This window comes from Malania oleifera, chromosome 6 (assembly GCF_029873635.1).
Source record: "Malania oleifera isolate guangnan ecotype guangnan chromosome 6, ASM2987363v1, whole genome shotgun sequence".
In the NCBI taxonomy this organism is placed as follows: Eukaryota; Viridiplantae; Streptophyta; class Magnoliopsida; order Santalales; family Ximeniaceae; genus Malania; species Malania oleifera.
In genome coordinates, this window is record NC_080422.1 from 13,462,873 (window position 1) to 13,534,961 (window position 72,089).

Genomic DNA, 72,089 nt, shown 5'->3' on the forward strand with positions numbered 1-72,089 from the left:
TCTTTTGAAACCCATATTTTTTTGCATGCCTCATCTAATCTAAATAAGCATAATTTTTTACGTATGTACAAAATATTCTTATTTGATGAAAGAAAAGGGTACGTGTGGTTTAACTTTCTATTTAGAAGTGCCAGAGGCTTGAGTAAAGAGACGATATGGGTTATCATGATAGCAAACCCAACAGGAGATGAGGAAGGATGGTTTCAATAGAAATTACATAATTGTTTAATTCTTCCTTAGCTCCTAGGTTTAGGGGGATGCGATGACTATAGGTTTGGGAAGTGGTTGTTGCTTAAAATGAAAATCTTAGCATACGCACTCACTAAAAACCATCTTGTAATACTAAGAACCATTATCCACTTTCAAATGGACATGGCATCTATGTCTGATATTTAATTCAAAATGATTAACCCACCCTTAAATATAAACATCTTAAATTAAGCATACATAGTCCATTGCACATAATTGAGCTTTAGGGAATCCGTCTTGCCTTATATCATTTTACCCTAAACTCATCATTCAAAATTAAGTTATCACTCTAGGTATAAGCACCAATGATAATAAATTTCATATCTATCAAGTGCTAATAAAAAGTCATCCTCCTTTTAATCAAAATTAGAGGCATCCACTAGGGGAGTGTTTCTTTTCAAGTTTAGATTGTAAATCCTTTAATCTTGGTTCACTTCTTCCATAGGAAATCTTTACCATATCATGATCACATCAGGTAAAGATCCATCCTCTCATTGGTTCGTATCCTTGCCCCTGATCATATCTGAAGGATACTTTCCAATCACCAAAGAGCGGTGTTCAAAAATTCATATACTTCTAGTTGCTCTTTATTTAAATGGTTTGGACATATTCACCATCATAAAACTATTTTAATAATTTCCTACCTCTTCTAAATACTCTTCTAAACTTAATAGAAATGTAACTACTAAGAGTATTTAAATCATCTTCACAAGCTCTCAAATTATTAAGTCATATCCTTTAGAGCTTTATATACTTAGAGATGAGTTGAATGACTAACTTGATTGCCTAGGTCTCAATCTAGATGAATGCATAAAATTCAAGTAGACCTATGCATGTGTACTTTTAAATTGAAAGCCATTCTAACTTATGCCTCTCACACATATCGAAATTCATATTAATAGAGACAATACTGGCTTAGCTCACTTAAAGAAATATCTATTGTGACTGTTTGGTCCTCTAAGCCTATTCATCCAAAGCCAAGCATATATCATCAAAAATCTTAAAACACTTGGCTAAAGAACTAGAAAATGAAAAAGGCATAAATTGAATAAGTGCATAACTCAGGGGGAGCATTTCTCCTCATGAATATATATACATTAAATGCTTTCATGAATTTTTGTCTTTCATGCCCATATGCCTTCATATGAAAAGCATTGAATTCCTACTATTCATTATGTGTTAAATGAGTATATCTTATAATGGATAGTTTATCTTTTGTATCATCTGTTGATTATACTACTAGATTGCATGCTTGTTATTAAAAGCCTCCTGCATAGCGGATGCAGTGATGTGTATTGCATGCTAGTAATGGATATAGGTTCTCACATGTTCAAACTGAATTATTTTGAATTGATTCCTTGAATCTATCAGGTTTTCGTGCATGAAAATTTGGGAAAATGTCCGATTTACAGACGGCATACTGCCAAAATTTTGACAGGATTTTTTCCAAACCAAAACCTTATGTTAAAGATGATTATGATAATAAAAATGTTAAAATGTTTTTGAAAGGATGAGTGAAAACTTAAATAAAAATAACACACTTTCATCCTTGCATAATCATCACATACTTAGGGGAGCTCAGCTCCATCCCCATAGGAAGTGCATAAATAACTTATATGCATCACTTCACTTTTTGAAATATTGAGGCTCTTCTGAAATCCCTGGACATTATATCCTGCTCTTAAAGCTTTGTGTTTTGATATGGAATGTTTGTGGGTCATGAACTCTATTGCATGCCTTAATATATATCTTTTGATGCATCCATGGTCTATTGGGACAACTATACTAATCAAGTGATAATATGTAATTGACAAATACTTAGTATAGTTGATTTTAAAGACTTGGATTAATGGCTTATACTACTAAACATAACAAAATAATTCTCTATCTAGTATAAGCAGCTTATTGTATCTAAGCATGAATTCCAAACGATAGGGGGAGCATCTAGTTGTTTTGCTCACAAATATCTTTAGCTTAGATCTATTGTGAACTAATTGTGGCATGTGATTGAATGAAATGTTTTTTATTGAAAATCATAATCTGAAGCATGTCTACATTGCCACAGCTGTTTGTCTTTGCCATATGATCTTGCATGTGATTGTTGAATTTCAAGATCATTATGGTTTTGGTTTTCTGGTTACATTATGAATTGTACTTAAATGTTAAAACCAGAAAAATATTGCTTGCTTGCTTGATCTTTGAGGTTCATTTTGCAAGCATCACCCCCAGTATCTCTTAACAACATCCTAAGGGGGATATATTTTATATATATACATATACATATACATATATTTTTTTAAGTTGCATAACTGGTTCAGTAACCATACATGAAATGCATGTAAACTAGTAAGATCATTTTTATGCTCAAACCTTCTATGTGGTATCATATGTCGTGTGTTAAATTCAAATCTTTCACAGGTCTAATGATATGTCTCAATTGCAATGGTTTGTGTATATTTATGGTCTAATTTTGTTTTCATGTCATTTAAATCCTTAAATGACCAGTTATAGAGTTTGTGTGCATAATTGTTAAACATGTCATTGCTTTATACTCTATGAATTTGTTTGTGACATGAAATGCATAACTATCATATCTCTTGCATGTTGATAGTTATATTTATATTTTGAGAATACTGAACTGTTTGAGTTGATTGTTGTGGATATATTGTAAATTTAAAACTCAATCAGGTCATTTATATATAGGTATTTTTGGGAAAATGCTCTATATCCAAACGGCATTCTACCAAAATTTTTAAAAACTTTCCTAATCTTATCGTGTATTTAAATGACTCATCCTCACATGCCTTGCTTATGTGCTTTATATTTATAGTCCTTTTTGCTATTGCCAAAAGGAGGAGAAAAGGCAAAACTGGGTACTTTACTAAAATCAAATTTTAATTACCTATTAAAAATTTAATTTGAGCTTAAATTGTCTTTATGCATAAAGTCGGAGGGAGCCTTTCTAGGTTGTACCCACTTTTTGCATAGTGTATTTGTCATCATCAAAAAGGGGGAGATTGTTGACCCCATGGGTCACACCCAGTTTTGATAATGACAAATATTCTTGGTATTTAACATTTGCCAAGTTTGTGTGCATGACCATATTAGGAATACCAAATTGATGGCACATGAAAGTAAATTGTGAAGACCCTAAAGACTTTAATTTGTATTGTCAAATCAATGATTGTAATATGGCTTTGTAATAGTAACTAGGCATATGGTCTGTAATAATCTTTACATGTCATGCATGTAAGTTTTGTAAGCTAAAAAATGCTATATACTAACCATAGAGACTAAATGACCTTAGGGCACGGTCGATCGACGCTAGGTTTTTGGGCATAATTGAAAAGTTCCTAGGTCCCTACACATTGTGCACAAAGTCCCCATAAACACTTAGCATATTAGGGGAATTAATTGAAATGAAAATGAACTTAATAGGCATAAAATGAGTGAGGTCGGGCGACTGAACCCTAGGTGAACAAATCACCTCGTGCGCTTGAACCGTTGAGAAGTCAACAGTTTGACCTTGGTTCGGGCTACCGAACTAGAATGAATGCATTGCCCTCGGGCGCCCAAACCACCTGAAAAGGACTTTTCACGAACTTAGGCTACTGAATGATTTAGTTCAAATTAAGCCCCGAGTGACTGAACATATGGATTCGGGCCACCGAACATATGACTGAGCACTTCACAAAGCAATGCTACTGACTTTGATTCGGGTTGCCGAAGCATGACACGGGCGACCAAACTCATTTAAATTACTTTTATCCCTGTGTCTGTTTGGGCGACCGAACTAAGGTTCAGCCACCCAAACCTTGCCAGGTTAAAATTAATTTAACTAAGGTAAAAATGGGTTAAGTTGGGTTAAGTGTGTTTAAACACTTTGAATCTTTTCTAATAATTCCCAACAAGACCCAAACGGTAATATTTTTGACCTTGTCTATAAAAATGGGTTCATTTGTGAGGATTAGTAAGAGATTAAGAAATATCATTAGCCAAAATTCTCTCAAACCCAAAATCCCATTTTGGTTATAATTCTTCCAAACACTCTCACACCTTCATTCCATTGATTAATCTTTGCCTTGTGAGAGTTCTTGCTTGGGTTATTGCTTACTGTTATTGCTTATACTCCCATTGTTTTTATTGATTGATTGTTATTGTTTTTGGGGAGTCAAACAAGAGTTTTCCCACAAATTTTTATTTGATAAATCTAGTGTTGGGAAAAACTCATTAGCTTAAGGATCTTTGCATTGTCATTGCAAAGATTCCTATAACTTGATTTTGTTGTGCAAAAATATTTTTCTACAAGCTATATTATTCTTTCAAGCAACTCTTGAGCATATTACATTGAAGAAAATATTTTGAGTTGTTTTGAATATTTGCAGCATCTTTGAAACCCTGATTATTATTGAGATTTGATATATACAGTTTCAAAGAAATAGCTTGATTAGAAAACTCTTGGGCATAGTTGATTGAGTATACTATGCGTATTTGGGTACATATCTATTTTACATGAAAGCGCAATCACTGTACCAACTTGCTTAAGAAAAATACTATTGTATTTCTAGGCACAGGCCTAAAGAGGGAGACTAGCCCTTTGAAATAGTCCCAGATTGACTTAGACGTGGTTAGGAAAGTTAGGTGCGATATCCTGTTAAGGCGTGTAGGTTGAGGTTATCCCCACTAATTGACCTGATTGTAAAGGTTGAGGTCAGCCCTGTGCTAATTGACCTGGTTGTATTAGGTGCCGCTCCACCCGTTAAGTGAGTCATTAGTAGAATCCTCTGGCTTGCTAGCTAGAGGCGGGGACGTAGGCACAGTTGGCCAAACCTCGATAACATATCATGCGTGTTCTTTACATTTCTGTAATTTATTTACTGCACGTGTGTGTTTTATTGTGAATGATGCGTATGATTTAAATTTTTGCATATTATATTAATTTGTGCATTTGGGATTGCATAGACTGACCCTAGGTTATGATATTCTGCTAACATCTGGTTTAACTTATGAATAAGTTTTAAAATTCCAATTCACCTCCTCTCTTGGGAATTCATCAAAGCTAACAGTATTTCTGGGCTGAGGCAGTGAATACCACCTGCTGTGTTCTAAATAGAGTTTTGATTAGACCATCACTTAATATGACTCCGTATGAGTTATGGAATGGCCATAGACGAAACATATCATATTTTCATATCTTTGGCTGTAAATGTTTTGTGCTTAGAGACAATGAGCATCTAGGAAAGTTTGATGTGAAATCAGATGAAGGTATCTTCCTAGGGTATGCCTTAGATAGTAAAGCCTATAGAGTATATAACAAACGAACATTGATGGTTATAGAATCTATTCATGTTGTGTTCAATGAGTCAAATCCCTTCTCTAAAAGAACTAATGAATATGAAATTGAGATACACAAGGAACTTGAGAAACTATCCATTGAGAATGATTCAAAAAAGAAAAATGAACTTAAAGAACCATCCACTGAAACTAATCAAATTGAAAATGAGGTTAATGAACCACCTAGAGAATGGAAGTACATAAAGAATCATCCCATTGATCAAATAATAGGTGAACCATTATGTGGAGTAGCCACTCGATCCTCTCTTAGGAATATGATTAGTCATTTCGCATTTCTATCTTAAGAAGAACCTAGGAATGTGAGTGAAGCTATAGAGGATGAATTATGGGTGTTGTCCACGCAAGAAGAGTTAAATCAATTTGAGAGAAACAAAGTATGGAAGTTAGTTCCTAGACCTGAGGATAAGTCAATCATTGGAACAAAATGGATATATAAGAATAAAAAAATGAACATGGGATACTTGTTAGAAATAAGGCTAGACTAGTAGCTCAAGGATATAACTAGGAATAAGGAATCGATTTTGAAGAAACCTTTACACCTGTAGCTAGAATGGAAGCCATTCGAATGCTTTTAACATATGCTACTTTTAAGGATTTCAAGTTATATCAAATGGATGTCAAGAGCGCATTTTTAAATGACTACATAAGTGAAGAAGTGTATGTAGAACAACCCCCAGGATTTGAAAACCATAAGAATCCAAATCATGTTTATAGACTAACAAAAGCCCTGTACGGTTTAAAACAAGCTCCTAGAGCTTGGTATGAAAGGCTTAGCAGTTTTCTACTAGAAAATGGATTTATAAGAAAAAAGATAGATACAACTTTGTTCATAAAGTCTAAGAAAGATGACTTGCTCCTAGTGCAAGTATATATAGATGACATCATATTTGGAACTACAAATAAAGAATTGTGTAATGAATTTGCCAGTACTAGGCAAAATGAATTTGAGATGAGCGTGATGGTTGAACTAAATTTCTTTATAGGACTTCAGATCAAACAAGCGAAACATGGAACATTTATAAATCAATCGAAGTACATTAGATGTAATGATTCGAAGCATAATGGTATTTAAATAATAATTAAGAGAGAAAAAAATAGGAATACAAAAGAGGGCGCAGCGGACTTCGTCGACGAACGCGAAATTGGATTCGTCAACGAGGGTATGTCTCATCGACGAGAAAATACCGAGGAGGGTTTTGGAAATTCTGAATTTTGTTGACGAGGGGTGAAGGTTCATCTACGAAACTCTTCAGGGACTCGTTGATGAGATGTCGTGTCTCGTCGATGAATCTGGCTCTATAAATAGTGCAAAAACTCTGTTTTACACAAAAAAAAATCAGAAAATCACTCCCCCTCTCTCTCTCCTTATGGTTTCTCTCTCCTCTCTCTTCGATTTCGGCTCCATCGTTCATCGGATCGACGATCTGAGGCCACCATGACGCTCTTGGGGAAGTTCTCTCCAAATCTGCTGGAGCGGATCATTGGTGGGAGCGAGTTGAAATTCATCCATGAGTTGAGGTGAGGCATTTTATTCAGAATTTGGTCTTTTTGTAGTTATAGGAAAGGTTATTTACGGAGAAATATTGAAGTTTAGTTCTGTGAGTTGTTGGTTTTAGGGTGTTGGTCGGGGAACCTTGCGGGTGCAGAACGAGTAGGTTTTTAGGGGGTTTCTTCTCAATGTCAGGTAAGGGAATAAACTAAAGTAGTTAATTTTCTATGCAAATTAGTATTATTTATCAGCAAATTAATTTTCTAGAAAGCATGTGATATATTTGAATACTATTGAGAAAATGCATATTTGGGAAAATACTGTTGTTATATAGGAAATGTAATTTTAGAATGAAATGTATGATTTTACTCAACAATGTGCGGCATGAACATTATTTTACATGACAAGTATTATGTTATAGTAATTTTACGAGTAAAGCATGTTTTCAGGAATTATGAAATAATACTATACATTATGATTTTGAAAATACATGATAATTGATTTATTTATTCAGAATGGTTTTTATGAAATGTTTAGCACGAGGCCGTATTTATGAAATTATAGAAAATGCTACCAATTCCTCTATGTTAAACGCTATATTATCATGTATTATATGTTATCAGAACCCGGATGTTAGTTTAGTTCAGTTTTAAGAGCACGGTACCATAACTCATAGATCAGATATCTATGTTCAGATTGGTGCTAACCACCCCACGAAGGGGTAGGAGATGGATAGTCAATGTGGCTTTCAATGTAGAGTTGTAGACGTGCACTTGACAGTCCAAACCAGGGTGTGGTGGGCCCATCATACTTATAGACATTTTTGACTCGGCAGTGGTCGGCCAGCTATTGTCGGGTCCCGCCTTCAGGCTGCACAACCCGTCATGGGGGGTAATACATGACATCAGTTAGCTATTCGTCTTGGATATGTTTTCAATATTATCAACTATAATAGACATTTTATGAATGATATGATTTATTAGCAAATACGAAAGTATATGATTAATTCAGTATATTATGAGGAATGTTTACAGATATATGAAATGTACTGTATATTTATAATTGTATTAAATGTTCATGTTGCCACACAACTGTATTTACTTTATTTTCCCTTACTAAGAAGTGTTTCACCCTCGAACTTAAATAATTTTTAGGAAACCCCGGAGGATCGGTGGATCGAGGCCGCCGTTGAGATAGTGTAGTTCTACCTTGCTAGGAGGGTAAGTTTTTGATCTAGGAGCCAAAGATTGGTGTGGTGGGTTCCTAGATATCAATATATTTTGTATTTTTGGAGATTGTATATAAACACGTGAAATTAGGAATAGCTTCCCAAGAGGGGGTTGAATTGGATTCTTTTTTGATTTTAATAATTTTTGAGTTTTTGCTTAAGATACTAAGAAAAACACAACTAATAACTAATAATCACACTTGAGAATATTAAAATTTAAATTAACAAGCCAATCAATGAAATCAAAGCAATTCAATCACTCAACCAAGAATATTTGTACTTTTGTTATTTTCCCTATAAATGTTTACCACCTTCTTTGAATAAGCTCTTAGTATGCACTTCTCTTGATCAAGATTTCCGCAGATCAACCAACGTACTCCCTTTTGGGTTTCTGCAAACGGTTAATCAAAACGTACTTTCTAAATATCAAGAGTCTTTATTTCTTTCTCTCTTTAAAACTTGCAACCTGCACTTTTAAATCATACAACAATAGCAAGTATATAATATAAAGTAAACAGTAGAGAAAGACACAAGATTTTTACGAGGTTCAGCTTCAACACAGCCTATGTCCTCGCCCTTGGCAAAACACTGAAGGGTTCCACTATAGCAATTCCGTTACTGGGTGGAACAACACCTGTTTACAACCACTCCTTGTCCAAGGCTAGAGCTCGCCTTCTCCAAACAATATACCCTTGTTTGGTCAACGAACCAACAGCCTGGAATCATCCAAAATCTATAAGAGAAATATCAAAAAGCTTATGTACAAGAGAGGCTCACACAAAGAGCAGATTAGTACAAATTCAAACTATGTACTTCAAAAGATAAATATCAAGAAAGAAATACATTTTTGAAGCTTTACAAGATTTTCACCAAATTCATTTTCTCCAGATGAGAAATCAGTAATCTTTCTTCAGGAATTGATGAGCAAGAGTATCAGAACAACAATACTTTTAGCTTGCAAGAGAGTGATCAAAGAGAAATTTTGAAAGCAAGAGAGCTTGAGAGATTTTCAATGCTTGATGTAATTTTTAATTTACAAGAACCATGTATTTATAGGCTTCCAAGCAATCTTCCTTGTTGCAAGAGTTTCCTTAAAGAGTTTCCCAAGTTGTTAGAAAATTTGGGGTTCAAACGGCTATAATTTAAAAAATAAATTTTTAAAATTTTTGCCCATTGAACAGTATTCAGATGTCTGATGATTCGAGGTCAGATGTCTGAAGTTCCTGAAACCCTTTAAAAATAGAATTAGATACTGGGTCAGACATCTGAAGATAAGGTTCAGATGTCTGAGGTGCCAGGTTCAGATGTCTAAAGTCATGAGTTCAGACGTCTGAATTGCTACTGCCTCTTTCTGTTTTGATCCATAAAATCTTCAGACGTTTGAAGTAATTCTTTAGATGTCTGAACATGAAGTTCAGTCATCTGAAGTTGTCACTTCAGTCATCTGAACTGAAAAGTTCAGTCATCTGATCTGCCAAGAACCTATTTAAAAAATATATTTTTCTTTAAAAATTGATTTGCTCTCTTATGATCTTTACAAGACTTGATTCAATATATTTAAATAGTTCCTTAAGTTTTCATAATCTCTTGAAAGAGCTTCAAAAACATATTTCAAACGATATTCTACCTTTTGAAATACTTACAATATATTTCCTAAGTCTTTGTATGCCAATCTTGATATCCTCCTCAATCTGGCTTTTGAAGTTCTTTGCTTGTGCTGCAAATGTCTTTGATTCTCCTTGGATCAATGATTAGTTGTCCCACACTTGATTCATACTTGATCTTTACTTGAATCATATTTGGGCTTTACTTGAACCATACTTGAACTTTACTTGAATCATACTTGAACCATATTTCCTGAAACAAAACAACTCAACCTTTCCAAGTTAAATAGTCCTTTGTTTGTTGTCACGAAAACCGATTGAAAAACCTTGTTAGGCCAGCAATCTCCCCCTTTTTGATGATGATAAACAAGGAGTAAAGATAAAAGTTTTATGTGAAATGAAGTACTCCCCCTTACAATAAGCCATAGAAAGTTTCATATCATATATCCATTGTCAATTTAAGTTCACATGTGTCCATATGTGTTAAGGTTAGTTTAAAACCATATATGTTGTCAAGTTCACATGTGGTTCATCAAGATATGTTGCAATTCATCAACATGTAGTTCACATGTGGTTCATCAAGATATGTTGCAGTTCATCAACATGTAGTTCATCAAGATATGTATGTAGTTTATCAAGATATGTTGTAGTTCACATGTGTCATTTATCCATTAGCCAAAAAAGATTTATCAACTTTATCTTTACTAAGCACTCTCTCTCCCCCTTTGTCATTAGTCAAAAAGAGTAACACGATTATGAAGAACCATCAAAAAGTCATTCTATAATAAAGGATAATTAGTACAAAGAGGTAATACATATATGTTCCCATATAAAAACAAAAATACAACAAAAAGCTGCATTGTAGCATGATTACAAACAATTTGAGGTACATAAGTCTTGATTGTTTATGACAAACAAAAAGTTGCATAGTAACCTAAGCTAGATAGCTTCTAACTATCCTAATCTTCTTCTTTAAAGCCATCTCCTTGCTCTTCTTCTTCTGCTCCTTCTTCTTGTGTTCCTTCTTCTTTAGTATTCCCTTCATCACCTTCTTCTTTAGAATTTCCTCCTTTTTCTGCATCATCATCATCATCATCATCATCATCTCCACTCTGAGGAGCAGAGCTAATGTCCATAGGATCACTTCCTTTAGAAGATTTTGCATGATATTGTTCTATATGAGTGACCCGTTTGACAAGTGATGTGACTTTTTCTTTAATATTCTAAAGTCCAGTGCGTACTTCAGAGGAAAAACTGGAGAAATCCCTTTGAAAGGATAAGAACCATGAAGGTGTGTCTGGAGATGAGCCAAGATCCTGTGTAGATGAAGATTGTGTAGTTGTTGATACTAGTGCAAAGGTTGAGGCTAAGGCTGAAGCTGAGGCTGCTATAGATGCAGGTGGTGCATGTGTAATCCTTCCTGCTTTCAAAAACCATCCTAAACTTCCCTTGTCATACCCTATTTGCTTGAGGGAAGTCTCATTAAAAAGATCATATCGAGTTCTTTTTATGAAAAACTCAGAGATATTGGTAATATTAAGGTGAGTAAAGAGAATAGTAAGAATTCCTCCATAAGGAAGAATAACTCGATTAGATTTCAGCTTGGTTCACATCCACCTAATGATTAAACTAGCCAAGTCTAGTTTCTTGCCTTTAAGCAGACACCAAAGAAGAAAGCATTCGATATAAGAAAGATGATCAAAAGAGCCTTGTTTTGGTATGATATTGTTTGAAACTAGTTTATGGAGAATCTGGCCTTTTAAATTCAGTTGCTTGTATAGTGGAGGATGTGCAAAATAGATGGGTTCATTTTCCATTATTAGTGGAAGAAAAGCTTCAGGAGTAAATCCTTGCTCAAGGATCCAAGATTGAGCAAACATAGGACAGTTAAATTCTCTTGGAGTAATTTTGAAAACAGGAGACAATATTTTAGAATTCAGCAGTATTTTCTTTCCTTTGACTTCCGATGAAAAAATCCCATTTTCATATGTCATATTTGCATAGAAAATTTTGACCAAATGAGGAAAACAACCTTTGGGTTGTTGAGTAATGAAATCAAACCAACTGATGTCACGAAATAATGTAAGAATATCAGGAAATTCAGTAGTGAAGAATGATACATCCAAGATTTTACCTAAGATAGGTTCTACAAAACTCAGTGAATTACGATACCGGAATTGAGCTCGAGGAGCAACCAACCATTTGTCAATATTTTGAGTATCCTTCCCCGATGAAGGACCTTTGTTTGCAGTCTTCTTGATTTAAGGCATGAAGACACAAGATTTTGGATGCCCTAGATTTGATGCGGTGAATCTTTGTAGGGTAGAGACTTCAGATTGAAGTGAGAATGAGAGAAGGTGAGGAGTGTGATGTTCGGATGAATGAAGCAAATAACTTCAAAAGTCTGAAGTTAGGGTTTAGTGCGCTAATAGTATATAAACCCCACGACTTCAGATGTCTGAAGATTATCTTCAGATGTCTGAAGTTTTTAAAACCTGGAATTTTAAAAGTCAGTAGGCACTCAGACATCTGAAGTCCCAGGTTCAGTCATCTGAATCCTTCTACTACAGTGTTCAGATGCCTAGGATGTGAAGATCAGATGTCTGAAGTGCATAAAAATTTTGAATTTTTGCTTCTAATATACTTCTTTGCTATGAATTAGCCCAAGTTCTCTCATAATATGTATGAATCTTTATTCACTTAGAGGTTTTGTAAAAGTATCAACCCATTGATCACTTGTATTTATAAATTCAAGAATTATATCCTCTTTTTGAACATGATCTCTCAAAAAATGATGTCTTATGTCTATATGCTTAGTTCTTGAGTGTGAAATTAGATTTTTAGATATATTTATAGAACTTGTGTTATCACACTTTATTGGTATTGTATTATATTCTAGATTGAAATCTTTTAATTGTTGTTTCATATATAAGATTTGTGCACAACAACTTCCCGCTACCACATATTCAGCTTCGGCGGTTGATAAGGCTATAGGATTTTGTTTCTTTGAGAACCACGATACTAAAGATTGTCCTAGAAAGTGACATGTACCACTTGTATTTTTTCTATCAATCTTACATCCGGCATAATCAGCATCGAAGTAACTTATCAAATTAAAATCCGTGTCCTTTGGATACCATAACCCTAGATCAAGTGATCCTACCAAGTACCTAAGAATTCTCTTGACTGCTGTTAAGTGAGATTCCTTGGGTGCCGATTGAAATCTAGCATACATACACACACTAAACATAATATCAGGCCAACTAATAGTTAAATATAGTAAGCTACCAATAATTCCTCTATAGTGTGTTATGTCTACTTGTTTTCCTTTTTCATCTCTATCAAGACTTGTGGATGTACTCATAGGAGTTCCTATAGGTTTACTTTGTTCCATATCAAACTTTTTGAGCATTTCCTTGATGTACTTAGTTTGATTTATGAAAGTTCCATTTTTAACTTGTTTTATTTGCAAACCTAGGAAATAATTTAGCTCCCCCATCATACTCATCTCAAATTCTTTTTGTATACATGTGACAAATTCTTTGCATAGATCTTCATTTGTAGCTCCAAATATAATATCGTCCACATATATTTGAACTATTAGCATATCTTTGTTTTTGGATTTAATGAATAAAGTACTATCAACCATTCCTCTTGTAAATTCATTTTTAAGTAAAAATTTACTTAACCTCTCATACCAAGCTCTTGGGGCTTGTTTCAAACCATAAAAAGCTTTAGTCAATTTGAATACATGGTTTGGATTTTTAAAATTTTCAAAACCTGGAGGTTGTTTGACATACACTTCTTCATTTATATATCCATTTAAGAATGCACTCTTTACATCCATCTGATATAACTTAAAATTCTTATAGGCTGCATAAGTTAAAAGCATCCTAATTGCTTCCATCCTTGCTACAGAGGCAAAAGTTTCATCATAATCAATTCCTTCTTCTTGATTATACCCTTGTGCTTCTAGCCTAACTTTATTTCTTACAACAACTCCATTTTCATCTTTCTTATTTCTAAACATCCATTTAGTTCCTATGATTGATTTATCTTTGGGTTTAGGTATAAGTTCCCATACTTGACTTCTTTCGAATTGGTTTAGTTCCTCTTGCATAGTTATAATCCAAGAATCATCATTTAAAGCATCTTCAATATTTTTAGGTTCATCTTGGGATAAAAAGGCATAATGATTGCAAATATTTTTTAGTGAGGCTCTAGTTGTTATTCCTTTTGATGTTTCACCAAGAATTTGTTCTTTTGGATTATTTTTGTCATATTTCCATTCTTTAAGAAGTTTCAGATTTTCTGAAAAATTTTCATTTGGAGCATCATTATTCTTTTCTTCTTTTATTTCAAGATCTTCTTCTTTTTTGTAAAGTGTCTTCTTTTTCATTATTCTTATCTTTAGTGTCATGATTATTTGATTCATCAAAAGTTATATGAATTGATTCCATAATTGAAGAAGTTCTTTTATTATAAATCCTATAAGCTTTACTATTTGTAGAATAACTACAAAGATACCTTCATCCAACTTTGCATCAAACTTTCCTAAATCATCTTTAGTATTTAGTATAAAATATTTGCATCTGAATACATAAAAGTAAGAAATATTAGGTTTTCTATCTTTCCAAAGTTCCTATGGTGTTTTATCTATTTTTGATCTTATTGATACCCTATTTACAATATAACATGCTGTATTTACAGCTTTTGCCCAAAAATATTTAGGTAAATTATTTTTATTAAGCATTGTTCTTGCCATTTCTTGTAAAGTTCTATTTTTCCTTTTAACAACTCCATTTTGTTGTGGAGTTCTAGGTGCTGAAAAATTGTGAGTTATTCCATATTCATTACAAAATTTATCAACTTCCTTATTTTTAAACTCTCTTCCTTGGTCACTTCTAAATCTTGTTACATTATAGCATTTCTCATTTTGTAATTTCTTGCATAAGGTTATTAATTGGTTACAAGCTTCATCTTTGTTCGCTAAAAAGATTACCCAAGTAAATCTTGAATAATCATCTACTATAACAAAAGCATATTGTTTTCTACCTAAACTTAAGGTTCTAGTTGGACCAAATAAGTCTAGATGTAAGAATTCTCGGAGTCTTCTGGTGGATATGTATTTTTTTCTTTTTAAAGCTGGTTTTAACTTGTTTTCCCTTTTGACAAGCATTGCACAACTTGTCTTTTGTGAATTTAGTATTTGGTAGTCCTTTTACAAGATTTTTCTTAGATAATTTGGATAGTAGGTCCATGCTAGCATGACCTAGTTTCCTATACCATAACCAACTTACTTCATTCATAACTGTTAAACAAGTTATGTTTTGATTTGCTATTTTCTCAAGATTTATGCAATAAACATTATTTATTTTATGAGCCATAAACAAAGTTTCTTTATTTTTGGGATTTTGGATAACACATTTTTCTTTCATGAGAATTACTTCGAACCCTTTATCACTTAGTTGACTAATACTTAAAAGATTATGTTTTAGTCCTTCCACTATTAGCACATTATCTATAGTGAGCGAAGGTTCTTTTCCAATTTTTCCGTTACCAACAATTTTACCTTTGGCATTGTCGCCGAAGGTGATGTATCCCCCATCCTTTTGTTTTAAAGTAGTGAATTTGGTCTTGTCACCGGTCATATGCCTTGAGCACCCGCTGTCCAAGTACCATTTGCCAGTTGTCGTTGTTGTCCTAAGACAAACCTACAATAAGGAATACTATGTATTTGTTTTTGGAACCCAAATTCTTCTAACTTTCTTTGTTTTGTTGTTAGTTCCACTATTTGCTTTCCTTTCTCCTTGAACTTTAACATATTTTCTTTTTAAAGGACAGTTAAACATCACATGACCTTTAGTCTTGCACCTATAGCAAGTGGTGTGTTCATGTTTGTTATTTGATGAAGTGCTAGCATAAAACTTAGCTTCCTTAACAAAATATTCCATGTATAGCTTTTTATTCCTTTTATTTGCTTTACGGTTGTAGCCTATTCCTTCTTTGTTTCCATGAAGCTTTTGTTGTCCAATCATCTTTTCAAAGTTTTCTTTACCTTTAGTAAAATTATAGATAATCTTTTCTTTATCCTTAACTACCTTTTTGAGTTCATTTATTTCTAAATCCTTCTTATTCAAGTCATCTTTATAAGTTTTATCTGACTCTTGTTTTGCTATATTTATTTCTTCTTCTAACTTCTTAATATAAGTATTTATTTCTTCTTCAATAGCTTTGAATGATTCAAGTTGCTTCACTAGTTCTTGATTTTGATCTTTTAAAGTTATATTTCTTTTAGAAACATTTATGAATCTTTTATGTTGTGAGAATAATTCAGCTTGTAATTCCTTATAAGAAGGCAAGCTATCACATGACTCATCACAAGACTCATTTTGAGATTCGGTTGAAGAGTAGTAAGAATTTACCTCTTCATCATTCGCCATGAAGCATATATTTGTCATCTCTTGTTTACTTGATTCGATTTCAGTTTCGTCGAAGCTTGAGTCATCCCAAGTAGCCTTCATAGCTTCCTTCTTTTTCTTCTTGTCTTTCTTGAACAACGAGCAGTCTGGTTTGATATGCTTTGGCTTTTTACAGTGATAACAAATAGGTAGTTCATTCTTACCTTTATTTTCTTTCCTACTTATCTCTCCTTTTTCAGTTTTCTTTTTATTAAACTTTCTAGGAAACCTTTTATTTCTTCTGTAAAATTTTCTTAGTCTCTTGGTAATGAAGGCCAACTCATCTTGATCTAAGTCACTTGTTTCACTTTCTTCTTCACCAGTGCTTTGGCTAGATGCTTTTAGTGCTATGGATCTTTTATGCTTTGGTTCAGGATTCCTTTCTTTCAAGGCCATTTCATATGTAAGAAGTGAACCTATAAGTTCATCCAAAGAAGTAATCTTGAGGTTTCTACCTTCTGTGATAGTTGTAGCCTTTGGTTTCCAAATAGAGGGAAGGCCTCTTAGAATTTTTCTGATCATTTCATAGGTAGTATAGGTTTTTCCTAAGGCACTTAAGGAATTTATTATATGGGTAAATCTGGTGTACATGCTTGATATTGTTTCATAAGAATTCATCTTAAATACTTCGTATTCGCTTGTTAACATGTCTATCCTATTATCTCTGACATCAACGGTTTCTTCATAAGTTATTTTTAGTTGATCCCAAATCTCCTTAGCTGTTTTGCAAGTCATGACTCGATTAAATTCATTAGCATCTAATGCACAATATACGCATTTATAGCACTTACATTTATTTGAAGTATTTTGTAATCTAAGTCAGTCATATCTTTCTTTTCTTTTGGAATATGTTTTCCATCAACTATCTTAGTGGGGATAAGATTTCCATCCATAACAACTTCCCATGCTTTCCAATCCATGTGTTGGAGGTATATTTCCATTCTCTTTTTCCAAAAGGTATAATTGTGTCCACAAAAGATTGGTGGACGGGTTGAGGAATGACCTTCACCAAAGGGTGCTACTCCAATATTTGCCATTAGATCTTTTTATAGTTTCTTGTTAGGAATTTCTATAACTAGGCTCTGATACCAATTGAAATTAGGAATAGCTTCCCAAGAGGGGGGGTGAATTGGATTCTTTTTTATTTTTATAATTTTTGAGCTTTTGCTTAAGATACTAAGAAAAACACAACTGATAACTAATAATCACACTTGAGAATATTAAAATTTAAATTAGCCAATCAATGAAATCAAAGCAATTCAATCACTCAACCAAGAATATTTGTGCTTTTTTTATTTTCCCCGTAAATGTTTACCACCTTCTTTGAATAAGCTTTTAGTATGCACTTCTCTTTATCAAGATTTCACAGATTAACCAACGTACTCCCTTTTGGGTTTCTGCAAACGGTTAATCAAAATGTACTTTCTAAATATCAAGAGTCTTTGTTTCTTTCTCTCTTTAAAACCTACAACCTGCACTTTTAAATCATACAACAACAATAAGTACAAAATATAAAGTAAAGAGTAAAGAAAGACACAAGATATTTACGAGGTTCGGCTTCAACACAACCTACGTCCTCACCCTTGGCAAAACATCGAAGGGTTCCACTATGTAGTTCCGTTACCGGGTGGAACAACACCTGTTTACAACCACTCTTTGGCCAAGGCTAGATCCCGCCTTCTCCAAAAAATATACCCTTGTCTGGTCAACGATCCAACAGCCTAAGATCGTCCAAAATCTACAAGAGAAATATCAAAAAGCTGATGTACAAGAGAGGCTCACACAAAAAGCAAATTAGTACAAATTCAAACTATGTACTTCAAAAGATAAATATCAAGAAAGAAATACACTTTTGAAGCTTTACAAGATTTTCACCAAATTCCTTTTCTCCATATGAGAAATTAGTAATCTTTCTTCAGGAATTGATGAGCAAGAGTGTCAGAACAACAATACTTTCAGCTTGCAAGAGAGTGATCAAAGAGAGATTTTGAAAGCAAGAGAGCTTGAGAGATTTTCAATGCTCGGTGTAATTTTTAATTTACAAGAACCATGTATTTATAGGCTTCCAAGCAAGCTTCCTTGTTGCAAGAGTTTTCTTAAAGAGTTTCCTAAGTTGTTAGAAAATTTGGGGTTCAAACGGCTATAATTTAAAAAATAAGATTTTTAAAATTTTTGCTCATTGAATAGTGTTCAAATGTCTGAGGATTCGAGATCAGACGTTTGAAGTTCCTAAAACCCTTTAAAAATAGAACTAGATACAGGGTCAGACATCTAAAGATAAGGTTCAGACGTCTAAGGTGCCAGGTTCAGATGTCTGAAGTCACGAGTTCAGACGTCTGAACTACTACTACCTCTTTTTGTTTTGATTCATAAAATATTCAGACGTCTGCACTTAATCTTCAGACGTCTGAAGTAATTCTTTAGATGTCTGAATATGAAGTTCAGTCATCTGATCTGCCAAGAACCTGTTTAAAAAAAAATATTTTTCTTTAAAAATTGATTTGCTCTCTTATGATCTTTACAAGACTTGATTCAATATATTTAAATAGTTCCTTAAGTCTTCATAATCTATTGAAAGAGCTTCAAAAACATATTTCAAACGATATTTTACCTTTTGAAATACTTACAATATATTTCCTAAGTCTTTGTATGCCAATCTTGATATCCTCCTCAATCTGGCTTTTGAAGTTCTTTGTTTGTGCTGCAAATGTCTTAGATTCTCTTTGGATCATTGATTAGTTGTCCCACACTTGATTCGTACTTGATCTTTACTTGAATCATATTTGGGCTTTACTTAAACCATACTTGAACTTTACTTGAATCATACTTGAACCATATTTCTTGAAACACAACAACTCAACCTTTCCAAGTTAAATAGTCCTTTGTTTGTTATCACCAAAACCGATTGAAAAACCTTGTTAGGCCAACAACACGGATATTTGGAAATGTAGTTAATTCTAGTATTTGAATTTTATTGTTACGAAAATGTGATTTAAATTTACTGCTGCTTAGGTTTCCACTGTGTATGATAGGTGTCCCCGATACCCATGGGTTTGGGTTGACTTTGTTATTAATTATGTTTTATTATATGAGTATTTAAGTAGGTCGTTACATTAGAGATCTACTCAAAAATTTCAATATGGAAAATGAAAAAATACTAGGTACACCTATGAGCGCGTCTTCAAAATTAGATAAAGATGAACAAGGTATACCAGTAGATGTCAAGCTTTATCATGGAATGATAGGTAGCTTACTTTATCTGACTGCCAGTAGACCTGACATAATGTTTAGCGTATGTTTGTACGCAAGATTTCCGACAGCACCAAAAGAGTCACATTTGCTAGCTGTTAAACGCATACTTAGATACCTAATAGGAAGAGTGGAAATTGGATTATAGTATCCTAAGTACACATCTTTTGAGATTATCAGCTATTCTGATGCTAATTTTGTAGGTAACAAAGTGGATAGGGAGAGCACTAATGGTACTTGTCATTTCTTAGGACAGTCCTTAGTCTTTTGGTTTTCCAAGAAACAAAATTCAGTAACTCTTTCCATAGCTAAGGCTGAATACATAGCGACAGGTAGTTGTTGTGCTCAAACGCTATACATGAAACAACAACTGAATGATTTTGGATTAAGCTATGAAACAATTCCTATAAGATGCAGCAACACGAGTGCAATAAACATCTCAAAGAATCCTATATTACACTCACAAACTAAACACATAGAGATAAGACATCATTTTCTTTATGATCATGTGCAAAAAGGAGATGTGACACTTGAGTTTGTATGCACGGATGAACAATGGGTAAATATATTCACTAAACCACTTGCGGAGGATAGGTTTATCCAAATTAGGCGAGAATTAGGCTTGATGCATAGTCAAGAGGTTGCCTAGAACTATATTAGACGACATAATTAAGGGGGAGCAATGTCACTTAACATTCACAATTTGTTAAAAGTTTCGTATTTAGCTCACGTGTTCTCATTTGATATCACATTAATCAACATCCGGTATCCAATTTTTAAGATGTAAACATTTGGTATCACATAAATTAACATTGATATCCTTACATAACCTTTAAAATTTGGCACATTGTGTATGTTCACAATGCAAATTTACATTCCACAATATAGATTTATGCATTAGCAAGGGGATGGTTGATGTCAAAAGAGGGAGAAGTAAATTTTTTTTGTCAAATCTGATAGTTGAACAAGTTTAAAACTTTAAGATTTCAAATAAGAGAAGAACATAAGGTTATGTCCACTCATGTATGATTGCTATCTACCTTTTTGTTGATGTCAAAGGGGGAGAAATATATCAGGAGCAAAAATTGTTAAATTGTTGGCAAAACTAATTATGCAAAAGGGGAAGAAGGATAAAAGAAAAATTGTTTGAAAATCAGGAGCAAAATTTGTTGGCAAATCGAATTGTGTAAAGGGGAGAAAATTCAGATTATAGGAGAAGAATCAGGCTAAACAATGTGTGTATGAACATGAGGATATTTTATTTGGAATCATGCTAAACAACATGTGCATGAACATGAACATATTGTATTTGGCACGAGTATTTTTCACACTGAATATTTGATGCATTAATTGAGGGGGAGCCATGTTAGTCATAAACTATTTTATTCTATATTTTTGCTCGTGTATTTGTCATCATAAAAAAGGGGGAGATTGTTGACTCTATGAGTCCAATCCTGTTTTGATAATGACAAATCACTTGGTATTTGATATGTGCATTGAGATGGTGAACATGAACTATATTAAGCATGCATGGAAGGATAATAAGTCATGGAAGCCATGAAAAGTAACACATACACAACTTGGCAAATCCATGGAACTCAAAGAGTACAAGAATAAAGATGCAAGCACCAAGTTCAAGAGTGTCATGGGAATGGGTACTTGGAACTCATGTATTTACATTTTCATATGATTTTATTTGAGGCTCAAATCATAAACTAGAATGACCTTAGGACTCATGCATTTCATGAACATCATTAGGGGACATTCATGGACTTAGAAATATTTTCAAAACCTTGGAAAATACTTTTATAAAAGAGCCAAGAAAGAGAGCAAATCATATTTTCAAACTAGAAAGAAAAAAATTCAGAAAATGGGGACTTCACTAGCCTGAAGTTAACCTCAGTCGCGTAAAAAATTTATTCAGGAGACTGAAGATTAAGTTCAGTAGTCTGAAAAATTAATGGTGAAACACAGAACCTGGCCGAGGCACTTCGGTCGCCTAAACATGGCACTTCAGGTGCGTGAACTCATCACTTCAGGAGCTTGAACCCAACTTCAATCGCTAGACCCTGTATCCAGGCGGGATTTTTGAAGCACTAAGGAACTTCAGTCGCCTGGGCCTTCGACCTCAATCGCCTGAACTTGTGGGAAAACTTAAAAATTTAATTTTTATTAAGAGAACTCGCGAGATATTTTTTAATCCAACAATCAAGATTGATTCTAAAGGTAAGACACCTATTTATACATCATCTAAACCCTAGTGTTGGAGCTAAGATCAACAAGAACAAGAACAATGAAAAAAACTCAACCACAAGAAGAAGAAAATCAAAGCTTGGCGATACGATTGAGCATACTAGCACAACTTGGGAGATCACACTACCGAGGTTGTGTTGAGATATTAAATCTTACGCTACACATTTGAGCTAAACCTACTTTGATCCTCAAAAGGTTTTCTTGTGATTGTTATACAAGCTTATTTGATATTGAGATTTGGTAAATCATACTTCTTGTTAAGAGTTAGTTGCATAAGAGTTCTTCATATATAAACTGATCTACTTGTTGATATTCACTTTTTAAATAGCTTGTCATTGAAAAATCTATTTTTGAATATTTGATAAGAGGTTGATCATGTGTATGCATATAGTAAATCATTTTTTAGAAGATTACCACTTGAGAAGAGTTTTAGTTATTGATTAATTACTTTAGGTTCGAGTGAGTTTTCTTTCAAAGACTTGATATTTTTAATATAACAAATATACTTATTCGAATATCCTTAGTGTTCACAACGATATATTATTGAGGGATATGTTCTGAGATATATTACATTAGGATTTTGATCTTTGGTATACATATTGTATTTATACTAAGTTGCATATTACAAAGATCATATAGTGGTTGGAAACTTGAGAGAAATATTGTTGTGATAAAGTGTGTTTGAAATCTTTGCAATCTTCAAAGTTATTTTTGTAACCAAAGATTTAACCCAAGTTCTTCAAAGCATTGATTTATATAAATATTTTTGGGAGATTTGATAAAAAAAAGCGATTTGTGTGTTAAAGCATATTCATTTATAAACGATTGTATTGTTTCGTACATTTTAAGCTTCAAGTTTCATCATATGATTATGTATTAGAAATTTGAATTGTACTCACTAGATTTTGTTGGAAGCAAATTTGAGTGTTTTACAGATGTCATTGTGTTCACGATTGGGGTTGTGAATCAGGTTTGAGGAGAGAGTTGTATCTCTTGTAAGCAGCGGATTGTAAGGGAAGCTCCGTCCCAATTTAAGGAGTAGGGATTATAGTGGAATCTTTGAGTGGGTTCCTTAAGGCGAGGACGTAGGCCGGGTTAGCTGAACCTTGTAAAAACTGCGTTTGCATTCTCTCTTCACTTAGCTCTTTATTTTTCGCATTGCATTTCAATATCTAACTTGCTTGTGTATATTAAATAACTTCACACACTTAATTGGGTAAAGAGGACGTCATTGTTATAGTTATTTAAATCAGCTTCAAATCCCTACCATTCATTAGTTAAATATAGAAATAAGAATTAATTGGTAAATAGTTTCAAAGAAATTTAAAATACCCAATTCACCCCCCCCCCTCTTGGGATTACACCTTAATTACATGTATACAGATTTACAGAATATCAACAGACATATTACAATACTAAAAGTATGAATAAGTAGAAACTCAGATATTACAAATGTATTTTAAACCATAAAAGATATGAAACGTACTGTATATTGTCTTATCAGCTTCCACTGTTTCAGTTACTTAACAATATAGCATTTATGTAGATTAGTTTCCACACACTAGTAATAACAAATTTCCTCTTACTGAGCGTTGTCTCACCCCAGTGATTTAATATTTTTTAGGTGATCCAGTTAGGCAAGCGAATCAGGCTCGCAGATAGAGAGGGTGATTACACTACCCTGCTTGTAGGGTAAGTGTATACAGGAGGTTGTATTTTTGAGTAGATGATATTGAGGTGATGTGTATATATGTACGTATGGTTTGGGAAGAACTACTGAATTCTGGTATTGTTTATATGGATGAACATTTTTATGTTTTTCCGCTGCATAAGTGTGTAATATAATCAGGTTTTCCTTAGTGCTCACTTGGAGCCTGAGATGTTATAGCAGATTATATAGGAGTATCATAATGTTTTATTTTGCAGTTTATTTTATAAATTAAAAAAATGATATAGATTTTCGGGTCTTTACATTCCCCGTATTGGAACCCCCTCCACAATATCGTACACACCAGTCTTCCTTAATTACTCAGTCCTGCTCCAATCCGTGTGCTATTTTTACTAATCCAAACTGTGAGTCTTTGTAGGATATTGATTCAATTGTAGGTCCTTTATCACCTATTCTGGTCTCTAGCCCACTCTCTTTTGAGGCACAGCCAGCTTCTCCTGAGACACAGATGGTTCCTCCAGTTCCTGCTTCAGCCAACCTACTCGGCTCTCATCCCATGCTCACACGTGCTAAGGCTAGTATTTTTAAGACTCTTCATCCTATGAATCTTGGTGTTTTGCATTCCTCTGGTCTTATTTTTGACTCTACTTGCCTTTGCTAAGGCTAAAGATTTCAAATCTGTTGCTAAGAACCCTGCCTGGCTTGCCGCAATGGATGAAGAAGTTCGGATCTTGCAGAATAATCAAAATTGGATTTTGGTCCTTTGACTTGCCAACACCAACATTGTGGGGTTCAAATGGGTGTTACAGACCAAATATATTCCTAATGGCTTTATTGAAAGACTCAAGGCACATCTTGTTGCGAAAGGTTACACCCAAGTTCCAGTTCTTAACTACACTGATACTTTCACCCTATTATTAAGGCTACTACTGTTCGTGTTGTACTTTCAATTGTTGTTGTTAGCCCTAGCGGCTAAGGTTCTTCATTCCAACTTGTTTTGATGATAACAACCAATTAGTGGTTCTTAGGTTAGCTAATATTTTTCCTCAAGTTTAGTTCAGATAAACAGGTGGATACTAAAGCAAGCATAAGGATCAAGACGAACCTTGATGAAGCATTGAGCAAAAGCATACAGGAATACTCAAGGCACAACCAATAGAAGACCATATGATGTTTTATATGTATAGTGGGTTGTGTGTGAGGTAGGATATTCATGTAACTCTTGTGGCATGATGTCGGTAAGAATACTTTGCAAGAGTTGAGCAAATTGCATCTGCATGATAGTTTTAGGATATCATTAACAAACCCAATAAGTTTTCAAATATGTTTTTACAAGATATCCTATACCTTAACAAACTTTTATAAGGACAAGTTTTAAACAAGATTAGTATGTTAATAACTTACAGACTTAGTCCTTATTTTGTTTAAACAATGGTTAAGCACCCAAAGGAAATGGTTCAAATCAAGTGCTTAGATGGTTTTCTAAAAAGGGCTTGGCCTACAGAATATCGTTGACGGTTTAGGAAGAGCCCAGAAAAACCATCAATGGTTTGGGAAAAGCCCAGAAAATCATCGATGGTTTTGCACATAGGTAGATTGTAATAAATGCGCTAAAACAACTAGTTTTTTATTTGTCTTGCCTCATTAATTGTCCAACGGTTAGTTCATCTCTTTGGCCATAAATTTAGCCCTTTAGCATTCATTGAAAAAATTAATTGAGCATTGATTGTTTGTGAAGTTAGTTGAAGCATTCATACTTATTCATTCACTTGCTCAAGGCTCTCTTGCTACTTGTTCTTGGTTACACATCATTTGCATAAGAGAGTAGTTTGAGGTTTATATTGTATCATCAGCTTAAGAAGGAGCAGCATATTGTAATCTTTCCATTTATTGTTGTTTGTGAATCTTAAAGGCTTTTGGTGAGCTTTCGTTGAGGTAGCTCTTGGTGAACACCTATGATTGAAGCTCTTAGTGAGTAGTTGGATTTTGTACTCGTGTTGTAAAGGCTTCTCCACATTGAAGGGGATTGCTTAGTGGATTTGGGAATCCTTAAGTTAGACTCAAGGCATGGACGTAGGCATGGTGCTGAACCACGTTAACATCGTTGTGTTAAACTTCTCTTTCCCCTGTCTTTCTTAATTTACTTGCTTGTGTTTATTTTCTTTTAAATATATTGTGGCATATCACTCTTGCTTCTTGCCAAAGAATTTTTGTGCTTGTAGAAAAATTGATTATCTGCGAAGAATGTCTATTCACCCCCTAGGCGCACACCTAGGCCGATAGCTATAACCAACTAATGGTCCCTTCACCAACTTGACATAAAAAATGTTTTCCTCAATGGCGTTCTCAATGAAAGTTTCTATATGGAGAAGCCTCCTGGTTACATTGATCCTTGTTTCCCTTATCATGTCTGTCAGTTGAAGAAAGCCCTCTATGGCCTCAAGCAAGCTTTGTGGGCCTGGTTTCAATGTTTCAGCTCTTTTCTTCTCCGACTTGGTTTTACTTGTAGTCGTGTTGACACATTCCTATTTGTTTTCCATAAGAAATCTGCAATTATTTATTTACTTCTTTATGTTGATGACATCATTATTACTGGGAACGAAAAATCTCTTCTTGACAGCTTTACTTATAAACTCCATTCCGAGTTCGCCACCAATGATTTGGGTTCTCTCAACTATTTCCTTGGTCTTGAAGCCTCGCCTATTGTTGATGAACTTTTTCTTAGTTAGCTTAAGTATGTTTGGGATATCCTCACTCGTGCCCAGTTGCTTAACAGCAAATCAGTTCCTACTCCTATGGTTATCTCTTAGAATTTGTCTGCTGATGGTTCTTCGTTCTCCGATCCCACTTTATACAGGTCTCTTGTTGGTGCTCTTCAATACCTGACCATCACGCACCCTGATATTTCTCATGTTGTCAACTCAATTCGCAAATTTCTACACACTCCTACTGAAGACCATTTTCAAGCGATTAAGCATATTCTTTGCTATGTCAAAGGCACTCTCCATTTTGGTCTTACTTTTTGCCACCTTGCTACTCCTGGTACTTTTATTGCCTACTCTGATGCTGACTGGGCCGGTTGCCCAGGCACACGTCATTCTACTTCCGGCTACTCTAGTTTTCTTGGTGAAAATTTGGTCTCCTGGAGTGCTAAAAAGCAACCTATTGTCTCTCGTTTCAACTATGAATTTGAGTATTGTGCTCTTGCCTACACTGTTGCCGAACTGCTTTGGCTCACTCATCTTCTATCTGATCTTCAGGTTTCCATTCTCAAACCACCTCTCCTTTTATGTGACAACAAGAGTGCAATCTTTTTGAGCTTTAACTCGGTTATCCATAAGCGTGCCAACCATGTTGGATTAGACTATCATTTTCTGCACGAACTTGTTCTTACTGGAAAAATTCATACATAGTATGTACCTTCACATCTTTAGATTGCCGACATTTTCACCAAAAAGTATTCCTCGACCACTATTTGAATTTTTTCGATCCAAGATTCACGTCCACTCAAATCCAATGCTTAGCTTGCGAGGGGGTGTTGCGGATCACACAACTCATCACACAAAGGCTTCCCAAATATAGCTTCATTGACCCATGATTATGGATAATTACATTAATTCTAGGAGATTAGTTTCCATTATATTTGTGATCTCATTTATTTGTAATTATCTTTTGTAATTATAAAAATAGCATCCACACCCATGTTTCCGTGTGGTGGTTTCTCAAAGTATTCTCAATAGTAACCAAGATTAATCAGGTCAAATGAATTCTTTAAAATACTTCTACAAATCATTAGGTGGTAAAGAAACATGTTCTCAAACTTCCTCTGATATATCGAGTTTATCGTAAGGAATCATATTCAGTGCTGCTTCAATTTGTTCTGTCATGTGGCAAAACTTATTTGTAATTTTGTCCCTTTCCAGAGCCCATGATATGTAAAATACTGCTTGCCTAAGAAAACAATGATTCAACGAACTCCTGTACTCAATTCAAGAAAATTAAATAACCAATGCACTTATACATAGAATAAAAGCAACCAACACATCCATGCTTTTAAAGGTATTCAACTTGGAACATCGAAATTAACATTCATTCATATTAGACATTAATGTCATGTTTGTTTGCGAAATGGAATGAAAAATTGAATTGAAGGCATAATGAAATCAAGTGATAAATTCAACTTCATTCCATTCCTATGTACCATGTGTGCTGCAGTAAGTGTAGCACATCAAATGCCTGCACTCTAAAGAATGTGTTAAGAAGCAAGAACTTCTTACACCTCCCCCCCCCCCACACACACACACACACACACACACACACTTACTAGCAAGCTGAAGGGAAATTTTAAAAAATATGTCACACTAAGTTAAAATAAGTCCGGTAAAATACAAAAGTGTTTCAAGTGTGTTATGTGATCATAAAATAATCTTAAATTTTATTTTAAAAAGCTTTATAGGATGACCATAAGACCAATTATATTATATGGGTCAAAACATTTAGCAACTAAGAAACAATATATCTAAAACATAAAAAAAGTTGTTGAAATAAAAATGTTAGGATCAATGAATCCAATAACATTAAAATAAAATTAAGAAATAAATATCTTTGTGGTAAATTAGGCGCGACACATCTATAGTGACAAAGGAGAGTAGGTAAATGGATTGGACATTTATAGCCTAAGCGCACTAATAAGGAGAAAACTAGTTAAAGTTAGTACCAATAGAAGGGGTAAGCTAAACTTAAATAACTTGAAATGTGATAGTAAATAAAAATTTAATAATGTTTAAATTATCAGAAGAAATTGCCCATAAAAAAAATTCACTTAACTAACCCCACTTTTAGTTTGCTATTTTTAATTTTGTTACATGTGATTAATCAACCTCATTGAATAATTCAACTTAATAATTTTTCTCTTGTAAAATACACTATCTTCATATTAAAAGTAGAAAAAAAAAATCGACTTTTAAACTTAGATTTATATAAATTTATATAAATCATAACACAAAATTATAATAATTATTTTTTAAGAATCGTATAAATTCAAATTTAAAATTAAAATGTATTTTCAACACAACTTATTACATATGAATTTGAAAATAAAATAAAATGGGATATGCAACTATATTATTATTTGCTGTTATCCATTGTGGTTTCCGTAGTTGTACAATTCATATGAAAAATGTGAAATGTGGGTAAGCTAAAGTTGCCAAATAGGGGTGGTAAAATGTGTTGAAATTCGACGGGTGATCCGTGACCTGTCCATTTAAAATAGGTTTAGGTTTCATACAAGTCAATCCGTTCATAAACGGATCAATCAGAATTGACCCGTTTATAAATGGGCCAATTCGGATCCGGGTTTGGGATCGGGTCGGGTTGCCCGCGGGTGACCCGTTTATATGGCTCCTAGCCTTCTCCACGTTTCCACTCCACAGGCCACTGTTTCACTCCACTGCCATGCCCGTGCGCCCTTTACCAGGACGCTGCACGCCAAGTCGCCAACAACGGCACAACGCCATCTCCCTCACCCTCACACGCTCGGACGCCGACGGACGGTGGTCATTTGACTCGTTCCAGAGACGCAGAGGTAGAGACGCTCAGACGCAGGCAGAGGTCGTTCAGGATCACGATCCGTTGTATCCCTCACGGATCAATCTCCCCCACGATCCGTTGTAGCTGTTCGGCTTTCGTTTCGGCCTTCGGGTCCCAGACTCCCAGAGACGCAGATCTACCGTAGAGGTGGAGGTGAGTTACGATTTTTTGATTTTTTGGGTTCTCTGTTACGTTTCTAGGTTGTTTATTCACGGATCCGTTGATGAATCATGATGTGTTCCAGGGCGAAGAGTTTCACTGTTTCAGCGACGGAAGAGATCAGCTTTGCCCGAGTGCTCGAACTCGAATCACACAGGTTCTGTTCTCTCCGACTCTCCGAGCTGACTCTCCGAGCTGCTTATTAGTTACTCTCACACAGTCACACTCATTATTTATTTATTTTAATTATTTTGAAGTTATTCTCGCACTGGTTATTTATTAATTTTAGCTGTTTTGTCTGTTAATTTTTAATCTGGCATTGCTGATTAAATTGTCTGCATGTGTTTTTCCTTTAATTTACTATATAATATATGTATTCACTCCATGGATATCTTGAAAGTTTTAGTTCTTTTATGTTTTGTGGTATTTTAAAATTTTAAAAATAATGGTTTGAAAAAAACTCCAAATCTACTTGGATTTATGTTTAGATTTATGTTTTGTGGAAAAAATTAGTGTTAGAGAAAGAAGTTGGTGAATGGTGAGGACTTGAGGTGGTTCTTCTAGGAAAAATTTGCGTACAGGAAAGAAGCTCATCTGTGTTTGTTGCCTAAATATTTTCATTATTTTGTTTATTTTACTATTTCCCCAAGTCTAAACAATTATTATCTGTTAGGGGGTTTGCAACACCATAAACTTGGATTTTGATGATGAGGGCAATATTACTCAATTTCAGATAGATCTGAGAAAAATAGTTCTTCAATCAATGATAACTAAAGAAAAATAGAAACACAGAATTTTGGAAAAGAAAAAAACAAAAATTTTATTTCAAGGTGCAACGTGAACACTTAGGCTATACAATGGGTAGTATTTATAGGGGATGAATGATATAGTTGTGGAATTTTGAATTTCATAAGTTTGGCTTCTTGAAGATTAGAATCAGATCTTCAATAAGTGTGCAGCAACGATCATGAGCTGTGATGAAACCAACAAAGGTTTGGTGAAACCGTCAACGGTTTGCTTTGGAATTGCATACTGTCTGAAACTGTCGATGTTACCGTTGACGGAATGGTAAAACCGTCGATGGTTTGATGAATCTGTCGGCGATTTCTGTCAGGTGTCAGATTTGCATATTGATTAGGAGCGTCCTTGTTTGAATTGATTTTTTGGCCATTGGACCAATCTTCATGTGGATTGAATTCTTCTTTATTTGGTGAGGGATTTGCTAAAGTGTCTTCATGGATTTAATTGATTGAGGGTATGTCTTCATGGATGGAATTGATTGACTCTCGTGCGTTGCTAACGAATGTATTGTAGCCCGTGGTTGATTGTTTTGTTGTAGGACATCCTACCCAATCTGCATTTGAAAAAGCAACTAGATCAAGTGGAGTGTGTGAAGAAAAATGTAACCCCATTCCAATTGATCCTTTGACACACCATAGGATACGACGAACCATTTGTAAGTGTGTCATTGTGGGAACATGCATGAATTGTGAGACGTAATTAACACTAAAGAAAAGGTTAGGACGAGTGAATGTGAGATATTGTAAAGCACCGACAAGTCCCCGATAGTAACTAAGATCGTCTTTGGGAGTGTCATTGGAAGTAAGTTTAGTTTTAGCTTCAAGTGGTGTACTCATGGGTTTACAATCAACCATGTTGGAGCATTCAAGAATAGTGTGAGCGTAGTGTGAGTGGGATAGATGAAGCTCATTGGATGTTGGAGTGATTTCTATGCCAAGGAAGTGATGAATATGCCCTAAGTCTTTCATCGCGAACTCTCTGCGTAGGAGTTGAATGAAAGATGGAACAAGTGTTGGAGTAGATCCAGTGAGTAATATATTGTCCACATAAAGAAGTAAAATGAGGGAGCCAAAATCAGAGTAAAGAACAAATAGGGAAGGGTCAGCCAAGTTACAAAAGAAACCATATCTAAGAAGAAAAACACTAAATCGATCAAACCAAGCACGTAGGGCTTGTTTTAAGCCATAGAGTGTGCGTTGTAGTTTACAAACATATGTTCGATGGTGTGGATCAGCCATCGTTGGTAGTTGTTGCATACATAGGTCTTCAGAAATCAAACCATGCAAGAAAGCATTTTTGACATCTAGTTCACTAATAGTCCACTGTCGAGTGACAGCTATTGTTATAATAAACCGTATTGTGCCGCATTTGATGAGAGGGGAAAAAGTTTCAGTGTAGTCAACCCCATTAATTTGATGGTACCCTTTGGCAACTAGGCGTGCTTTAAGTCGATCTAAGGTGCCATTGGGTTTGAGTTTCGATTTAAACACCCATTTGGAACCAATGATATGCATGTGAGGTGTGTGAGGAACAAGTGTCTAGGTCTTGTTTTGATGGAGAGCAGCAAGTTCTTCATTCATGGCTGCTGTCCAATCAAGGTGTGCTAGAGCCGCCTTTATGTTGTGAGGTTCACGTGGAATTGTGGTCGATGTGAGTGTGGTCAAGGCATACTTGGGATTGGGTTTGACTATATGAAGTTTAGACCGAGTGACCATAGAGTGTGTTTGTCCTGAAGAGATATGATGTTGGTGAGATGATGGCACTGATTCATGCATGGGCTGTGGGTCTATGGTATGGGATATTGCTGAGTTATCAGGTGGTAGTGAGTTGTGGGGTGGTGATGTGTTTGGTGAAGTTAAGTTGTGAGATAATGTAGGAGACGCCTGTGCTAACGCTGTGAGGTAATGCAGGAGACGCCTTTGCTAAGGTGTTAGTGGTGGTAGGTGACATTGTGCTGTGAAGAGGTAGGAATGGAGGGTCGGTTGATGTGGAATTTTGGTAGATGGATGTTGCTGCATCTTGGGATAGCTGTAAGGTACTTATCCATGGAGATGTGGATGGGTTTGAGACTGTGTCTCCAAGTGAGTGAGTGGTATTGTTAGGTAACCAAGTGTCAAAGATACTAATTATGTGTGGTGTTGTTGTTGTCAAGCAGGTGGGGTGTGTAAACTTATAGGGAAAAACCAGCTCATTAAAGACAATATGCCGGAAGATAAAAATTTTCGTACTTGATGGATGAAAACATTTATAAGCCTTGTGTTGGTTGCTGTAACCAGCAAAAATGCAGATAAGTGTTTTGGGATCAAACTTGTGACGTCGCGTGTCCCATGTGTAGGGAAAACACTTAGACCTAAAGGTTCGAAGTGAGGAGTAAATTGGATGGGTTCCATGTACTGCATAATATGGAGTTTCAAAATTAAGGATTGATGTGGGCAGCTGATTCATTAGCTAAACAGCGGCAGTGAAGGCCTCTACCCATAAATATAAAGGTGCACCACAATGAAATAACATGGTCATACCTATGAAATAACATGGTCATACCTAGTTTTGTTATAATCCTATGGCGTCTTTTAACCATACCTGTTTGCTCGGGTGTATATGGTGTTGATACTTGATGCACAATACTTGTGCAAAGAAAGTGAGTAGACAATTTGGAATTTATGAAGTCACCACCTCCATTTGAATGAAAAAAATTAATTTACTTGTTAAATTGTCTAGCTACATAATTTTCAAAAGCTATATACGCATTGGAAAAAAATCAGATTTTTGACGTAAAGAAATAAACCATGTATATGTAGAGAAATCATAAAATAAGCAAGCGTAATATCTGAATTTTTCAATAGTAAGAGTAGGAGCGGTTCCCTACAAATCACAATGAATTTTTTCAAAGGAACTAGTACTTGAATGTTTTGAACAAGAAAAAGGTAATCGACTAAGTTTTCCTAATTGAAAACTATCACAAAGATGCTGTGGTTTTGTTATCCCTACAACTTCAATTAATCCTTTATTTATTAGTCTTTGTAAAGCTGAAGACTATGGATGACCAAGGTGTTGATGCCAAACTTTTGCATTGCTGGATTTGAATTGAGAGAAATATAACTCCGGTGAAATTGGTAGGACATAAAGATCACCCTTGTGTTTCTGTGTCATCACTGCTTGTCCTGTTTCCCTTTCCTTAACATGAAAATCAATATTAGAAAATTCACAATTAACAGGAAATTGAGTGGTTAAGTTAGGGACTAATAACACATCATTTAGGGGTAAGACAAAATGGTTTTGTTTTAAATAAGAGTCTCCTATGGCAAGAATTGGCAATGAAGACGCATCTCCAGTTAGTATTGAGTTAGAACCAATGTATTTTCAGAGATTAGTTAACATTATTGACTTACTAGTCATGTGATTGGAAGCACTGGTGTCGGTAGTCCATTCTGTGTCTGCAATGGTGTTGTCCAACGTTAATGCTACAAGTCCTTGTGGTATGTCATCTTGTGAAACTGATTTCTTGGGTACCCACCAGCATATCTTTGCAATGCAGCCCATCATGCCACAATATTGACCCTGTTGGTCATGATACTTGTCCCTCTCGATAGGTGTCATGTGGCATTCACCTGGTGGTGGAGGACGCCGCTGTGTATTTGACTGAGGGGTATATTTTGTTTGGGCTTGCCTTGAGTCTCTATTTTGTTGTGCTTGAAACCCACGTCTGGTTGACGTGAATTTTTGTGAAGATTCACAATAGCCTGGAGGGCTTGATTGGGGACGTTGCTGTTGTTGTCCATAAAATGCCACTTGATGGGTGTGAGACGTGGGTAGAACATCAGTGTGGTTAGAGAACCAATTTCGTCTTTGATCAAAATTTTGGAGTTGAGAGACCAACTCAGTGTAGGATGGTCTTGGAGGCTTTAACATAGTTGTTGTGAAGATTTCATATTGTGGACCAAGGCTAGTGAGAAGACAAAATACCTTTTCTTGGTCTGGAAGAGGCTTCCCAATTGTTGCTAAATTGTCACCAAGACCTTTGAAGGTGTGAATGTGGTCGATGATTGTTATGTGATCTTCTTTCCGAATATATGTAACTTGTTGGCGTAAGGTAAACTCACCTTCTTGTGAGTCTTGGGCATATGCATTTTTGAGAGCCTCCCACACCGCATGAGCTTTGTCGAGGCCAACAACAAGTCTGAGAGTCTCCTTAGATAGTGTCCCAATGATCCACCCTCGAAGGAGACGATCAGACTTCTGCCATGCTATGAAGGCATCTATTAATTGAGGAGTTGTGTCCCCTGCACTCGTGGGAATGCTTGAATTTGGTATTCTGTATTTTGTTGGTGCTGGCTCTTCATTTGTGAGATGCCCCACTAATTCTTGACTCTTGGCTAGAGCCAGTGCTTGCTCACACCACAAGGGATAATTGTTTGGGGTGAGTTTAAGGGTGATAAAGTTGCCAACATTGAGGGATAATGTAGCCATGAAAGAAGAGCAAGAAGGATACTGAAAAGAAAATGGAGCGGAAGGTAAGACAGAAGATTGAATGTTGCAGGAACTGTAAATTTTTTTTTTTTGCCTAGTGTTCACAATGACTCTGATACCATAAAGAAAAATAGAAACATAGAGAATTTTGGAAGAGAAGAAAATAATTTTATTTCAAGTTGTGGCAATGTGAACAATTGGGCTATACAATGGGTAGTATTTATAGGGGATGAATGATACAGTTGTAGAATTTTGAATTTCATAAGTTTGGCTCCTTGAAGATTGGAATAAGATCTTCAATAAGGGCATATTAAATAACTATGCATTAGTCTTGCAGCTATTGGTTTGAGCCAGGAAATGATCACATAACCATCTTATCAAGCTAATGTGAAACAACCAAGACCTAACACTAAATTACAACTCAAATTACTTGATGAAGCCTTATGTTATTCATTTGAGCTAGCTACAGAATGCATTTTTTCACTAGTCTGGTGCCCCATACACATGACTAGACCATGACCATCTTCTCCTTTTTATTTGCTTATTCGTTTTTGCCAACAACCCCCCTCTGCAATTCTCATCTCAGCTAGTCTATCTATATGGATATGCTCTTTAGCACGTGCACCATTCTATTTCATGTGAATATTTGACCCAGCATATATCATGCAGAACTTGCAGGGTAAGAAAAGGCCCAAAATTCTTCAGTACTTCATTTATCCTATCCTAATGCTACAAATTTCTCTCTTCAACACTTACTCCTCCCATTGTTGTGAATGATTGTCGCTCTTGATTGTCTTCTTGCGCCATCAAGCTTCACAATTCATTAACACACAAATGCAAAGAGACCATTGGGAAGAAACCATGAGAAAAATAAAAATAACAGTGATATCCCTGAAATAAAAATAACAGTGACAACCCTGAACACCTAGCAGTCACGAAACATAAAAGTCCTGTTGATCTAAGCACCTCTCAATTGGTAAAAAAACTCATTAACACACAGATGTGCATGGACTATTAGGAAAGAACCATGAGAAAAAATAAAAATAATAGCAACATCCAAACACCAAGCAATCCCCAAATCCAGCAAATCAAGAAAAACACACATTGTTCTGCAGCATTCTGAATTTGAAAAAAGTATGCATTTCCAATCATGTCCAAAAGATGTATCAGACAAAGGAATTCCCATGTATGACGAGAAAGCAACAACCAAAACTAAATAAATAAATAATTTGGTTACTGCAGTTCTAATAATAATGCAACAAGTTAGTCTGATACTAATACTGTATTACCACAATTCTTCAGTGTTCTGATTGGTGCCCCCCCCCCTCTTTGTTTTTTCCAATTTGAATTCTTTTTGTGTTATTTCTTCTGATACTTGTCCCCTCATAATGCCGTTGGGTATAAACTCTCGATCGTGCCAATGTACTGAATGTGGAAGAATTTTGTTGACAATTGTTGCAAAGCTGACTGCTATGATATTTTGTTGTCTTTCTTCCGTTCACGGAAGCAATTGTGGACAGTTTGCAAGAATAGAAAAGACAAATAAGTTTCATATTTCTCGGACAACTTTAGGCTTTATATCATATTAATCATATTGTGCATGTAACTCTACTGCAGGTACCAAACAAAATAAATAAATTAATAAAAAGCTCTACTGCAGGGGGTGGCAAGAAGATTTCTCATTCTTCTGTCCTTCGGTTAACTTAGTGCCTTTCTCATGCAAGAAACATTTTTTTCTTTTTAATAAACTAGCTGTGGATTATGAAACAAAAGATGCCTTTAAATATTCTAATTTTTCTTTCTGAGTACTTAATCTTTATTTATGGATATGGTTTCTGATTTTCTTTAGATGCCTAATGATGTGGAGAATCCAAAAGCAAGTGAGGCTACGAAAGGTCCGGATGCCACTTCTCCTTCAAGTAAAATCCAGGCACCTTGGTATGATGGCTTACTCCAGCAAGCTTCAGTATATGGTATTGCTGCTGGTTACTGCATTTCTGCATCTCTGCTCTCCATCATCAACAAATGGGCTGTCATGAAATTTCCTTACCCTGGGGCGTTGACTGCTTTACAGTATTTCACAAGTACAGCTGGGGTTCTTATTTGTGGGTGGCTCAAGTTCATAGAGCATGACCCACTTGAATTTTTAACCATGTGGCGGTTCCTACCAGCAGCTGTTATATTCTACCTTTCCCTCTTCACCAACAGTGAACTCCTCCTCCATGCCAATGTTGACACTTTCGTTGTTTTCCGTTCAGCGGTACCCATATTTGTTGCTATAGGAGAGACCCTTTACTTGCACCAGCCTTGGCCATCCATGAAGACTTGGCTATCACTTGCCACGATCTTTGGCGGGAGTGTGCTATATGTCCTCACAGATTACCAGTTCACGTTCATGGCTTACAGCTGGGCTCTAGCCTACCTGGTAAGCATGTCCATAGATTTTGTTTATATAAAGCATGTGGTTATGACCATTGGTCTAAATACATGGGGTCTTGTGCTGTACAACAACCTTGAAGCTCTCTTACTTTTTCCCCTGGAGCTGCTTATAATGGGAGAACTGAAGAGGATTAAGCATGAAATTGCAGATGAGTCAGATTGGCACTCTTTCCAGGTAGTTTTTCCCGTGGGGTTGTCGTGTTTGTTTGGTCTAGCAATCTCTTTCTTTGGATTCTCCTGCCGGAGGGCTATTTCTGCAACTGGATTTACTGTCCTCGGCATAGTCAACAAGTTATTGACAGTTGTAATTAATCTGGTTGTATGGGACAAGCATTCGACACTGCTGGGAACAGTGGGGCTTTTGATTTGTATGTTTGGCGGGGTTATGTACCAGCAGTCTACAACCAACAAGCCTAAACCAGCAGCAGAAATAAAAGCACAAGGGAGTGGGGAGGAAGAACAGAAGCTGCTTCAAATGCAAAGCAACACAGAAAACAATAACAATGAGAAAGAAGCCATTGTCTCAGGAGACGGAAAATGATAGGCCATCTCGGCAAGCGATCTTCTGACATTCTTTAGTTGATTGGCAAACTCTAATGATAGGAATATTTGTTCGACCAAGATGAGAAAAAGTTGGATTTTAGCAGAGCATTCATCAGAATCTGGTTCAGATTGGGAGGCAAGCCAACTTGGCTTGATTTTCCATTCCCATTTCACCCAAACTCCCAAACTCTATTTTTTTGTTGATAATTCACTTCCTCATCCTACTTGTTCAATCAACCTTGCTCGAAATCAGAAAACTGGGTTCAAGCAGTATTGCATTTTTTTGTTTGTTTGTTTGTGTTGTTAAAATGTACTAACCCCATGTTTGTAGAGAGACCTTGGATTTGGGTAAGATTTAATATAAAATTATTTTAAAATTTATCTAAATTTATCGAAATTTAAATTCAAAATTTGAAATTCATGCTTCCAAATGCAGCATAAGAGATGCTACATAGGATTTCATACTAACTTGAACTTGAATGGCAAAGCTCCCAGCATAAATGGTAATTTGTATTCCTATCGAAGACAGAAGAAAGAATCTGTGCAGGTATGTGCACATGCTCTTTTTACCATTGATGCATAGAATCTCAAGTACAGACTATAGATCGTTCAATTAATGAGACAATTTGGGAAAAAAAAAAAAAAGAAAGGCAATACTGGCTATGTCATTGTTAAAAATTATGAAAAATAAAAATAAATTATGAATTAAACTTAGAAGTCAAAAATTGAAACTGAAAATAATATTGCCGTGGTAGGTTATATTTTAGAATTAAAATAAATTAAAATTTAATAGATTTCATATTTATTTTTTTCATTATATCAAACAACCCTTAGTTACTACACCATACATTACCAAATAGAAGCAGCAAGTTTGAAGCAATTTGGTGGTATTAAATATGGCCAAAATAATGAAAAATATAAAAGAATTACAAGTTAAAAGATATTATAATAAAATAGAAGGTACTAATTAATTATTTCACTTCATAATTATAGTCTGACTCATTCTTTTGCTATTCTAAAAAATTTTACCCTATATGGAGGTTATAATATGGAGAAAAAAAGTTAGATAATTTTTCTTATATTTTTAATAAAAAAATTAGGAGTTTTTTCATTTTATGTTAAAGTCACTTGTTAGCTTTGATTGAACTATTTTTGTTAAAAAGTTGTTTACACAATAATTCAATTCATAAAACTGAATTCTAAACAAAAAAATCTAATCATTGTCAGAAAGTAACAATACAAATTAAAACTAGTAGCACAAATACTTCAGAAAATTTAAAACTAATATCAAAACAAATGCTTACAAAATATTAAAAACGAAAAATAAAGGGTAAAAAACACTAATCTCTCCTGAGATTTGACAAAAAGATAATGACCTTCCCTAAAGTTTCAAAAATTTTAGAGACCTCTCTTAAGGTTTCAAGAATTTTAAAGAAGATTTTCAAAAAAAAAAAAAAAAAAAAAATCCCTTTGCTTTTTGTAGAATGACAAGTTTTTGGAGGGAGATCGGTGTCTTTTTAACAAACTTCAAGAAAAGTTTATGGCATATTTGAAACCTTATAACGAGTTTAATGACATTTTTGAAATCTCATAAGAGATCTGTCACTTTTTACAAACATTAACGGAGATGAGTATCTTTTATCTAAAAATAAGATATCGAAATCCAATAAAGTAAGATGTAAGACCACTAATTATTGATTATAACTTTTGCAAAGCCAAACTACCAAAAGTGAAAATTATGCATAGATTCAAACATTATCAATGAAATAATTGTTTAAAGTTTATTTATAGAATAATTTTTAAAAAACTTATATATCACAAGAAAACTATTATGAGAAATTCAAGTAATGTGAAGTTGGCCTATGTGTTAGAATTTATTTCGTTTGAAGTAGTTAATTATTCAAACAAATTATGCAATTTTGTTAAAATTAATTTCCTATATGAACACCAACATTTTTCGGAAAAAGTTACCACAATCAGGAGGCTATTTTGGAACACAAAAGATCTTCAAGAACGACAAGTAGTTCATGCAACGACTAGTAAGCTTGTTGGGTTTGGGTATCTCTCATATGTGAAGAAACTAATTTAAACCTTTAGCCCATTTTCTTTGGGCTCTTTATTGGGTTTATTTAGAAGCCTTTTTTACATCACATTTAAGTAAAGAAAATTAGGGTTGGCAGAGAAGATTTCCATCAGAAAAGTGAGAGAGAGTGTGCGGTAGAAAGAAGGAGAAGCGGAAAAGAAAATCTAGGTTTTTGCAATACTGTGCAGTTTTGATCAATCGTCAATTGGAGGGCCATCCGTGGTCTAATTGAGCTTATTTTTTGTTAGTAGATAAAGGACTTATATACGCTGATTTTGAAGGGTCGGATTTGGTCATCCAAGCACTGTAGAGTTAGATATATTGTGGTATCAAAGCAACGTTTAGTGTTCTTGTGTAATTATGGATGTTAGAACAAGTAGAATAATTCTTTTGATTGACACAAATTATCAACTGTGGCAAGAATAAAATGAAAGATCTTTAATTTGTGAAGGCTTTGCATCTTCTTGTTTTTGCTACTCAAACGCCTGAATCTAAGATTGATGAGGAATGACAATTTAAGCATCGTCAGGTGTGTGGTTTTATTTGACAGTTTGTTGAGGAAAATGTTTACAATCAAATTGATCAAGAGACACATGCATGTACTCTGTGGAACAAACTTGAAAACTTATATGTTTTAAAGACTGACAATAATAAGTTATTCTTGCTTGAAAGGATGATGCAACTGAAATATAAAGAAAGGACATCTGTGGCTAATCCTCTGAATGAATTTCAAGGAGTTATGAATCAATTACTTGGTATGATCATTAATTTTAACGATGAAATTATAGGGATTTGGTTGCTTGCTACCCTACTAAATTCTTGGGGAACATTTTGGGTTTCACTTATCAATTATGCTCCCAATGGTTTTGTGACTATGGAATTTGCCAAGAATAGTGTGTTGAATGAAGATGTAAGAAGGAGGTCTCAGGGTTCTTCATCATTGTTTGAGGTTCTAGTTACTGAAAATAGGGGGAGAAGTAAAAACAGAAGTGAAAAATGTAGAGATAAAAGTCAAAGTAAGTTGAGAACAAGATACAAAAATCTTGAGTGTCATTATTGTGGCAAGATGGGCCTATCAAGAAATACTGTTACAAATAGAGGAGAGAGAACTAGGGCGGTAGTGATAAACAAGAGAATAAAGATTTCGAAAGTATTGATCGGGTTGCTACTGCTACCTCTGATGATCTAGTGGTTATTTATGATGAGAATATTATCAACCTAGCATGTGATGAGACAAGTTAGGTGATAGATAATGATGATTCACTTCATGGAAGGAATTCTTCACATCTTCTACAATTGGTAATTTCGGGGTACTAAAAATGGGTAATAATGGCTTGTTATAGGTTGTTGGCATGGGAGATGTCAGTTTGAAGACTAACAATGGAACAATGCTAAAGCTAAAAAATGTTAGGCATGCACCAGATATTCGTTTGAATTTGATTTCAGCAGAAAAGCTTGATGATGGGGGATTTTATAGCACCTTCAGTGAGGGTCAGTGGAAATTGATTAAAGGCTCTTGGTTATAGCTCGAGGGAAGAAGTGTTCAAATCTTTATTTGATGCAGGCTTCAATTTCCAGAGGCATTGTTAATGTGACAAAAAATGAAAACTTAACTGAGTTATGGCATAAATGGATTAGTAACAAAAGCGAAAAGGGGCTAAAATTTTTAGTGAGGAAGAATCAACTTTTTGGTTTGAAGAATGCTACACTGAAGAATTGTGCTTATTGCTTGGTTGGAAAGCATAAAAGAGTCTCATTCAATAGTCAACCTCCTTTAAGAAAATTAAATTTTCTGGAGTTGGTACATTCCAATGTTTGTAGTCCTTTGAAGGTAAGGTCACATAGTGGTGCACTTTATTTCATGACTTTTATTGATGACCATTCAAGAAAACTTTGGGTCTATGCCTTGAAAACAAAAGACCAAGTACTTGATACGTTTAAACAATTTTAAGCCTCGATTGAAAGGCAAACAGGGAAGAAATTGAAGTGCATTTATTCTAATAATAACGATAAATATAGTGGACCATTTGATGAGTACTTTCTACTATAGGGAATCAGAAACCAGAAGACACCTCCTAAGACACCACAATTGAATGGCCTAACAGAAAGAATGAATAGGACATTGATTGAGAGAGTCAAATGTTTGCTTTTAGATGCAAAGTTGCCTATATCATTTTGGGATGAAGCCTTATATATAATGGCCCATATTATTAATCATCTCCTATTTTTTCTTTGCAGAGTGATGTTCTAGATAAAGTTTGGTCTGGAAAGGACATCTTTTCTGATCACCTACGTGTGTTTGGTTGCAAGGCATTTGTACATGTTCCAAAGGATGAGTGGTCAAAGTTAGATGTCAAGACTCATCAGTATGTCTTTCTTGGTTATGGTCAAGATGAATTTGGGTACATATTATATGATCTAGTTGAAAAAAATCTTGTCAGAAGCAGAGATGTAGTTTTCATTGAGGATCAGACCATTGAAGACATTGATAAGGTAGAGAAGATAGTTACACAGAACAGTGATAGCTTGACTGGTATGGGTCCAATTCCTTTAACCCCTTCGCCAAATCCAATTGAGAATGACATGCGAGAAGATGTTGATGATGGCCAACAGGGTATAAGTGAACTTAATGCTCCCATGGATGATGTTGTGGATGATCAACCACAAGCACCCATGAATTCACCAACAATTCAACTTGGGGGGTCTACTAGAGACCAGCAGCCTTCTTCGAGGTATTCTTTTGATCAGTAAGTTCTTTTAATTGATGGAGGAGAACCAGAGTGTTATGAAGATGTTATGGAAAGTGACTACAAATATCAATGGGTTGATGCTATGAAAGATGAACTTAAATCTTTGCATGACAATCATATATTTGAGCTGGTGAAACTGCCTAAGGGTAAGAGAGCTTTGAAAAAATCGGTGTCTTTACAAGTTGAAGCTAGAAGAGAATTCTTCAAGTCCACGATACATAGCTAGATTGGTCGTTAAGGGTTTTAGTTAGAAAAAAGGGGATTGATTTTGAGGAAATATTCTCGCTAGTTGTAAAAGTGTCCTCTATCATAACTATATTGAGTTTGGTAACCTATTATGATTTAGAGGTTGAAAAAATGGATGTGAAAACTACTTTTCTTCATGGTGATTTTGAAGAAGAGCTTTACATGGAGTAGCTAGATTGTTTCAATGCACAAGGAAAAGAGGACTATGTGTGCGAATTGAAGAAGAGCTTGTATGGCTTAAAGTAGGCTCTGAGAAAATGGTATAAGAAGTTTGAGTCTGTTATGGGAGAGCATTGCTATAAGAAGACTACTCCTGATAATTATGTTTTTGTTCAAAAATTCTCTGATTGTGATTTTATTATTCTATTGCTCCATGTTGATGATATGCTTATTGTTGGTTATAATGTTTCTAGAATTGACATATTGAAGCAAGAATTGAATAAGTCTTTTGCGATGTGGGACTTGGGACCAGCAAATAAATTCCTTGATATAAGGATAAGACGTAATAGAATGGCTAAGTTGTGGTTATCACAAGATAAGTACATTGAAAAACTACTTCAAAGGTTCAATATGGACAAAGCTAAAGTGGTGAGCACTCCTCTTGCTACACACTTTAGATTGAGTGTCAAGCAAAGTCGTTCCATAGAAAAAGAAGAAGAAGGAAGGCTTATAGAAAGTTCCTTATGCTTCAGCCGTGGGTAGTTTGATGTATGCAATGGTATGCAAAAGATTTGACTTAGCCTATTCTATTGGTACAGTCAGTCAATTTCTTTCTAACCCAGGTAGAGAGCATTGGAATGCAGTGAAGTAGATTATGAGATATCTTTGGGGCACCTCCAACTTGAAACTTTGTTTTGGTAATGAGAAACCCATTCTAGTTGGTTATACATATTCTGATATGGCTAGAGATATTGACTCTAGAAAATCTACTTTGAATTACTTGATCACTTCTGCGAGGGGAGTTGTGGCTTGGCAATCCAGATTGTAAAAATGTGTTGCATTGCCCACTACTGAGTCATAGTTTATTGTAGTGACCGAAGCGTGCAAGGAGTTGATTTGGATGAAGAGATTCATGCATGAACTTGGCTTTACACAGGAGTGGTATGTGTTATTTTATGATAGCCAAAGTGCTTTTTTATCTTGGTAAGAATTTGACCTTTCATGCTAGGTCTAAACATAATGATGTAAGGTATAATTGGATACGCGATGTTCAAGATGTTAAACTACTAAAGCTCGAGAAAATTCATATTGATGACAATGGAGTTGATATGTTGACTAAAGCCTTACCAAGAGGAAAGTTTGAAACTTGTTGCTCGATTGCCAGGATGGCAAGCACCTCCACATAGTTGGGAGGGGGGGGGGGGGGATTTGTTGAGTTTGAATATCCCTCCTATGTTGAGAAACTCATTCAACCCTTTAGCCCACTTTATTTGGACTTTTATTGGGCTTATTTAGAGGTCATGTTTACACCACATTTAAGTAAAAAAAAAAAGGTTGGCAAAAGATTTCCATTAGAAAAGTGAGAGAGAGAGTGTGCGGCAAAAAGAGGGAGAAGATGTGAAGTTTTGATCAACCAACTATTAGAGGATAATCTGTGGTCCGGCTCCAAGTTATAGTCATTGGTCTAGGCCTCTGCTCCTCCATTAATCTCGTAGCCATCCACCATCTCTCGGTCTCACCTGTCAATTTATAGGTAGCATAGAGGACCCTTTGCTCATCCATACAGTGGAGCACCATCAATATTTTTTCGATCTCCTGCATCCAATTTTTGGTCATTACTGGATCAACTCCTTCTAAGAACGCTGGAGGATTCATTTTAGTAAACTTCTCAATTGTGCAGCCCTGGTCTGTCGATGTGCCTCCCTGCTTTCTAGAACTTCGTACAATCTCATCCATAACCTGCTGAGCCACACTACGCAAGACTACGTCTGAATCCCCACCACCTGCACCAGAGGGGCCTGCCCTATCATCCCCACTGGCATGAGCATTACCACCTTCAGGATCCATCCTGAAAAGGAAAGTAAACATAATCTAAGGACCTTGTATGTATAACATAACTAACATATTTATCTAATTGAAATCTCATACTATTAATTAATCTATTGCCCTTATTCTTAATTTAAGATTCAGTCCAGTGATAGAGAAACAACCTGACAATAGTTTTCTATGGATTTCCTGAAATCGTCACCCCAAGAAAATCATAGAAACTACTACAAAAATCCTACTTCCCGATCATGGAATAACCCTAAATACTCATCTTAGTTCCCCAACATTAACTTACCAAATTCCTAATGTATTCCTATACTCTAGTATTGTTTTTTGTTGCACACTATAGTCTACAAAACCTAACAACCTAGGATCTGATACAAAAATGTAACGACCCAAAATTCCTATATATTTTATTTATTTATTTATTTATCTGTCAAGCTATTTAACATAATCTCTGATACCCTTTAAATAAGCATCTATCATCTTCATGACTCAAAGTAGGCGCCGTGGTAACCTGTGCCATTCTTGTATTTTCCCTATGCAATGAAAAAACATAACATCCAAAACATAACCCAAAATACACAATACTAGAGTTCTACAGACCTATCTACACACACACACACACACACACACACACACACACACACACACACACATATATATCCCTTCCTAAAAATCCTCAAAAATACTGTGGGCTCTACCACACAGCCCAAAACTCACCCCAAAAAATACCCCGACTTAGCCACCTCCTCTATCCCTGAGCTGGCCTTGCATGCCTCTCTAGGTTACCTGAAATAATTAAGATGCTGGGGTGAGACACCTCTTAGTAAGAAAAAACATGTTATTACTAGTGTGTGACATATGAGTTTAAGCATATAATAATACTTTTAATTAAACTATACATGGAATATCATTAAAATGTGACCATATAAAAAAAAGACTTACATTTATGTCATTTTAAAATACATGATTTTGAGTTCTTTATTCAAGATTACTTCTAACAATAATATGTAATCTTTTTTTTCTATGTATTATATATATATATATATATATATATATATATATATATATATATAACTCTGAAAACTTCCCTAGATGGTTGTATGTCATGATTTAACCCCTCATGATTGGGTTGTATGGCCCATAGGCGGGGCTAGACACTAGTTGACCCTCCAATGTCAACCTAACTATATGCATATGTATATGCCTATAGCACAGAAGGCCCCACTCCACCTGGTCTGGATGCCAGGGAGTCCTCTACCCTACCTATGGTACAATTAGTTGTACCATACTCTATTTGAGACATATGGTTGCACGATCTATACTGTTTAGTTACGGTATCATGCTCTATAAACTGCTCTATTCCATCAGGGTCTGATACTATATAATACTCTTTATATATAAGATCTATCTATTTTACCATGATTCTGTATTATCTGTATTAACCATGACGCTATAAATCTCTGTAATTCTGTATAATCTGTATTTCTATATAATCTATATGTCACGATTCTATGCTCTGTCTATCATGGTATTGTAAAACTCTATATAATCATGATTCTATAAAACATTCTATATAGTCACGGTTCTGTAAAATGTTGTATAAACATGGTACTGTAAAATACTGTATAAACATGGTACTGTAAAATACTATATAAACATGGTTCTGTAAAATACTATATAAACATTGTTCTGTAAAATACTGTATAATCACATTTCTGTATAAACATGTAAATTGTAATTCTGCAAACCTATGTATAGTCGTAGCTCTGTATATAAAACTGTATAAGCTATATTTTATAACTCTATAAATACTATATAATCATAAGTCTATAAATCTGTATAAAATTCTCTAAATATTCTAGTATTTCTCATGCCACACAATTTAAATAAAAATCTATAAATATAAATTGTAATATTGTATAATTTCCATGCTTTATTTAGTGTAAAAACCGTACTCTATAACTGATATTCAAATACTGTACTATACTTGTAAAATCTCTAAATTATCTAGCATAACATATTTCCCCTTACCTGACTATCTAAGCTCTACTTACTATTTCTCTATCTCATGCATGCGGCCTTCGTAATTTCTATGCCTTGAAATTATACACTTATGTTCCCCAGTCAATCAACTAAAATTTCCCAGAATGTCAACCAGATGAATATTACTATTTTTACCTTATTTCTTGGAAAATACTCACCAAATCTTAACTCATTCTTGCAACATTTACACTATAACCCTGTACTACACAAAATTCCAATTCCTTAATTCAGCCCCAGAACTATTTATATTTATATTTCTAAGTCTATTCATCTCATAATTTAGATAAACAACACATAAATACTTAAATAACAACCTTACCTAGGCTTTGGGATGGTGCCCCAGAACCTCAAATTGAAATTCCACTCAGCCTATGATGTAGAGAATCTTTTCATGAACCCTGTGGTGGTTCCTGATTGTCAATCCAGGCTTTAACGGAGCCGGAATCGGAGGAAGAAGGTAAGGGGGCCGTGGGTTTCTTGAGAGTGAGAGAGAGAGTTTTTATTTTTATGTTTAACAAATGACTCTTGAGTTCCTTTTATACTTTCAACACTGCAACCAAAATTGTCGACAGTTTTCCCGGCTTCTTAGAAAACTATTGCTGATTTTCTATTAACCGGCCCAAAATTCACCGTTTTACCTTTACCCAGCCGCAGTTAAAACCCAAAACCGTTGTCGATTTTCCTCCTGCATTAGCCAGAATCTATTTTTCCTTATTTATTTTATTATATATATATCGGGTCTCTACATTTTCTCTTTGAGATTCAAAGTTCTTTTGATAATATACTGATCTTAGTTGTCTTGAATCAAAAGATTCACTCTCACGTATACATACACATACATATATTGTTATTGAGAGTTGAAATAGTGTTTTAGAAAATCTCACTTGAGCCTTAGATCTTATCATTTGTGATTGCATATATTCTAGATCATAATATTGTACAAATCTGTTTGTGCTAGAAGCATTAAAATTGTACAAAAAATTGTGTTGATTATCTGTTGTATTCCAGGCGTGGCTTGAGGGGGCATTAATCTAGCCTGGAATGATTGGTTGAAAAGGTTGAGGTCAGCCCTGCTTTAATTTGGTTTGGTTGTATTTTAGTGCCGCTCCACCCATTAAGTGAGCCGTAGTGTAATACTTATGCTTGTGAGCTAAGGCAGGGACGTATGAAGTATTGGTCGAACCCTGATATCATATCATGTGTTCCCTTATTTTTTGCATTTCAACTTCCATACATGTATGCTATTATTTATTGTTTTGATTATTTTATATACATGGTTTGAATGGTTGGGAAACACTAAGATTAGATTATTTGTTTAAATATTTACTCAGTAGTTTTTCTATGATATTGGGAAAAGCTTAGACATGCCCTAGGTTATGTATTACTGATGCTGGCTTAGTTGAACCTAGGAAGAATTTTTAAATTTCCAATTCACCCCCCTCTTGAGATTACACCAAAGTCAACAGGGTATTGGTGCTATAATCCTATGTTTAATCATCTTCGTGTCTCTCATAATGTTGTCTTTTGGGAACATTGATCCTTTGTTGAGCTCTCTCACTTTCGTTCTTCCCTGTCTACCTCCTCCTTGTTAAAAATCTTTCCAGATGAGTAGAACTATTTTCTTTATGGATGCTCGTGATCCTCCTATAGACTTCTCTGTCCAACCACCATATACTTTTGATCCCTTTCCCAGTTCACCCTTTAATGAATAGGTGGAAGATGAACATGTCAACGATGGGCTACCTAACCCTAAGCTTGGGTCCCCTGCTCCTCCTTCACCTGAAGATCTTGTAGCAGACATTCCACCTCGTCACTCAACTTAGGTAAGATCCATTCATGCTCACTTACTTGACTATCATTGTTGCACTGCCCTTGCTACACTACACGAGCCTCACACCTATCGTGAGGCCTCCATTGACCCTTTATGGCAGATTGCAATGAAACAGGAACTTGATGCATTATCTAAAAACCATACTTGGGATTTGGTTACTATCCCTCCTAGATAGTCTGTTGTTGGTTGTAAGTTGGTTGTAAGACTCATTCTGATGGCTCCATTGAGTGCTATAAGGCTCATCTTGTGGCAAAAGTTTTTACATAAGAGTTTGGCATTGATTATGAGGAAACCATTGCTCCAATTGTTTGTATCTCATATGTTTGCACCCTCTTAGCTATTGCTACTACTAGTAAGTGGGACCTTTTTCATATGGATGTCAAAAATGCCTTCTGTAATGAGGAGTTAAGTGAAGAAGTTTATATGAAACCTCCACCTGGTCTCTTTGTTGAACCAAACAAGGTTTGTCACCTTCGACGTGCACTTTATGGTCTTAAGCAAGCTCCACAAGCTTGGTTTGCCAAGTTTAGCTCCACCATATTTTGCCTGGGTTACACTACCAAACCTTCTGATTCTGCCTTATTTCTTCGTCACACTGACAAAGGCACCATTTTGCTTCTCCTATTTGTGGATGATATGATCATAACTGGTGATGACCTCAGTGGCATTCAAGAACTCAAGGATTTTCTCAGTCAGCAGTTTGAGATGAAAGATCTTGGTTATCTTAGATACTTCTTGGGTCTTGAAATCACTTATTCCATATATGGTCTTTACATTTCTCAGGCCAAGTATGCATCTGAACTCTTTTCTCAAGCTAGACTCACTGATAGCAAGACTATTGACACTCTAGTTGAAGTTAATGTGCATCTAACTCCCTCACGGGGGAAACCATTGTTTAATCCCTCTCTTTATAGACACTTGGTTGGAAGCCTAGTTTATCTCACTTTTACTCATCTAGACATCTCCTATGTTGTTCACCAGGTGAGCCAGTATCTATATACTCCATGATCGACTCATTATGCTACTGTTATGTGCATTCTTTGATATCTGAAGGGCACTCTCTTCCATGGACTTTTCTACTCTGCTCAGTCTCCGCTTGTTCTTCGTGCATTCTCTCATGCTGATTGGGCAGGAGATCCCATTGATCGCAGGTCCACCACTAGTTATTGTTTTCTTCTTGGAACCTCTCTAATTTCTTAGCGAAGTAAGAAACAAACCCTTGTGGCTCGCCCTAGTATTGAAGCATAATATCATGCCCTTGCTGATACCATATCTAAGCTCATTTGGCTATGATGGCTTCTTAAGGACTTAGGTGAATCCACATCCTCTGCTACTCCTCTTTATTGTGACAATTAAAGTGTCATTCACATTGCTCACAATGATGTCTTCCATGAACAGACTAAACACATTGAGATTGATTGTCATTTGATTCATTATCATCTTGTCCATGGTGCTCTCAAGCTCTTCTCAGTTTCTTCTAAAGATCAGTTTGTAGATATCTTCACCAAGTCACATCCTAAGAGATGTCATCATGCTTTGGTTGACAACCTCAAGCTGGTCTCCCATCCACCTTGATTTTGAGGGGGGTTTTTAATGTGTATTAGGCTTTGGGCTGAAGCCTAACCTTTATTTACTTGTATTATTCTCTTATTACTTGTAGTACACTTTTACTGCACTCCTATTTACTTGTACAGTACTCCGTGCCTCCTATATAAATAAGCACCCATGTATACTCTTTTAGATAAGAAATACAATAATACTTGTTTAGTATTTCTAACAGCATGCATGCATACGCGTGCATGCGCGCGCGCACACACATACACACACACACACACACACACACACACACACACACACATATATATATATATATATATATATATATATATATATCTACCTACCATAACACCTCATTAAGTGAACACATTAATTAAGCTTATCTTCAAGAATGAGCCAAAATGCCCTCAAGCTCGCTCCACTGGCAAGGAATTCTAAGCATGCCCTAGTGGTTGAAACCGAACTCCTCCTCCCCATGCTCCAATAGTCTCAAGAACACAGGGTGGCTCAAATAGTTCAGCTCGATAACGAATTGCTTCGGCTTCTTGTTATCGAGGGCGATCACCGCAAAGTGTCCCTATTTCCCATCTTCTGGCAATGCTGCTGCTTTGCCACTAACCCCCAACCCTTCAAAGTAATCCACAGTAGCTGGTTTCCTTGCCAGTGCTAAGCTCTTTCGTAGCAGCTTCACTAGAATTTTAAGCTTTGAGATGCCAGCACTCTTTTGGGACCATTCAAAGCTCTAATCATGACCATAGTAACTTTATTTTTTTTCCCTCTCTAGTACGTATAATTAATTCAATTTTGCACTAGTGGTGATCTTATACTCCTTTAGCTTTCTCTATATATGCAATTTTAATGCTTAGGAAAACTATGAAGGCGCATGTACAAAAAAAAAAGGGAAAAAAGAAATGGATATATAAGATTAGGAGTAGAAATGGATGATGCAGGAAGAGACCCATCCATGTGAAACCAGCTTACAAGCTCTTATATGTTAAAAAATATGTTTTATTTATTATGACTTTTATCACAACTGTTGGATCGTCTCTAAATCTAACGGTTGTGTGGTGTCATAAATATGTTTGTAAGCCATGGTAAAAAAGAGTGTATTGCTTGTCATTTTGTGCAAGGAGAGCTAGAGGGGACTTCTTTCTAAGAATATTTTTTCTTCACTGGTTTGACAGGTGAATGGGTGTATAGGGGATCTGGGATCGAGGAGAGTCTGATCAGATCTTGACTGCCATCATTTCATAGTGGATTTTTCTCTAGGTGCACACTCCGTGGACGTAGGCAATCTTACCAAACCACGTAAAATCTCTCATCTACATTTTTTCTGTGAATGTTGTTTGTGCTATTTATTTTGTTGATCGGAAGATTAAAATTGCTGCACATCAACAAGTGTTATCAGAGAACGGTTTCGATTGTGTCTAGATCTGATAGATCATATCATATTGAAAGAAATTTTTTGGATAGTTTTTCCGCGGGAGTGCCAAAGATCAGAGCGGTTCATTCATATCAGATTGAGGTACGCGAATTCAGATCAGGTGTCAAAAAATTATTCCGAAATTTTTTCAATTGAAGGAGGATCATTTTTCAATTGAAGGTGTGAAAAAAAAAATTCGGAAGAAGATATATATATATATATATATATATATATTTTTTTGTGGATGAAGAACATAATGAACAGTGCCATAATTGGGTGACAGACCTGGATTCAGAATTAGGTTGGGTACGAAATGCAACGAGTTGACACGCGGGTTAAAAGGCTGGGTTGCAGGTTGGATCCAAGCGGAACCCACCGGGACAAGGTGCGGGTCAACATCTAAGTCGGCTAGAACACTTGCGGGTCGCACATGCAGTGGATTAGGGATCCGGGTCGAGCAGAACGGGTCGGGTCGAGGCGCGGATCCTCCCCATGGAGTGCTGACGTCACACTGACGTCATGCTAACAGGTGCTTATGTCATAGGAGAGAGAAAAAATATTTTTTAAAATGGCAAGTACTTCGATGGCCAAGTTCGAGGTGGAACCTTTTAATGGAAAAAATAATTTCATTTTTTGGCCAAGCACTGTGAAGGATGTGTTGGTTCAAAATGGATTGATTAAAGCATTGTATGGGAAAGACAAGAAGCCAAAGACCATGTTAGATGATCAGTGGGAGGAGCTGGAAATGAAAGCGGTAAGTACCATTCGCTTAAGTTTAGCTCCAGAAATTAAATACACTATGTTGAATGAAACATCACCAGCTAAGCTTTGGAAAAAAAATTGGAGAATATTTATATGTCCAAGTCCTTAGTTAATAGACTGTATTTGAAGAAACAATTGTATCAGTTGAGGATGACTAAGGGCACAGAAGTCAGAGACCACCTCAATTATTTCAATAAGATAATCACATAGTTGTTGATTATTGAGGTAAAAATTGAGGAAGATAAAGCACTGATTTTGTTGTATTCGCTTCCCAGTTCACTTGATACTTTGCAAACCACACTATTGCTAGGTAAGAAGACTTTTACAGTTGATGAGGTGACTACTGCCATTTTAGAGAGTGAGAATTTTCACAAACCAGATTATCTAGGACATGGAGAAGGGCTGGTGGCTAAGGGTGAGTCTAGCCAACAGTGGGGGAGGAGTTCTAGCAAGGGTAATTGGAATTGAGGGAAATCTCGATCCTAGTCCAGGGGTAAGGATGGGAACTGGAGGAGTGGTTGTTTTTATTGTGGGAAAGAAGGGCATATGAAGAAGGACTGTGTAAGGAGGAAAAAAAATTTAATGGAAAAGAACAAGAAGAAGACTGAGCAGGCTACTGTAGTGGAGAGCAGTTCATCAATTTTTTATGGAGATCTTTTGGCCATTACTACAAGTTCCAGTCACTTAGCCGATACTTGGACTTTGGATTCAACGTGCTTATATCATATGTGTTTATACAGGGACTGGTTTGACTCCTATGAACCAATCTCTTGAGGGATGGTGTTGATGGGTAATGATGCTTCCTGTGGTATTCTTGGTATTGGAATGGTTAGAATCAAGATGTTTGATGGTGTGGTTAGAACCATCAGGGATGTGAGGCATGTTTCATATCTGAAAAAGAATCTGATTTCCTTGGGCTCTTTGTGTAGCGATCCAGAGAAATTATAATATTTAAATAATAAAAGAGGGAGAAAAGGAAATAAAAGGGGGTACAACAGGTCTTCGTCGACGAATGCGAAGCCATATTGGGCTCGTCGACGAGGGTGCTCTTCGTCGATGAGAAAATACCGAGAGGGGATTTTGAGTGATTTTGAATTTTGTCGACGAGGAGAGAGTTTGTCGACGAGATGTCTTCATGACCTCGTCAACAAAGGCCAGTGTATAAGTAGTCTTAAATGCCATTTTGGTGGATTTTGGCCGCAGAAATCTTTTCTCTCTCTTCCTTCGGTTCCCCTTACTTTTCTCAAGGATTTCGGGCCGATCTTTTGCCAGTTTAATGATCTAAAACCACCACAACACTTCCGAGGAAGTTCTCTGCATATTTGTTGGCGTGGGTCGTCGGTGGGGCGAGTTTGAAATTTATTCCAAATTCAGGGTAAGACTTTCTACTCAGTATTTGACTTCTTGACAGTTGTAGAAAGCGTAGTACGCGTAGAAATATTGAAGTTTAGTTCTGGGAAATATCATTTTCTGGGTGTTGAATGGGGAATCCTGTGGGTGCAGGATTGTTTTCTTAGGGGCTCTTCATTAATGAGGTAAGGGGGTTAACTAAACCAGTTATTTTATGAAAATGTATGTATGTTATTATAGCATCTGATTTCAAGAAAATAAATATATTTATATATGTTTTATGTTTGGGAAATACTGTTGTAAAATATGTTATGTTTAAATATATATGAAACCTATTTCATGTGGCATGAGTAGAATTTATAATGAAATATTATTTTCTAGGAATATGATAAAGCTATGAATATGATTTACTGGCGTACGGGCCGAGCTACGGATATGATTTTTTGGCATACGGGCTGAGCTAGGGATATGTTTGCTGGCGTATGAGCTAAGCAATGGATATGTTTTCCGGCGCATGGGCCAAACTATGGATATGATTTACTGGTGCGCGGGCCGAGCTATGGTAAAATATGAAATGCTGACGTACTAGCCGATAATTTTATGATGTATATAAATATGCAAAATGATGTGATAATATTGATTTGGAAATTAATAGTATGAAATATTCATGTATCACAGTTTGATTATATGCTATATGTTATCAGAACCTGGCTGACTTGGTTTAGGCTAGCACTTGCACGGTACCGATGCTATGTATTCATGATCATCATGATATTGTGTTAACGCTGCTGTACGGAGTAGCGTGAGGATGGATAGTCAATGTGGTTTTAAGAAGTGTGAGCGCCTCTGGTGTACGGACCAGGTCTGGCAGACCCATCGAACTTACATATTGTACTTTTGACCTACCAGTGGTCGGCCAACCATTGTCAGGTCCCGCCTTCGGGCCACACAACCCAGTCATGTGGGGGTAATACTGGACAACAACCAGCTAACCTACCAGGGTTGTTTTCGTATTATTATTATATAATATGAATTATGCTATGAAAATCCTATATGTTTTGCTATGCTATGATTATACATGTTTTTCCTAAAAATGATACATTCAATTTTACTGGTTATATTTATGTATATGATTATATGAATATCATAGAAATGCTCATGTTGCCACACACTAGAATTAGTTTATTTCCCTTACTGAGAGGTGTCTCACCCCGAATTATATGAACATTTCAGGAGCCACTAATAGGAGAGCAGATAAAGCTTCGTTGAGATAGTACTGTGGATTTGCCCTCTTTGAAGGGTAAGTTTTGGTGGGGACGGATGGATTTTTTTGGGAAATGTCCCTATGAATTTCTTTTTGGGATGTATATATATATACACAATGGATGTAGTAACTCTGGTAATGAAACGAATGGTGTAATGTGTATAATATTAAGATTTTATATTTCCTGCTACTTAGGCTTCTGTATTGTGTTTCTGGTATGTCCCTGGTATGCACGAGTTCAGGTTGATTATGACCTACTGGATTTGATATGTTGATACTTTATTTTATTATTTAAAAGGAAAAAAAATATCTGTGGAAATTAAGCAGGTCGTTACACTTTGGACAGTAATGGTTTTTCTTTTTCAGTTAGGGATGGTGTGTTGAAAGTGGCTAAAGGTTCATTGGTAGTAATGAAGAGTCATCTGAGGAATAATTTGTACACTCTGGTGGGTAGCACAGTGACAGGTGGAGCTGCAGCTAGTACCTCTTCAGATACAAATACAAATGATACTACTCTGTGGCATATGAGGTTGGGTCACATGAGTGAGCATGGTTTGTAGGAGCTACACAGGAAGAACTTACTGGGAGGTAATTCTTGTTGTAAGCTTAAGTTCTATAAATACTATTTGTTTGGTAAATAACACAGGGTGAGTTTCAGAATAGGAAAGCATACGAGAAAAAAGGTGCTGGAGTACATTCATTCATATGTATGGGGTCCAGTACAGGTATAATCTCGCAGTGGTGCTATTTATTTTGTCTCATATATTGATGACTTTTTCAGGAAAGTCTGGGTGTATTTTCTGAAGCATAGGAGTGAGGTATTTAGTAAGTTTAGGGAATGGAAAACTCAGGTAGAGAAACAAATGGGGAACATGTGAAGTTTTTGAGATCTGACAATGGATTGGAGCACAAAAACAACCAGTTAATTGACTTCTATAAGGAAGAGGAGATCACTAGGCGCTATACAGTTTCACATGGCCCACAGCAGACTGGGGTGGCTGAAAGGATGAATAGAACATTACTAAAGAGGGCAAGATGTATGAGGATTTAGGCTAATCTGCCTAAGTCATTCTAGGCAGAAGCAGTGAGTATGACATGCTACCTGGTAAACAAGTCTCCCTCTTTAGCTATTGATGCAAAGATTCCTGAGGAGGTATGGACAGGTAAGTTAGTAGATTACTTTGTGTTGAGAATATTTGGTTGTCCATCATATGTGTATGTGCAGGAACAGGAAAGATCAAAGTTGCACTTTAAGTCCAAACTGTGCGTATTTCTTGGTTTCCAAGAAGGAGTGAAGGGATACTGGTTCTGGGACCCTATAGCACGGAAGGTGGTCATTAGCAGGAATGTGGTCTTCGATAAGGAATCCATGTTGAAAAAGAATAATGATAAGAAGATGGAGTTTGATTTAGCAGGAGTACCTATTCAAGTGGAGCTTATTAGTATTTAGAATTCATGTATGGGTAATACTTAAACTACTGTTGTTGATTCTGTTGCACAAGATACAACGAGACGGGCTATAGTTCCTCAGGAAATTCCTCAAACAGGTGATAGACATGAGCCTATAGGGCTAACCACCGGTAGATAAAGGAGGAATGTTAATCCTCCGGTTAGGTATGGGTTTGAGGACTTAGTTGCATTTGCTCTAATTACTAGTAGTGGAGATCCTTCTGATTTTCATAAAGCAGTTCAGAGTTCTGAATGAGATAGTTGGCTTGGAGCCATGGTTGAGGAGATGGAGTCACTTCATAAGAATAACATTTGGGTGTTGGTTTAGAAGCCCAAGGACAGAAAGTTGATTGGTTGTTAGTGGGTTTCCAGAAAGAAAGAACCTACTTCAGAATCAGAAGGGATAAAATATAAGGCTAGGTTAGTAGCAAAAGGATATAGACAAGAAGAAAGTATAGATTATAACAAAATCTTTTCTCCTATTGTTAAGCATGCTTTAATTAGATCCTTGTTAGCATTGGTTCCCGTGCATGATTTAGATTTGGAACAGATGGATGTAAAGACAACTTTCCTTCATGGTGAGTTGGAGGAAGATATATTTATGGAGCAACCAGATGGGTTTGTGGAATAAGGTAAGGAACACCTAGTATGTAAGTTGAATAGGTCTCTTTATGGTTTAAAGCAATCCCCTAGGCAATGGTATAAGAGGTTTGATTCTTATATGTTGAGGATAGGGTATGTTAGAAGAAGTTATGACAGTTGTGTTTACTTCAGATTGCTTAACAGTAGTGTATATGTGATCCTTATGCTATATGTGGATGGCATGTTGATTGCCTCTAATAGTGTTGATGAGTTGAACATGTTGAAAGCTAGGTTACAGGATGAGTTTGAGATGAAGGATCTTGGTGCAGCTAAAAAGATCCTTGGCATGGAAATCAGGAGGGACAGAAAACAAAAAAGTTGTGGTTGTCATAGGGTAAGTATATTGAGAAGGTGTTGGAAATGTTTAATATGGATAAGGCTAAACCTATAAGTACACCTCTAGCTCCTCATTTTCAGTTGTCTACTAAACTGTGTCCTTCTACTGATGAGAATAAGTCGGATATGGCTAGTGTGCCTTATGCCAGTGCAGTAGGGAGTCTAATGTATGCTATGGTATGTAGTAGACCAGACTTGTCATATGCAGTTAGTTTGGTAAGCAAATATATGGCTAATGCAGGTAGAATGCATTGGAATGCGGTGAAATGGATTTTCAGATATTTGTGTGGCTTTTCTGACTATGGTATCTTGTTTGAAAGTACTGATGATTGTAATGTTCAGGGTTATGTGGACTCCGATTATGTAGGTGATTTGGATAAGGGGAGGTCTATTTTTGGCTTCATTTTTACCATGGTTGGTGGTTCCATTAGTTGGAAGACTATTGCAACCTACTATAGCTTTGTTTACTATAGAAGTTGAATACATAGCTTTGGCAGAGGTAGGTAAGGAGGCTTTGTGGTTAACTGGATTGATTCAAGAACTTGGTGTTATGCAGGATAGGTTACACGTATTCTGTGATAGTTAGAGTGCGATCCACTTGACAAGGAATCAGGCCTACCACTCTTGCACGAAGCATATTAACGTGTGGTAGCATATAGTTAGAGGTTGGATTGAAAGTGGTAAGTTCCAGTTATTGAAGATCCACAAAGATGGAAATGCTATAGATATGCTCACGAAGCCTATTACATTAGCTAAGTTCAAGCGCTGTCTAGACTTAGTTAATGCAGTCTCTTGTTGATTGTTGACAGAGCATCCCAGAGTGTGGGGATGAAATGTTGTGCTTGACTGTGATTAAAAGCCAAGGTGGAGTGTAAGAACCCGAACTATGATATGTGGGTTAAATAATAAAGATAAAGGTAAAATTGGAATTTGAGCAAGCTTTGTCAACAAAGGCAGATTTCGTCGACGAAGTTTAGAGGCTCATCGACGAGGAGAAGCTGAGAGATTTTGGGAAACTGGGGATCTCAAGCTCGTCAACGAGGTCACCGTCTCATCAATGAAGTGGCTACAAGGCCTCGTCGACGAGGTTGCCATTCATCGACGAGGGCAGCCGGGTCAAAGGTGCTATAAAAGATATTTTGGGTTGCTTAGTTGCTAAGTTAGCAACTTTTCTCTCCCTCTCTCTCTAGAACTCATCCTACTATCTCTCTCTCTCTCTCTCTCTCTCTAGATTTCTTCACTGGAATCGACGATCTGACGATACCATGAGGATCAGGGAAGGATTCTCTACAAAACCTACGGATTGGAATCCCGTTTCAGAGATTTTTGGGTTTTGGCTTAAAATTAAGGTAAGGCTCGATTTTCTTTTCTGATTCGGTAGTTTGGTAGAGGATGAAGTCGTGAGTATTTTTTGTACTGTGTTTTGTAGATTTTGAGAACTCGGTTCACTGTTTAGGAGCCGTAGAGTTTGAGATTGATCTTTTCGGGGAAAGGTAAAGGAATATAGTTTATATTGGTCATTTTTGAAATCGAACTCGGTAGAACTGCGGTTCACAGTCCTATGTGCGTTTTGGTTACTCATTTGGGGGAATCTGACAGGTAAAATTATAGGTTTTTCATGTTATAGTTTTGGGAAAAATGAGGTATTGGGTTGCATCCCTGGTTTTGTTGAAAACCGTTGGTATATCGTTATTTATACTATGTATTAGGGATAACCGTGCCTTAACTTTGTTTTAAATTGTATGTGATTGGAAAACATGATTTTTGGATTACCAAATGGGTGTGGTTTGTTTGGTTATATGAGCATGCATGAATGTGTTATGTTGAAATGCAATAGGAATAGGGTTCCGAATTGTTCCAAGTACTGAAAGAGTGTTCGACTCTATATCCGAGAGCATGTGTTTATCCCCTTCCATGTTGGCAAGAGTGTCCGAATCTATATCTGAGGGTGTGAGCCTATACCGGTTAATCACCAAAGGGTGTAGTTCCACTAGTTAGCACCGATACGATGTCATGGGAGTCTGGGACTAGCCATGTGCCGATGGCACCGTGTTTCTCGGGTTGGCTACGAGCCAACACCGTATGTTGCAGACTGGCTACGGGCCGAGGAGTGTGATGACATTGTGTAGATCGTGGGCGTGCATATGTGTGTGAGTGCATGTACGCAGTTTACTAGAACTGTATTGTGAGAATACTGGAATTGCATTAACTGTGTTTATTTGCTGTCATGATAACACTCAAATGCCACACACTAATATAACATGTGTTTGCCTTACTGAGATGTGTCTCACCTCTATTGTACATACATTTTTACAAGCCCTTCGAGTAACCGGAACTAGTGTCCTAGAGTTGGGAACGTAGTGGCCGGTGTACTATGGGTAGCGCTTGGGTAAGTGCTAGGACTTTTGGTTTGCGGGTTGCCATTTCAGGGTATGTTGGCACCCGGATGTATGTTTTGTATGTATGGAGCATAGACTTCGTTTTGGTTTTGTATAGACTCTGGTATGGTAAGGTATTTGTATAGAATGACCTTCTCCGTTGTGTATATGATTGTGTATTGATGCATATAGGGTGCCTGGTAACCCCACGGGGTCGGACGCTCATTCATTATGCTGTATCATTGTTATTTATATGATACAAGGACTGATTAGGTTACTAATTCACCCCTGGGTCCCATTTTCGGGTTCGGGTGTGACAGCTTGGTATCAAAGCTAACCAGGTTGCTAGGTATTGTAGACTTTGTTAGGAGTAGCTATGTGTACATACTAGAGTTTAGGATTTTGAAATGGGTAGAGTAGGTCGAGGGTTGTTTTGTTGCTAGACAGGGATTCGTTGGCGGTGTTCCGTGTTTTTCCTAGAATGATGATTCTAGTAAAATTAGGGCAAACCATTGATGACTTTCGTGTCGGTGTGATAGGATAGACCTAGGCCTGTGAGAGGATAGTTAACATGATTGTGTGTCAATTATTGTGGTAACTGTATGTGATAAGGGATTCCTAACCGATTCCTATTCTGTTTCAGAATGGAGCCCAAGGATAATAACTTAGGGGGTAGTTCAGAGGAGACTACCAGCGATGAGTCTCCATTAGTGCCTCAGGGTTTGATGAAGCAGGTTATACGGGAAATCGGGCGGAGTGTCAGGAGATGTGAACGCTCTTCTATTGCTGCGAGGTGCACCATCAAGAGGTTCACACGCATGCACCCGCCGACGTTTGTAGGGGGACCCGACCTGATTATAGTGGAGGACTGGGTCGAGAAGACCGAGAGGATTCTGGAAGTTTTCCATTATACAGATGAGCAAAGAGTCCTATACGCTACCTTCTAGCTATCTGAGGAGACGGGGCATTGGTGGACTGCCGTGAATCTGAGGAAAAGTAGAGAGCCAGTGTTTTGGAGATGTCTTGGAGCCGCTTCAAGGAGGTGTTCTTTGAGAGATACTTCCCGGCCTCCACTCGTAATGCGAAGGCGAATGAGGTTTCTGCTCTATTGCAGGGGGATATGACGGTGTAGGGGTATGCTGCTCGGTATATTAAGTTATGCTTTGCGCCATGTCTGATCTCAAGCGAGTATGAGAAGACTCGGAGGTTCGAGAAGGGTTTGAGGAAGGATATCCATAGGTTGGTGGGTATGCTTTAGATCCGTAAGTTTTCAGTTCTGGTAGACAACATCCGAGAGGATGAGGTGGATCAGGAATTGAGGAGGAGGACAATACCTTCTAGTTCTTAGTCGGGATCTTGTCAGGGATTGTGGAAGAAAAGGAACAAGGGCTTGGGTTACCGTCAGAATACCGAGCACCAGAGTACTTAGGTGAGTCAGACGCAGGATCGTTGTACCAAGTGCCTCAGACGGTACGAGGGTGAGTGCTTGTCATTTGGGGGCAACTGCTACAACTGTGGTCGGTCAGGCCATATGGCTCACAACTGTTGTGCATCGAAAAGAGATATGCTTACATCTAGTGTAAACCGGGGTAGTAATCAAATACCTCGGGGAACTGTTCAAATGAATACAGCTCCGGCCAGAGTATATTCTCTTACTTCAGCGGATGCTGAACATGCAGGGAACGTAGTGATAAGTACCTTATTATTGCTTTCAAATAAAGCTTCTATTTTGTTTGATTTAGGTGTGACCCATTCCTTTGTATCTGTGAGTTTTGTTAAGCTGTGTGGGATTGAGACCCAAGTCATGAACGAGGTATTATCTATTGCTACACCATCGGGGAGTATATCATTCTGTAGTAGGATTCTAGCAAACTGCCCAGTGATAATTCAGGGAAGGCTACTATTGGTGAATGTTATGGTATACGATATGTCGGGGTTCGATGTCATTCTAGGGATGGATTGGTTGTTCTCTAGTTATATTGTGATTGACTGTCATTGGAAGGTAGTAGTTTTCAGATCTCCTAGGAAGCTGGAATATGAGTTTATAGGATCGTGTGTGCCTTCAATGCCACAGATTCTATCGACACTGCAGGCGAGGAGATTACTCTTGGACGGGTGCCAGGGGTACCTAGCTTGTGTGAAGGAACCGCCATAGGATGAGTTGAGACTCAAGGATATTCAGGTAGCCAGCGAGTTCTCGGATTTGTTTCCAGATGATTTACCCAGTTTACCTCCGGATCGCGAGGTGGAGTTCGCGATAGAGTTGCTGCCTAGTAAGGCACCGATCTCTAAAGCTCTGTATCGGATGGCTCCAGCAGAACTTTAAGAGTTCAAGGAGAAGTTGCAGGAATCACTGGACAGGGGATTCATTCGACCTAGTGCTTCGCCCTGGGGAGTTTCAATATTGTTTGTGAAGAAGAAGGATGGGTCGATGCGGATGTGCATTGATTACTATGAGATTAACAAGGTGACTATGAAGAATCACTATCCTTTACCTCATATCGATGATCTTTTTAACTAGTTGCAGGGGACCTGGGTCTTTTCAAAGATCGACTTACGGTCAGGATATTATTAGGTGAGGGTTAGATCTAAGGATGTGGCGAAGACTGCTTTCCAAACCAGATATGGCCACTATGAGTTCTTGGTTATGCCGATTGGTTTGACTAATGCCCCAGCAGTGTTCATGGATCTGATGAATAGGGTTTTCCATGAGTACCTAGACCAGTTCGTAGTGGTGTTTATGATGACATTCTAGTATACTCAAGGAGTTCGGAAGAGCATGAAAACCATCTGAGGTTGGTATTATAGATTCTGCGAGAAAGGAAGTTGTATGCCAAGCTGAAGAAGTGTGAATTCTAGTTGAGTCAAGTTGCGTTCTTAGGCCATGTGGTGTCTAAGGGCGGCATCTTGGTTGATCCTAGAAAGATTGAAGCGGTGGTTGACTGGGTAAGACTGAAGAGTGTGTAAGAGGTTCAGAGTTTTCTAGGACTGATGGGTTACTATCGTCGATTTGTAAAGGATTTCTATAAATTGTCTAGACCTCTGACACGATTGACCAGGAAGGGGGTGAAGTTTGACTAGACTAGTGATTATGAGCAGTGTTTTCAGGAGTTAAAGCACCGACTGGTTACTGCTCCATTTTTGACCATTCCTTCGGGGGATGGCAGTTTTGTGATCTATAGCGACGCGTCCCTGAAGGGTTTGGGATGTGTGCTTATGCAACAGGGTAAGGTAGTAGCTTATGCTTCTCAACAACTTAAGGAGTATGAGAAGAATTACCCTACGCATGATCTAGAGTTGGCTGCTGTTGTATATGCACTGAAAATATGGCGACACTATCTATATAGTGTGCAATGCGAGATCTTTACTGACCACAAGAGCCTCAGGTACCTTTTCATGCAAAAGGAGCTGAATATGAGGTAGAGGTGGTGGCTAGAGTTGATTAAGGACTACGATTGCACGATCAGTTATCACCCAGGAAAGGCTAATGTGGTAGCAAATGCGTTGAGTTAGAAGTCAGAGCATGCAGCAGTATCTGCAGTTGTAGCTTAGCATCATGTCAGACGGGATCTAGAAAGCCTTGGTGTAGAGTTGGTGCCTAGTGATCATTAGGCTTTCATTGCTAGCTTGGTGATCCACCCGACTTTGTTTGAGTGTATAAAGGCCATGCAGGCTAGTGATGCGGAGTTGGCAGAGGTTAGGGAAAAGGTACAACAGGGACTAGATATAGAGTTTAGCATTTTTGAAGGAGGTGTATTGAGGTTTGGGACCAAGCTATGAGTTTCGAACGATGATGAGATCAGAAGGATGATTCTGGAAGAGGTGTATCGTTCTTTGTATATGGTACATCCTGGTAGCACAAAGATGTATCGGGACTTGTGCGAGACCTTCTGGTTGTCTGGTATGAAGAGGCAGATTGTTCAGTTCGTGGAGCAGTATCTAACGTGTCAGTAGGTGAAAGCTGAACATCAGAGGCCGGCAGGGCCGTTACAACCCTTGCCTATTCCAGTGTGGAAATAGGAGCATATTCCATGGATTTTGTGACCGGATTGCCGCTAACACTTCACGGGAAAAATGCTATTTGGGTAATCGTTGACAGATTGATGAAATCTACTCATTTCATACCGATGAAGCTTAACTATCCTTTGAGTAGGTTAGCAGATATGTATGTGCATGAGATTGTGATAATGCACGGAGTACCGGTGTCCATTTTTTTAATAATTTAAATTTAAATTGATTTGATAAATTTAGTGTACGCAAATATAAATAATAGATAAAAAACGTGGGAGCTAATAATTTAAGTTTTATAATTTTAATTTATGTAAATATATATATATATATATATATATATATATATATATATATATATATATATAGATGTTGGAAAAGAGAGTTGTTGAAGTGGACCAATCATCTCAAGAGAGAAGTAAAAAAAAATAAAATTAATTATACCGAGGCTGAGAGGGAGGAATTAAAAAAATAGTAGAGCCTATGTGAGGCTCTACGTTGTCTGAGAGAGAGAGAGAGAGAGAGAGAGAGAGAGAGAAGAAAAAAGTAAAAAAGAAAAAATATAGATGCAAAAAAAAAAAAAAAACCCCATTATGACGTGTTAGTACCAAATATGTCTATTACTTTATACGTTAACAAAAATATTAAAAATACTTTAGTTCTCATTTATTTTAATTTCACTCCATCTAACTTGATAGTAACTTCTTAATAGTCATAATCAAGCAATATTATTTTACATCGGCATGCTTACCAATATATTTCTCCTCGTCTATGTCACTTTACTACATGCCTTGGGTGAGCATAATTCAACCAAAACTAAATTAAATAAATACATTTAATCAATTTGGTTCGATTAAAAACTTATTCAATTCAATTTGATTTTTTTTTTCACTAAATTTTAGTTTTTAGTTTTTAATTCAATTTAAGAGTTTAACATATTTGGTTAACTGAACTAGCGAATCAGTATATATTAATAATTAGTGTATATATATATATATATTATATGTATTAAAAGTATATATATTATATATTATCTACTAAAATTTTATATATATATATATTATATATATTATGTTGACGTCAAATTCTGCCTGAGGTGCTGACAAAGAGGAAACGACGGTCCCCTAAACAAGAAAGGAAGATGTTTCGATGAAAAAGGGGTAAAACAATTAAAAATGAAATTGTCACCTTATTTTTAAAAAACACAAGGAAAAAAAAAAAAGCCTTGCAAAAGGTCTACAAAAATCGGAAAATGAGCTCGAGAGTGCAGTTGTTAGCTTTAATGTATTCCCAAGAGGAGGGATGAATTGGAATTTTAAAATTTATTCTTAGGTTTAGCTAATCTAACAGCAGTATATTTCTCAACCTAGGGTCTGTCTATACAGTTCCAAATGCGCAAATAAATAAAACGTGTGGAAATTAAATCATGCACGACATTCACAATATAACATACACGTGCGATAAATAAATTATGGAAAAATAAAATGCACACACGATATGTTATCGAGGTTCGGCCAATACTACCTACGTCCCTGCCTATAGCTCGTAAACCTGGGAATTCCACTAATGCTCACTTAATGGATGGAGTGGCACTGGTTACAACTAGGTCAAATTAACACAAGGTTGACCTCAACCTTTACAAATTCTCCTTGCGGGGCGGAGAAGACCCTAGGTCAAATTCACAGGGATGACCCCAACCAGATCCTTCCGGGTTAGATCAAACCCCCTCAGGCCACACCTGGAATTACAAAAAATGTAAATTTAAGTACAAGTAAAGTGCTTCTTACACTAAGAATATTTGCACCAATATGTTCAATCAAATAATGCACTCACATATAATAGGATATTAAGCTCAAGTGAGATTTAGTTAACTAATGTGTTAACTCTCAACAGGATGTATATCAAAGTGCGTATGTGAGAGTGAGACTTTTGATATCAAGCTAATATGCTTCTTGTATGGACAATCAAATAGTCTCCATAACCCTAAACAAATATCACACAAATATTTCTCAAATATGAGGCACAATAGATAATAGGGTTTTTAAACTTGATAAAGATGTTGTCATCAAAGCACAAATCAAGCTTATGATACTTGCAATAAGGATGCAAGCTCTTAAGCGACACAAGGGTTTTTCCCAATCAAATATTTATGAATGAAATATTATGGGAAAAACCTTAAGCAACTCTCCAAAAATCAATAGACAATCAAATTAAAACTAAGGAGAGTTTAGCTTATACAAAGAGTATAAGGAATACTACCTTCTTTCAAGATAAATAACAAGATGCGTATAGGAGATAGATTTTTGCAATAGGATTGAAGAGATATGAAAATATAGAGATTTTGGACAAAAATATTTTCAATTTTTTTTCTTAATCTCAAATCCTAATCATGCTTAATTTTTGCAAATAAAGGGCTATATATAGAATTTGGAAAAAAATATAGTCGTTGGGGACATGCTGGATATTTTTGAAAAAGATTAAGTAAGTTTAATTAAATTTAACCCAGTTTAACTCTCGGTAAAAATTCAACAACCCGAGAGGGTCAGCCGACCGAACTTAAGGTTTGGTTGACTGAGTGTCCCAGTTCGATCGATCAGGTAAAAATTTACCTAAGAGGATGTTTGACCATCTATAGATTTTGAAGGTGATTTCCCAAATCCATGCGGTTTGGTCGACCGTATCATTTTGAACTAGGAAGTTCGGTTGACCAGACGGTTGGAGCTTTTCTTGAGGATGTTTGGTTGACTAGAGCGTTGAATCTCATTTTGGGGTCGGTCGACCGAAGGGTCAACTTTTGACCTAGGGAAGTTCAATCAACTAAGCAATATTATCTTGGTCAGTTTCGGTCAACCATAGTGTGGTCAAATTGTTGACCACAGACTAGTTTGGTCGACCGAATGCTCCTCATGCATTCTAGTTCGGTCGACCAAACATGCATTTTAAGTACATTTCAGTCCTAATTCGACCGAACATGCATTTTAAGTACATTTCAGTCCTAATCTCTATGTATATAAACTCTATTCATATAATGATTAAATTTAAGAAGATATGACATATTTTTATGTAGTATAGGGGGTCGCATGGTCAGTCTAAGGAATTTGAGAATTAACCCCAAAAATTTGGCATCAGCCGACCGAAGGGTGATTCCTAAGGTCCAACTATGGTCATTAAGCTTATCTATCCTATCATAAATGAAATGCATTAATTATTACATACAATATAAGATTACAGACCCAATTGATAAATATAAAGACATAATACAACTTGAAACACAAATCGATCTTTATGCGTGACTCTTTTGGAACTCCATGGAATATGTCGGGATATGCTTGTTCAGGTGCTCTTACGACTTCCATTTCTTGCATGTTATCCATGCTAAGAAAAATAAACCTATTCAAATACTTAGAGCACACAGATGAGATACTGTGGTTTGTCATAATCAAAATAGGGATGTGACCAAAAAGTCAACAATCTCCCCTTTTTTGATGATGACAAACACATGAGCAAAATGCGGGTTCGTTTGACAAGGCTCCCCCTAACAATATGCACAAATATAAAATGATGTTCAATAAAGTTCACATACAAGCATGAAGACTTCAAAATTTTTCAAGTTGTGCAATTAAGTACAACAACTATTTTATATTTTGAGTAGCAAAAGTGCAGGGAGAAAGACTACTTTTGCTTGTATAAAACATCTCCCCCTTTTGTCATCAGCAAAGGGCATATAAAAAAAACGTAAGTGTTTTTGAAAAAAAAATATGGAAATTAAGCACACAAACAGTATAACTTGGTCATTCAATTTTAAAATGACATAACAAACATGATTAGATCAGAATTATCCACAAACCATAGCAATTTAGAACATATCATAAGACCTGTGAAAGATTTGAGTTAAAAGCATACTACATATGATACCAAATAGACGGCTTGAGCATAAAAACAATCTAAGTAGTTCACATGCATTTCATATATTATCAATGAACCAGTTATGTAGTAGGAAAGTTAGAAAGAGATGCTCTCCCTTCTCTCTTAGAAGGCGCTTTCCTGCGGATACTTGGTCTGATCGTGTGTTTTGGTTGAAATTGAAAGGAATAATGTGTGTAATCCATCCGAGGGTTGCTGGAAGCATATTCTCCCTGTTGGATTGTGTGTGGAAAAGTTTGGAGTGCGGTGATTCAAATTTTGGGTTTCCCGCCTGATGTGATTTTGAATTTGAGCCCTCCCTGGCTAATGGCTGGTGGTTCAAAGAGTTGGGTTAAGGTTGCAATGGAAAGCAAAGAAGGTAGGAAGCAAATGATTGAAAATGCTCTTAGGTTTATTGTTGCTAAAGGGGGCAAGAGAGGGCAGTGGGCCGAAAAAAAGGACTCTGAAATTATTGCAAAATATAAGAGACTAGAGGAAGAAGCAGAGAAAAGGTTTCTGGAGTCGCGCAAACCTCTGCCACCCACAACACTGTATGATGGCCTACAGAACAAGAGAGATGATCATGCTAGCCCTTTGGAATACTTCAAGAAGTCTGAAATGACTGCGGAACAGGTTCAGGCCATCCCGATGGTTTTGAATGAAAGGATAATGGAATCACTTGGACTTGTGGGAAGTGAGGAGTCCTCGGAGAGATGCATGAATGAAAATGGAAGCAGTAAGAACCAGTCGTGGGGAGATAGGGTGGTGGAAGATTTTGTCAGTGTCGAATCGAATGTCCAGGCTGACCAAGATGATGGTTTGAAGGATAAAAATATTGGAAAGAAGGTGAATGAAGATAGCACAATAGTGAGGAACAACAAAAGAGTTCCCCGGTCAGAGCTATTTGCGAATAACAGGAACCCTAGTTGCTGTACTGCCATTCCTGCATTTCATTCTGATGGTAGTGGAGCAAAACTGAGGTTGTCTGATTTATCTCGGTCGGAAGACTTATACCAGAAGTGTCTTGTAGGCTACTTTGCTGGGAAACTCCCTAGTAGAGATACTTTGAGTACCTTGGTCAATTCATGGAAGGTCAGGGTTAACTATATTAAACATGCGGATAGGTGGGTAGTATTCAAGTTTCAGAAGGAAGAAGAGTTGGAAGAGATTCTGTAGCAGGCACCCTATGTGATTCAGGGTAGAACATTATATATGAAAAAGATGCCCAAGATGTTCCAATTTGTTCTGAGCATAGGACCACTTTGCCTGTTTGGGTTCAGTTAAGGAACCTTCCAATCGAGATGTGGAATCCGTTGGCCTTGGGCAGGATTTGCTCTGAGCTGGGTAAGCCAATATGTGCTGATAAGCTTACTATGATGCAAGCTAGAATCTCTTATGCCAGAGTGCTTGTGGAGATAGATGTTACGAAGAAGATCAAATACTCAATTAAAGTATTCCTCCCTGATGATGAGGAAATGGTGCAAGAAGTTGTATATGAGAACCTGCCCAGGTTCTGTACTCATTGCAAGTATGTTGGGCACACTGCTGACTTTTGTGGAATTAAGAAAAGGTATGTAGATGCTGTAAAGCCAAAGGAAATCGAAAGCAACATGCCAGAGGATGGATGCCAAAATGTTAATAAACTGAATGAAAAACAAGTTAAAGGAGATAAAGGAAAAGAAAAGGTGGGGTCCTCTGTGTATGTGGTTGACACACTAGTTGATCCCATTTGTTGAGATGTGCCAGACTAGATGGGTTGTAGAAAGATGAGTCGGGTGTGTGATTTATTCCCTAAGGTTGATTGCGTGAGCACTCAATCTTCTCTGATAATGGAGAGGATTGAGGTGGCTTGTAATGCTACTTTGGGGCGGGGGGGGGGGGGGGATCCTTAATGAAGGCCTTGATGCCTTGGTCCTTGAAAATTATGGAAATGCTAGGCTGCAGGGTGGTGGAGTTGGTGATACTCCTGTTGATTCTCAAAGGGATTTTGATATTGGGACATGTGGTAATGATGTGAAATGCCATCCTGATCCATGTCGGATTATACCCCAACAAGAGGAATGTGCCGCAAAGGCTAGTGGAGGTACCAAAATTGGTTGTTCAAGTCCAACTTATAGAGCTAAAAATGAAGGAAATACTACTATCAAGAACAAAAAAATTGGAAAAAAGGGTAGTGGTCCAATTCAACAAACAAAAAAAGGGGGGCCTAGCCCCCAAAATGCATAATGAAGATAGCTGCTTTGAATATTAGGGGCCTTAATATGCCCCTAAAGAAAAAAGGGATTGAGGATCTCATTAGGAAAAATAAATTGGATATTATGGGGATTTTGGAAACAAAACTATCTATGGAAAAATTGGAAAAAATAATGAGCAGGAAATTCAGGGGGTGGGAACAAGTGAATAATTTTGAGTTACATAGGGCTGGAAGAATCCTAATTATCTGGAACTCCCAGAAGGTGAAGATGCGGGTATGTCATAAAAGTGAGCAAGCCATACACTGCTTGGTTAAATGCCAGGTAACTTCGAATGAATGCCTAATGAGTTTCATTTATGGATTTAATACAATAGGGGCTAGAAGATCACTATGGATGGACATTTCCCAAACTGGCTGTGCCTTTACCGGGCCTTGGATGCTGTTAGGTGATTTTAATTGTGTTTTGAATAATGAGGAGAAAAGAAATGGGGTTCCAGTATCAGTATACGATGTGAAAGACATTAGTGACTGTTTCAATGTGGCTGGCTTGACTGACTTAAAATCCTCAGGTTGTTTTCTTACCTGGTCTAATGGGAGAGTGTGGTGTAAACTTGATAGAGTTATGGTTAATCAAGCTTGGTATTTGAATGGCTGGAATTCTCAGGTTCACTACGAGTTTCCTGGTAGTCTATTTGATCACTCAGTCTCTCTGGTGTCCTTGTTTACTGAATTGGATTTGGGGAGACTTCCTTTCAAGTTCTTTAATATATGGGCAACCCACCCTGAGTTCCAAGAGAGAGTTAGAGAAGTTTGGCAGGAATACTATGATGGGTGTAGACAGTATTGTTTGGTTAGGAAACTACAAGCTTTGAAGAAGCCTTTGAGATCCCTAAATGCTTGCCACTTCTCCTATATCTTGGTATGAGCTGAGAGGGCAAGTAATGAACTCCTGGAAATTCAGAGTTAGTTACATGATGACCCTACTTGCCTCCAATTGCAAAAGGAGCTGCAGTATAAGAAAGATGTAGCAGTAAGATTGGAAAATGCTAACAGGATGTTCTTATCTCAAGTAGCTAAGTGTAAGTTCCTGAGGTGTAGTGATAGGAACTCTTCTTTCTTCCATGCTCTCCTATGAAGGAACACATGTAGAAATCATATTTCTACTGTTATGAACCATAATGGTGAGCTTACAAAGTCATATGACCAGTTGGCATTCGAGTTTGTGACCTTTTATTCTCAACTTCTGGGTATTGAAGAGAGGTGTTCAAAGCCAAATCCCCAGGTAGTAAATGGGGGAGTTGTGTTGAATGAATCAAGAAGAAATGACATGTTAAGACCTATATCAGAAGAGGAGATAAAATAGGCTTTTTTTAGTATTGGGAATGATAAAGCTCCAGGCCCTGATGGTTACTCTGCAGGTTTCTATAAGAAGGCTTGGAATACCATTAGCCATGAATTCTGTCTAGCAATAAAGGAGTTCTTTCAGAGTGGCAAAATCTTAAAACAGATAAATCATACTGCTATTGTTCTAATTCCTAAGACTAGTCATGCCTATATAGTAAGTGATTATCGTCCAATATCCTACTGCAATGTTCTGTATAAAGTCATTGCTAAATTGATCTGAAACGCACCGAACCCTTAAACCCAGGTTTGGCGCATTATACCAGATAATATCCTAATAATCATGATCCATAACATACGCAGCGAAAAACATGAACAAAATCTCCATATAACATAACACTAGAGTTTACTAATTCTAACTATAATCCATATTAAATCATCCATCACCTGCATTTCAATAAATCTACATAACTCCCAAAACAATTCAGTATTTTCACAATCATTTCTTACTCAATAGCCTTAAAACATAAAAGCATAAAACATAAATATTTACGTTCCCCAAAATTAATATAGGAATATACCATTTTCTTCTTCTATTTCCCAATAATGCTATAAAAACCTCGAGCTTTCAAAACACGATCTTAAAGAAAACTTGAAAAAAATAAATTCATATTCGGGTGAGACACATCTCAGTAAGGGAAGAAACCATATATTAAAACAGTGTGTGGCCAACATGAGTTTATAGATAACATAATATTTAACATTTGAAAATCCTTAACATAATTTCTGAAATCATTCCCTGATCCTAATCAAACACATGCAAATGTTTAACCCACGAGATTACCCGAGGATAAGGGCGATTACCCGCCCATACAAGTAGCATCCCTCTGCTCTGATACATTTAGCAACCCAAAGGTCACAATTTAAGCATACTAGGGCACTCACCTTACTCAGTAAGCCCTCAAGTGTTAGATTAATCTCG

At 36.4% G+C, this 72,089-nt stretch overlaps 1 protein-coding gene across 1 annotated transcript; it reads left to right on the forward strand.

The window, feature by feature from the left end:
- Positions 1–28,980: 28,980 nt before the first annotated feature.
- Positions 28,981–37,942, forward strand: LOC131158122 (GDP-mannose transporter GONST3). The gene is made up of 3 exons (XM_058112745.1): positions 28,981–29,299; positions 29,391–29,462; positions 36,423–37,942. The coding sequence occupies exon 3, from the start codon at positions 36,423–36,425 to the stop codon at positions 37,551–37,553; it is 1,131 nt and encodes a 376-aa protein (XP_057968728.1). The 5' UTR covers positions 28,981–29,299; positions 29,391–29,462; the 3' UTR covers positions 37,554–37,942.
- The last annotated feature ends 34,147 nt before the right edge of the window (positions 37,943–72,089 follow it).

Coding starts and splice junctions, on each gene's coding strand:
- LOC131158122 (XM_058112745.1), top strand. CDS start 36,423: ATGCCTAATGATGTGGAGAATCCAAAAGCAAGTGAGGCTACGAAAGGT.